Source organism: Salvelinus alpinus, chromosome 11 (genome assembly GCF_045679555.1).
Source record: "Salvelinus alpinus chromosome 11, SLU_Salpinus.1, whole genome shotgun sequence".
Classification (NCBI taxonomy): domain Eukaryota; kingdom Metazoa; phylum Chordata; class Actinopteri; order Salmoniformes; family Salmonidae; genus Salvelinus; species Salvelinus alpinus.
In genome coordinates, this window is record NC_092096.1 from 70023975 (window position 1) to 70095523 (window position 71549).

Here is a 71549-nt window from a genome sequence, read left to right on the forward strand (position 1 = left end):
ACACAAGCAATATTTACCTCGATTTTTCTTCAACTGTCCGCTGCAGCCATGTGCTTCAGTGTCACAATATGTTTCCATGGTAACTAAATTAACATTCTCTGGAAAACTTAATTAAATTAGGTATTTGTCCTCAGTGGTTGAAATAACACCACTACCAAACTAAAGGTACATTTTGGGTAAACAATATAAAGGGCATACTCAAAATAAAAATGTATATTTTATTTCATTGATTCTTTCTCTAGTAGATAACAATTACACATTATATAAATGTTCTTTCATAGAAAAACATAGAAGCCCCAAAGTCTGGGTCATGGACAAGGGCAAAACAGTGAAATGTAGGTATAAAATGTATCTGAAAAGTAGATAAAAATACTTGATAGAGAGGTGTTAAAAAAGTCTGGGGTGATTGTAGTGTGAATTTAAAGAATATAAACTTTAAATCAAATCCACAAAATTGACCCCGAGACATAGACGTGCCCATAGTCTCAAAATCACCCATAAACAAGATTTAACCCCTGTGGTGTTTAGGTTTAAACACATTAAACACATTCAGACAACCCTTCTACAAGTTCGAATCCTGACGAGGGTGAGCGGCTTGACAAAAAGTAACAGGTTCTCACGGTAAGAGAAAGCACAAAAAAGATTCAAGGCTAAATACAGCAGCCGTGTCGGGATTCCATACAGGGTTGACGAGTATGTTCATTCTTGGTAGAAAATACCCCCCTTGAATTAGCTAATTCCTGGTGGCACAAGCTCGACTAGTGAGCAATATCCTTGTGCAAGGGGCCATGCTAATCTTCTCTGTATCATTCCAATTTTAGTATATGTGCTGCCGAAGCCAGCACAAATAATCACTCTTAACAGACATCATTTGTAGGACCAGTCTAGATTAGCAGTCTCATTGACGGTTATACTCTGGAAACACCCTGATAAGACTCACATATGCTTAAAACAATCAGCACACCTCTATACACACACACAGAGCTCTGAGGTATTATGTAAAAGCTTCTAACAGTTGCCTTTTACCGACCAGTAGGGCATGCTGGGGGTTATGTAGAGCAGCGGGGCTGTGACTGGTGTGGTTTCCCCCTCACTTCCCTCATAAGTCTTTGCTAGGCTAGTTGAAACTAAACTGGGCCGATATCTGTATCTAGTAACTACTTTTACTCAGAGCTGAGAGGACTTGGACCTAGTGTGTGTCCGTTGAACTCACATTTTTAAAACAGCAGAAAATCTTACCAACAAGAGGGGAAACTAAACTAAAATACATTTGTGCTCAATACTCACACAAGTCGCCATCTTGGATTTGTTTTAATTTAAAGCCGGTCCTCTTTGACGTCCGCTGGTGCAGTACTCCTTTTCTCCACAAGATGGCGCTCCATTCACCTCAAATAAAACTTGGGGGCGCGGCGCAGATGATAAGAGCTGTTCCATTGAACCCGCGAAACACCTTGCCAGAAATGTTATGGATTTGTCATCACAGTTCTACAATTTAGAACAAAATACAAACATGTTCAAATAAAACAAGAAATAACAGGAGGCAGTCTGCTCTGTTTAAAATGTCCTGTAAACCTAAATAGCGTCTGTTCGAGGTGCGTATGTAACAAAATCAGAATACTGGAGAAAAAGGTAGAAATAAAGCAGTAAACACCCGAAACCGACGTTTGCATTTAAACCTCAGTTTGGGATTTATTCCTATTTTTCGACAGCGTGCGTGTCTCCCATCTCCTCTCACAAACAGGTCGCAGTTTTAAATGAGAACTTATTCTCCACTGGCTTACCTGGTTAAATAATAAAAACATTTGTTTTTTTAACACACCAAGCATGTTTCCCTGACTAATATCTTTGAAGACAAAGTTGAAAGCAGACACTCTGACAAGACTCCAAAATAGAGTGAAGTTCATATAAAAATGGTTTGCACTTTACAATTACAGCAGTAAGGAATAAAGCAGCGGTAATGACAATGGTGGGCAGGTAACAAGTTATAACTAAGTTAGCTACACACACACGTTACCAGCCTCAGAAATTGCAGCCCAAATAAATGCTTCACAGAGTTCAAGTAACAGACACATCTCAACATCAACTGTTCAGAGGAGACTGCCTGAATCAGGCTTTCATGGTCAAATTGCTGCAAAGAAACCACTACTAAAGGACACCAATAAGAAGAAGAGACTTGCTTGGGCCAAGAAACATGAGCAATGGACATTAGACCGGTGGACATTAGACAGGTGGAAATGTGTCCTTTGGTCTGGAATCTAAATTGGAGATTTTTGGTTCCAACAGCCGTGTCTTTGTGAGACGCGGTGTGGGTGAACGGATGATCTCTGGAGGAGGAGGTCTGATGGTGTGGGTGTGCTTTGTTGGTGACACTGTCTGTGATTTATTTAGAATTCAAGGCACACTTAACCAGCATGGCTACCACAGCATTCTGCAGCTTTACGCCATCCCATCTGGATTGGGATTAGTGGGACTATCATTTGTTGTTCAACAGGACATTGACCCAACACACCTCCAGGATGTGTAAAGGCTATTTTACCAAGAAGGAGAGTGATGGAGTGCTGCATCAGATGACCTGGCCTCCACAATCCCCTGACCTCAACCACATTAAGATGGTTTGGGATGAGTCAGAACGCAGAGTGAAGGACAAGCAGCCAACAAGTGCTCAGCATATGTGGGAACTCATTCAAGACTGTTGGAAAAGCATTCTGGGTGAAGCTGGTTGAGAGAATTCCAAGAGTGTGCATAGCTGTCATAAAGGCAAAGAGTGGCTATTTGAAGAATCTGAAATATAAAATACATTATGATTTGTTTAACACTTTTGGTTTACTACATGATTCCGTATGTGTTATTTCATAGTTTTGATATCTTCACTATTATTCTACAATGTAGAAAATATAAAAAATAAAGAAAACCCTTGAATGAGTAGGTGTGTCTTAAACTTTTGACCAGTAGTGTATGTAAATATATACAATTATAATTATTTGTGTTCAATTGTTTGCCCCTCTGGGGTGTTATACAGCATAATTTTTCATTAATGTATTACTCGACAGTATTCTCCCCTTACTGTTAATTAACTCTGAACACAAAAGCCCTTGGCTGAATTCTCTAATTGTGTTTTGATCAATTAATGTCAGTCTTTGAATGCTCCATTGTGTAAACTATTGAATTTTCCTGCTTGGTGTGCTATGTACACTGATTTCAAACCAATTTGCGTATTGTCATTCTCACATCTTCAATTTACTTCCTTGATTTACAATCAAAAACAACTTAGCTAACATGAAGTTAATATGAACTTGATATTAAATATATAGATTTAACCATCTCTTATTTGAGATAAGGGTGATTCTGCAACTTCGGGCACTTTGGCCCTGCAAGCTTTCAGAAATGAAAATGTATTCAAACACCATTTCACCAGTATTATAATTGTCTGAATAATTGAATATAACATGGAATAGCTGAGTTTTGAAGCGCGTTGCACGTAAAAAATCATCTGTCCTCGGCTGGAACACTCACTACAGAGTTCCAAACTGTCTCTGGAAGCAACGTCAGCACAAGAACTGTTGGTCGGGACCGTCATGAAATGGGTTTCCATGGCCCAAGCAGCCGCACACAAGCCTAAGATCACCAATGCCAAGCGTCGGCTGGAGTGGTGTAAAGCTCGTCGCCGTTGGACTCTGGAGCAGTGGAAACGCGTTCTCTGGAGTGATGAATCGCGCTTCACCATCTGGCAGTCCAATGGACGAATCTGGGTTTGGCAGATGCCAGGAGAACGCTACATGCCCCAATGCATAGTGCCAACTCTAAAGCTTGGTGGAGGAGGAATAATGGTCTGGGGCTATTTTTCATGGTTCGGGCTAGGCCCCTTAGTTCCAGTGAAGGGAAATCTTAGCGTACAATGACATTCAAGAATGTATTATGTGCTTCTGACTTTTGGGTAACAGTTTGGGGAAGGCTCTTTCCTGTTTCAGCATGACAATGCACCCGTGCACAACGCGAGGTCCATACAGAAATGTTTTTTTGGAGATCGTGTCGAAGAACTTGACTGGCCTGCACAGAGCCCTGACCTCAACTCCATTGAACACCTTTGGGATGAATTGGAACGCTGACTGTGAGCCAGGCCTAATCTCCCAACATCAGTGCCCGACCTCCCTAATGCTCTTGTGGCTGAATGGAAGCAAGTCCCCGCAGCAATGTTCCAACATCTAGTGGAAAGCCTTCCCAGAAGAGTGTAGGCTGTTATAGCAGCAAAAGGGGGACCAACTCCACATTAATGGCCATGATTTTGGAATGAGATGTTCAATAAGCAGGTGTCCACAGACTTTTAATCATGTAATGTATCATACGAACTGGATGATGGACATGTCCAAATTAATACATACCATACGTAACATATCATACTAAACGGAGTGTCTCGGATTTACAAAACGAATAACAGGAAATGCTCCGAGACCACTAAAAGGTTGTCCTAACTTCCCCTCACACTCCCTTCAGTTTCCCTTAAGCCCATTCGTTTCTTTTTTCTTTGTTTTTTTAATTTACAAATATCAAGAAACAGAGTAATTAGTCACATGCAAACAAGCATACATACAAACTATTTACATTGCCAGGAATTCTAAACAAACAAATCATATTCATTAATACAAGTTTTAATTGCCTTTTTTGTTTTTCATTTTAGTTAAAGTAGTGCCATATTGTTTAAAATAATTAATAAAGTGAAAAAAGTAGGGTTTTGAATTAGACCATATGCATTTGTGAATATTAAATTTACCTAATATTATTAGCAGCTTAATATAATATACATTTTTATCAATGTCAGAATTTCTGAAATAAATCATATCAAATCCATTTGTAATAGGTGCGTGTTGTTGGCAAGGAAGTCAGGCGCAGGAGAACGAACTTGGTATAAACGGAGTCGTTTATTAAGTGCTCACGAAACTCCGAAAACTAAAATACACAAAATAATAAAAATGGGTACAAAACCCGTCGCACACCAGAACATAACTTGCACATCACATACAGACAAACAATCTCCGACAAGGACATGAGGGGAAACAAATACACAAAATGTGGGATTGAAACCAGGTGTGAAGGAAGACAAGACAAAACCAATGAAAAATGGATCAGTGATGGCTAGAAGGTCGGTGACGTCGACCGCCGAACAAGGAGAACTGGTCCTATTTCTTTGTAACAAAATTTTGTATGTCAATCCATAAAATTCTACTATAAATACAGGTAAAAAAACAAATGCAAAATGGTCTCCTCCATTCCATAGAAATCACATTTATAGTCAATATTCAGCTTGAATCTTTCCAAAACATGTTTCACAGGATCGGCTGTTTCACGGCCCGACCGCTCAGACGGGTGAGGGCATTCACCAACAGTTTTTCTGGGTCTTGATTGGGCCTGTTCAATTACTAGAGATTTTAAAGGAAGAGGAGTTTACTGCTATTGGCATTACTCCCCCTTTCCTACCCTATCTCTTTCTCCCTCCCTCTCGCTCGCTCATCTTGTCGGATTAATGTCACGCACCAGTCGTGTGTGCTCCAGCAAAATTCGAGAGAGAGAGAGGGAAGACGACACGCTGTTGAAGGGAGAGAGGGAAGAGATGCTGTTGATTTGAACCTGCACCGCCAGAAAACGGGATAATACATCTAGCTGAGGATCTACCTATCTGAACAAGGTGCTTCGTATTGAACAGTCATTAATGTTGTCAAATATTGCAGACAAGTCTTGTTAATTGCAATGGAACTAATGGACAAATAGCCTACAAAAGGCTGTAGTGTGACTGAATGCTGCTGGTCACTTCACTGTTTAAATTCCTTTTGAATTTTAATGTCTTTATTTGTTGTACACCTGACGTGTGTTTGAAAGCTCAGAAAATGAAAGCAGGGAGAGAGAGAGGTTGGATGAAGGGGGGATTAGCCAGGAGTAAAGCCTCTTTCAGGCCACTTGTAGACACAGATCACTCAGTTCTATCTGTTTGTAGAGTCCCGCGGTACCTATAGGTTAGCATGACTGTTTGTAGAGTTCAGCGGTACCTATAGGTTAGCATGACTGTTTGTAGAGTTCAGCGGTACCTATAGGTTAGCATGACTGTTTGGAGAGTCCAGCGGTACCTATAGGTTAGCATGACTGTTTGGAGAGTCCAGCGGTACCTATAGGTTAGCATGACTGTTTGTAGAGTTCAGCGGTACCTATAGGTTAGCATGACTGTTTGTAGAGTCCAGCGGTACCTGTAGGTTAGCATGACTGTAGAGTCCCGCGGTACCTATAGGTTAGCATGACTGTTTGTAGAGTCCAGCGGTACCTATAGGTTAGCATGACTGTTTGTAGAGTCCCACGGTACCTATAGGTTAGCATGACTGTTTGTAGAGTCCCACGGTACCTATAGGTTAGCATGACTGTTTGTAGAGTCCCACGGTACCTATAGGTTAGCATGACTGTTTGTAGAGTCCAGCGGTACCTATAGGTTAGCATGACTGTTTGTAGAGTTCAGCGGTACCTATAGGTTAGCATGACTGTTTGTAGAGTCCCACGGTACCTATTGGTTAGCATGACTGTTTGTAGAGTCCCACGGTACCTATAGGTTAGCATGACTGTTTGTAGAGTCCAGCGGTACCCATTGGTTAGCATGACTGTTTGTAGAATTCTGCGGTACCTATAGGTTAGCATGACTGTTTGTAGAATTCTGCGGTACCTTTAGGTTAGCATGACTGTTTGTAGAGTCCAGCGGTACCTATTGGTTAGCATGACTGTTTGTAGAGTCCAGCGGTACCTATTGGTTAGCATGACTGTTTGTAGAGTCCCACGGTACCTATAGGTTAGCATGACTGTTTGTAGAGTCCCACGGTACCTATAGGTTAGCATGACTGTTTGTAGAGTCCAGCGGTACCTATAGGTTAGCATGACTGTTTGTAGAGTCCAGCGGTACCTATTGGTTAGCATGACTGTTTGTAGAGTTCCGCGGTACCTATTGGTTAGCATGACTGTTTGTAGAATTCTGCGGTACCTATAGGTTAGCATGACTGTTTGTAGAGTCCCACGGTACCTATAGGTTAGCATGACTGTTTGTAGAGACCCACGGTACCTATAGGTTAGCATGACTGTTTGTAGAGTCCAGCGGTACCTATAGGTTAGCATGACTGTTTGTAGAGTCCCGCGGTACCTATAGGTTAGCATGACTGTTTGTAGAGTCCCGCGGTACCTATAGGTTAGCATGACTGTTTGTAGAGTCCAGCGGTACCTATAGGTTAGCATGACTGTTTGTAGAGTCCCGCGGTACCTATAGGTTAGCATGACTGTTTGTAGAGTCCCGCGGTACCCATAGGTTAGCATGACTGTTTGTAGAGTCCCGCGGTACCTATAGGTTAGCATGACTGTTTGTAGAGTCCCGCGGTACCTATAGGTTAGCATGACTGTTTGTAGAATTCTGCGGTACCTATAGGTTAGCATGACTGTTTGTAGAGTCCTGCGGTACCTATAGGTTAGCATGACTGTTTGTAGAGTTCCCCTCACACACACCTTGACCTTGTTTGCGCACAGGTTATAGGGCGTGGCCTGGCTGTCTATGTCTCTATCTGCATCACGATACTCACACACGCAGACAGACAGGCAGGCAAACATGCACACGGTCTGCCCTGGTTGTTATGCCAGGGGCTCAGCGGTGTGAGCCAAGCCCCTGTCAGCTTCAGATACCGGGCTAAGCTCTGGCCGTACGGGGCCCAGGCCTCCAGTGTATGAGTGAGTGTCCAGTGTTTAGAGAGAGGAGCGTTAGACAGATGTACATTTAAAGCTTTTCAGACACAACTTCTCCTACTTTCTCTCTCCTTCCATCCCTCTCTCCACCTATATAGACCAACCATCATCACCATGTCAAAGGACCAGTCTCTAAATCTCTCCCATCCGTCCCTCTCTCCACCTATATAGACCACTCATCACCATGTCAAAGGACCAGTCTCTAAATCCCTCCCTTCCATCCCTCTCTCCACCTATATAGACCACCCATCACCATCACCACCATGTCAAAGGACCAGTGTGAATCCGTAGCAGTGAGCGTCGAGTCCCTTTTAACCGACGCGGTTAAGATGCAGTCCCAGTGTCAGGAGTGTAGTGAGCAGCTAGCCATGGCCGCCGCCGCACTGAGGGAGGAGTCGGCGTGCTTGAGAGAACAGGTGTGGATGGATGCATAGATATTTAGGTAGACTGACTAACGTTTGGTTGATTGATTGATTTTTGGATTGATTTGACAGTGTCAAGCCACCCAGCTGGATATGGCCCAGATGAGAAGACAGCTAGAACAACTGCTGGATAGCAAGGCTCAGATGGAGGCCAGTGATAGAATGCACCGCAAACTCAGCAAGACACTCTGAAGGAAAAGGAGGGGAGAGAAGGAGGGGAGAGAAGGAGGGGAGAGAAGAAGAGTGAGAAAATAAGAACGGTTGGATAACAAAGCTTCGACGGAGACCCGGGATGGTAAACTTAGCAGTTAAAATGTTTTTTTTTTTTAAAGTCTCCTGTTCTCTAACGCTATTTATCTCCTATCCCTAAACAATATACTTTTCTTCATAAGCAGTTATTATGCTAGCTATATAGGCTTCCACTTCTCTTCACGAAGATTGAATGGTTATGGGTCTGACGCCATGTTGTGGGGGTGCTTTGCTGCAGGAGGGACTGGTGCACTTCACAAAATAGATGGCATCATGAGGAAGGAAAATGATGTGGATATATTGAAGCAACATCTCAAGACATCAGTCAGGAAGTTAAAGCTTGGTCGCAAATGGGTCTTCCAAATGGACAATGACCTCAAGCATACTTCCAAAGTTGTGACAAAATGGCTTAAGGACAACAAAGTCAAGATATTGGAGTGGCCATCACAAAGCCCTGACCTCAATCTCATAGAACATTTGTGGGCAGAACTGAAAAAGTGTGTCCGATCAAGGAGGCCTACAAACCTGACTCATGTACACCAGCTCTGTCAGGAGGAATGGGCCAAAATTCCCCCCAACTTATTGTGGGAAGCTTTTGGAAGCCTACCCGAAACGTTTGACCCAAGTTAAACAATTTAAAGGCAATGCTACCAAATACTAATTGAGTGTTTGTAAACTTCTGACCCACTGGGAATGTGATGAAAGAAATAAAGCTGAAATAAATCATTCTCTCTGCTATTATTCTGACATTTCACATTCTTAAAATAAAGTGGTGATCCTAACTGACCTAAGACAGGGAATTTTTACTAATATTAATTGTAAGGAATTAATAGTTTAAATGTTTTTGGCTAAGGTGTATGTAAACTTCCGACTTCAATTGTATATACAGTGGGGAGAAGAAGTATTTGATACACTGCCGATTTTGCAGGTTTTCCTACTTACAAAGCATGTAGAGGTCTGTAATTTTGATCGTAGGTACACTTCAACTGTGAGAGACGGACTCTAAAACAAAAATCCAGAAAATCACATTGTATGATTTTTAAGTAATTCATTTGCATTTTATTGCATGACATAAGTATTTGATACGTCAGAAAAGCAGAACTTAATATTTGGTACAGAAACCCAGAAACCGTTTGCAATTACAGAGATCATACGTTTCCTGTAGTTCATGACCAGGTTTGCACACACTGCAGCAGGGATTTTGGCCCACTCCTCCATACAGACCTTCTCCAGATCCTTCAGGTTTCGGGGCTGTCGCTGGGCAATACGGACTTTCAGCTCCCTCCAAAGATGTTCTATTGGGTTCAGGTCTGGAGACTGGCTAGGCCATATATAAATCGGAAGTTTACATACACTTAGGTTGGAGTCTTTTTAACTAGTTTTTCAAACACTCCACAAATGTCTTGTTAACAAACTATAGTTCTGGCAAGTCGGTTAGGACAACTACATATTGTTTACATATGGCTAGGACATCCTATATAGGGCCAGTGGCGACCTGTCACTCAGGGCAGAGCCCCACCTGTTTTGAGCCCAACCTGTTTAGTTATTTTGGCATTAATACGTGTCACATATCAGTTTGCAAACCATCTAAAATAAAACGTAATAAAGCCGCATGCAAACATGGTCTCTACTTTTCTTTCTTGACAGCTCCAAGATGCAGTTGTCATTGGCCACAGATAAAGTGATGTCAAATCATGTTATATTTACTGTAGCTTTGATTGGACTGATCATGTCAACATCATACTTCCAAAGTCTTAGTTAGCAAGCTAGACAAGCAGTCATCATCATGGATCATGTCGACAATCTACTGACAAATCCTTTTCAATCCTTGTCATATGAAGAGGAATTATAGATTAAAATGTATCGGTGCTCATCAGCCATTGGACATAAACATTATACAGTTGGAAATCACAAATTCAACAATGAGTGGTTTGGAAGGAATCAGTGGCTACCTGCAAGAATGGCAAAACAATCACTAGCCTGGTATTCAGTGGAGTGGGTGGGTGGTCCAAGTCTGGGTTTGAGGGTCTCTGTCAATTCAGCATTACTTCTGCCGCGTTCAAAACAACTGGAACTGGGAAATCTCAGACTTCAGTGAGTTCAAGACAACTGGGAACTCAAAAAAAAAAAAAAAAAAAAATTCAAAACGGGCTTCGACTTGAAAAATACGTTTTGAATGGTCATCCAACTCTGCCTCTTTCTAGAGCTCCGACCTGAAGATCACTGACGCCATGATTCGACTTTGTTTTTTTGAGTTCCCAGTTGTTTTGAAAGCACCATAAATCCAGAGAATCCCAGACTTTGATGACAAAATTTGCTCGCAAGAAGGACCACCACACCACCGTCCTGTTCAAGTGAGCACAGCACAACTGTGAGTCCAAAAAATCTCTTGTATACTGCTGCATACATGATGTATGCTAGAGAGATATGTATACTGTAGCTAATAAAGTAATACTAAGTGTTGTGTAGTAAGCTGTTAGTAGTCACCCTAATATAATAATAAATACAGTGCATTCAGAAAGTATTCAGACCGGTTGACTTTTTCCACATTTTGTTACGTTAGAGCCTTATTCTAAAATTGATTAAATTGTTTTTTCCCCCCTCATCAATCTACACACAATACCCCATAATGACATCACAATACCCCATAATGACATCACAATACCCCATAATGACAAAGCAAAAACAGGTTTTAGAAATGTTTGCTAATTTATAAATAAAAGAGAACTGAAGTATTCAGACCCTTTACTCAGTACTTTGTTGAAGCACCTTTGTCATCGATTACAGCCTTTAGTCTTCTTGGGTATGACGCTACAAGCTTGGCACACCTGTATTTGGGGAGGTTTCCCATTCTTTGCAGATCCTCTCAAGCTCTGTCAGGTTGAATGGGGAGCGTCGCTGCACAGCTATTTGCAGGTCTCTCTAGAGAGGTTTGATTGGGTTCAAGTCCGGGCTCTGGCTGGGCCACTCAAGGCCATTTAGAGACTTGTCCCAAAGCCACTCCTGCATTGTCTTGGCTGTGTGATTAGGGTCATGAACCTTCGTCCCACCTGAGTTCCTGAGTGCTCTGGAGCAGGTTTTCATCAAGAATCTATCTGTACTTTGCTCCGTTCATCTTTCCCTCGATCATGACTAGTCTCCCAGTCCCTGCCACTGAAAAACATCCCCACAGCATGATGCTGCCACCACCATGCTTCACCGAAGGGATGGTGCCATGTTTCCTCCAGATGTGACGCTTGGCATTCAGGCCAATGAGTTCAATCTTGGTTTCATCAGGATTTCATCTTGGTTTCATGAGAGTCCTTTAGGTGCCGTTTGGCAAACTCCAAGCAGACAATTCCTTCGACCTCATGGCATGGTTTTTGCTCTGACATGCACTGTCAACTGTGGAACCTTATATAGACGTGTGTGCCTTTCCAAATCATGTCCAATCAATTTAATTTTCCACAGGTGGACTCCCATCAAGTAAGGCTGTAAGGTAACAAAATGTGGGGAAAAATGAAGGGGTCTGAATACTTTCCGAATGCACTGTAATTTGGTCCCTTTTCACCACATAACTTAGCCTACTGTTCTGACTTGGTGGTGCACATTTAGCCTATAGCCTGTTTTAGAGAAATGTCATCAAATATTGTAAGAGCTGTTATTGTCTGCTTATATGCCCCCTTTATTTATTCTATATTTCTGACTTGGTGTACAGGGAGAATACTGTAAGAACGGCCCATGTTCTGGATTCTGTCGCTGTACTTTTTTAAAAGTGCTGAACAAATAGTTATATTAACTACCTCCATTTTAGCTCCCTCATTAATGTCTTAATCTAAATTACGGATTGTCCTTTATCCATTCGTCGTTCCCTTATGCCATAATCTGCACATCTCAATTGTCAGTAGAAACCACATTTGTTTAAGCAAGTCAGCCATATCAGCTATGTTTTTAAATGAGACTGAATGAACTGTTTCGCTGCCAGACAAGGCTCCGCTGACAGCCGGTTGTAGCAGTGGTCAGGTCTTGGGACTATGCTGATGGGACCTGCTTTATGTAGGCCCTAACAGTTTGTGGGCACCGTTTGTCACCGTTCTAGTGCAGTTACTGTATTGTTTATGTATTGTTTAGTTTTGTGTTGTGTAGTGGCTTTGCTGGCATCCCCCCCAAAACATTTTTTGAGTTTGCCCCACGAAGATTCACATGCTAAAATCTGCACTGTGTAGGACTATATATTAATCTAGAACAGGGATTATCTATTTTGTTTTAAATAAGAATAAGAATTTTATCCAATTCTATGTTGGATGGAGAGAGAGAAAGACGAGTGATAGGCTGTTTTAAAACTCTGCAGCTGCAATAGAAAAAATCTAACGAATCTTTACAATTAAAAAAAACTGCTGCAGAAAATGTAGGCCTACCTGTCACAATACAACAAGTTACAATGATGAGATGATAGGTCTACACATGCATTGTGAAGCGCGCTAGATACTGAGATGGGCTGTGTGTCCGCACCCTAAACGTTGATTTATCATGCCGACGTGGGAGAAGCCAGATTTAGACATAGCATATCATTTAGCAGTTCCATTTCACACCCATGCCGTTCATATAAATAATGTATTATAATTTTCCGGTTTCTCGCCGTTATTTAACCTGGGAAAGGGAGTGGTTTGGGGGCGGTAAATCTCGGTAACCGAGTTCCCGCCATTCAATCCTAATCTGTTCTGGCTCTCGTTTTACAAGGCATAAACCTCAGTAACATTTCATTTGGGAAGTATTTTGTCTGTTACGTGTGTCAAGTCTCGAAATCAGACAAACAACTGGACACGGCATATAAAATGAGTCTCTCCGTTATTTTACATGAAAATGCGCCAACTCCAAACATATCGCAGTGTGTGTCGGGATAGCACTTCGCTCTGAAGTCTTGCTGACTCGGTTGAAGGGGCTATCAGAGGGTCTAATTAGGCCTTACATCCTCCATAATCTTCAGTATGATTCCCAATCTGTCCAATCAAAACTCCTGTCTACACAGTATGATTCTCAATCTGTCCAATCAAAACTCCTGTCTACACAGTATGATTCCCAATCTGTCCAATCAAATCTCCTGGTGTGTTAGTGTAGTGCTAGATAAAAAGCCTGTAAGACCTTGATCTCTACAGCAGCACCAAGGTTGCCCCACCCAGAATGAAATAAAGAACAAAAACAAATGAAAGGATTAAGAATATCTGAACAAACAAAATGTATCTTTAATTGGATGGTCGATACCTGCTTTTAATAAAGCTCTGTAAAAAGGATTCAACAATACAGTATCAACAAATGGCAACAATAATTCATTCACTCAAACAAAATACATGTTTTTGCTTTTTAATAATTAAAAAAAGAATCTAAGTAAGTGCAGGCAGAAAGGGAACGCAGTAACAAAATGGTTGCTTTGTGTCTTAGTAGTCAGGAAGACATTATAAGGTGTGTCTGTCTGTAGGACAGTGTGACATTGCTGAAAGCTGACTGTGGTGCAGTAGCCTTGGTTTGGCAGTGGTCCGTAGTGGGATACACACACACACACACACACACACACACACACACACACACACACACACACACACACACACACACACACACACACACACACACACACACACACACACACACACACACACACACAGTGCAAGGTCTGTGGATGGAGGGACCACAGAGAAAGGACTGTGGATGGAGGGACCACAGAGCAAGGTCTGTGGATGGAGGGACCACAGAGCAAGCTACAGTGGCACTACGTGTTACCAATGGTATATGTTTGTTAAATCCTTTAGCCCAGTGAAGAGACAAATGCTGCCTTAAATCAGCTAGGCCATCTCTGCTTCACTGGGGCGCAGTACTCAGAACCAGAGATCCGCATAGACACTGACCCCAGGAACAGTGTGTGTGTGTGTGTGTGTGTGTGGAGGACTCTCTCTCACACACACACACAGCCTCTCTCTGAAAACATACACAGGGTGAGGTTCATTCATTCTCTACTAACAGGTCAGACAGTGAGGAGTATGTGTGTGTGTCCGTCCCCCGTGTGTGTGTGTGTCTCCGTCATGTGTTTGCGCACATCCACACGTGTCTAGCCAACAGGTCGTAAGGCGAGACGGTTATGAGTCACCCGGGCCGGGTCGGGCGCGGGAAGAAAGGTTCTGTCTCAGAGGGCGTGGCTAAGGGGTCGGCCGCCGTCATTCTGAACTCTGACCCTTGACCTCTCTGGATCACCACCAGCACGCCAATCAGAATCCAGAAAAATAAGTTCACCCACACTGCAGTCTGGAGAGAGAAGAAGAAGAATACGGGGTGGTGTGATGATGTCAGATAAGTGTGTTAATACTGACCCCAGACCTGTATAGTCCAGTGTAGAACTGTGTGTTAATACTGACCCCAGACCTGTATAGTCCAGTGTGTTAATACTGACCCCAGACCTGTATAGTCCAGTGTAGAACTGTGTGTTAATACTGACCCCAGACCTGTATAGTCCAGTGTAGAACTGTGTGTTAATACTGACCCCAGACCTGTATAGTCCAGTGTAGAACTGTGTGGTAATACTGACCCCAGACCTGTATAGTCCAGTGTAGAACTGTGTGTTAATACTGACCCCAGCCCTGTATAGTCCAGGTTAGTACTGTGTGTTAATACTGACCCCAGCGTTGTACAGTCCAGTGTAGAACTGTGTGTTAATACTGACCCCAGACCTGTATAGTCCAGTGTAGTACTGTGTGTTAATACTGACCCCAGACCTGTATAGTCCAGTGTAGTACTGTGTGTTAATACTGACCCCAGACCTGTATAGTCCAGTGTAGAACTGTGTGGTAATACTGACCCCAGACCTGTATAGTCCAGTGTAGAACTGTGTGTTAATACTGACCCCAGACCTGTATAGTCCAGTGTAGTACTGTGTGTTAATACTGACCCCAGCCCTGTATAGTCCAGTGTAGAACTGTGTGTTAATACTGACCCCAGACCTGTACAGTCCAGTGTAGTACTGTGTGTTAATACTGACCCCAGCGTTGTACAGTCCAGTGTAGAACTGTGTTCCAGTGTAAGGACTGATCCAGGTTCGAGACTGAGCCTCTTCACAGCTAGATAGAGGGAGTAAATCCACAATTCATTCATTTGCAATAGGAATGTTGACACGTTTGTAAAGTGTGTAAACAGCTACTGGTTTACAAAATGGTTTGTGAGTACTGCTACTCACAAACCATTTAGAGTCGTATTGGTGGTAGTAGCAGTACTCACAAACCATTTAGAGTCGTATTGGTGGTAGTAGCAGTACTCACAAACCATTTAGAGTCGTATTGGTGGTCGGAGCAGTACTCACAAACCATTTAGAGTCGTATTGGTGGTAGTAGCAGTACTCACAAACCATTTAGAGTCGTATTGGTGGTAGTAGCAGTACTCACAAACCATTTAGAGTCGTATTGGTGGTAGTACTCACAAACCATTTAGAGTCGTATTGGTGGTCGGAGCAGTTTAGGTAGATGTGTATGGTACCTGGTGATGTTGGGGACAGCGTGTAGGACAGAGTCACACAGAGAGTCTCTTCCTATCTTCAACACACAGCCCGTCACCAGGAGGAAGAAGAGAAACACTCCACACACCACCAGGGTCACGTTCAGCCATAGACGCTCTCTGGAAACACACACACACACACACACCATACACACACACACGAAACACACACACACACACACACACACACACACACCATACAGAAACACACACACACACACACACACACCATACAGAAACACACACACACACACACACACACCATACAGACACACACCATACAGAAACACACACACACACACACACACCATACAGAAACACACACACACACACACACACACACACCATACAGAAACACACACACACACACACCATACAGAAACACACACACACACACACACCATACAGAAACACACACACACGCACACACACACACACACCATACAGAAACACACACACGAATGACGGACACACACACACACACACGTCATAAGGTTAGACAGACATTGCGGAATGTTGCACAATGCACATAATAATGGGTTAAAAATGTTATCATCTACGCAAAAGTACATGGAGTAGCCAGCCAAATCGGGGGGAAATCCACAGAATGGAAAAGAAATTGCAGACGGAGCTCTATTTTAGTGGCCTCTGGTACATTCTAATGACTTGACTCAATCTGATTCCAAAATAACACAGAGAGGGGCGGGACATCGCTGGCTTTGTGACTGACAGGCACCTAGCCTATTAAAACAGGTACCGAGAGGCGGGACATCGCTGGCTTTGTGACTGACAGGCACCTAGCCTATTAAAACAGGTACCGAGAGGCGGGACAGCGCTGGCTTTGTGACTGACAGGCACCTAGCCTATCAATAGAGAGCACTAGAATATGCATATTGTTCATTCTAGTGGGAGAGGCCTATAAGGACTTTTCTGACTAGCGAATTGAAACTCTTAAATGAAAAGAAGCCTTGTTAATGAAATGGAATGCTAGCAGATACCCATAGACTTCCAGTCATTGCGCGCTAACACTAGTTAGCATTGTCTCGCAAAACGACCTCTAACTTCCTTCATACTGGACACGGAGACCATACAAATGGTATTCACAAGTTCAGCTGACTCTGGGGAAGAAGATAACAGACCTTAAGTATTCCAGTAACATATATTAAAATCACAGTGCAGCTTTCTCTTTGCTAATGATGTGTGTGTTCAGTCTTCGGTCTGTTGAGTGTAGAATATCCTAGTTTATTCAATGCGAAATACAGCATTCCGTTAAGAGACACAGATAGGCCTAGCGCGCGGTTCTGACTGTCAGACTGGTGGCCGACCCGCCTATACTGTGCCCCTCTTATCTCCGTCGCTCGCTATGAAAGACGCCGGTGTTTGTGTTTCTCGGGAAGTACGACAACTAATCAGTCTCCCCCGTTCCAGATGATTTGATTTGACAGTTTTGGTTGCTTAGTGATGGCTGTAAGTTTCAAAGCGCCACTGAACGGGCACTTCTAAAGCGAGAAGGTTTCGTCCCTGTAGCTGTAGCCTTCCAGACAAACAAACATGCCGTAGCCGAGACGCTTTCAAGGGTATCTGACTGAGGTAGAGATAACGTCACTGCCCGACCCTAGCGGTTATAGTAATAGGACCATTATTCTGCATTGTGAATTGACATGGAATTTAGATTTTTTTTAATTATTTTAATGGAAAAAACGATAAAGGAAAAATGGCAGTTTAAACATGAAGCAAAATTGTCAATTTGTCACAGGCAGCTTGTTCAGTGTATTCGGGAATTATTCAGACCCCTTGACTTTTCCCACATTTTGTTACGTTACAGCCTTATTCTAAAATGGATAAAAAAATACTCAGCAATGTACACACAATACCCCATAATGATGAAGCGAAAACAGGTTTTTAGAATTTTTTGCTAATTTATGAAATAAAAAACCGATACCGTATCTACATAAGTATTCAGACCCTTTGCTATGAGACTCGAAATTGAGCTCAGGTGCATCCTGTTTCCATTGATCATCCTTGAGATGTTTCTACAACTTGATTGGAGTTCACCTGTGGTAAATTCAATTGATTGGACAGGATTTGGAAAGGTACACACCTGTCAATACAAGGTCCCACAGTTGACAGTACATGTCAGAGCAAAAACCAAGCCATGAAGTCAAAGTCGAATTGTCCCTGGAGCTTAGAGGCAGGATTGTGTCGAGGCACAGATCTACAGCATTGAAGGTCCCCAAGAACACAGTGGCCTCCATTCTTAAATGGAAGAAATTTGGACCCACCAAGACTCTTCCTAGAGCTGGCCAAACTGAGCAGTCAGGGGGAGAAGGGCCTTGGTCAGGGAGGTGACCAAGAACCTGATGGTCACTCTGACAGAGCTCCAGAGTTCCTCTGTGGAGATGGGAGAACCTTCCAGAAGGACAACCATCTCTGCAGCACTCCACCAATCAGGCCTTTATGGTACAGTGGCCAGATGGAAGCCACTCCCTCAGTAAAAGGCAAATGAAAGCCTGCTTGGAGTTTTCAAAAGACACCCAAAGACTCTCAGACCATGAGAAACAAGATTCTCTGGTCTGATGAAACCAAGATTGAACCCTTAGGCCTGAATGCCAAGCGAGATCCTTGATGAAAACCTGCTCCAGAACGCTCAGGACCTCAGACTGGGACGAAGGTTCACCTTCCAACAGGACAACGACCCTAAGCACACAGCCAAGACCACACAGGAGTGGCTTCGGGACAAGTCTCTGAATGTCCTTGAGTGGCCCAGTCAGAGCCCGGACTTGAACCCGATTGAACATCTCTGGAGAGACCTGAAAATAGCTGTGCAGCAACGTTCCCATCCAACATGACAGAGCTTCAGAGGATCTGCAGAGAAGAATGGAAGAAACTCCCCAAATACAGGTGTGCCAAGCTTGTAGCATCATACCCAAGAAGACTCGAGGCTGTAATCACTGCCAAAGGTGCTTTAACAAAGTACCGAGTAAAGGGTCTGAATACTTATGTAAATCTGATATTTCAGTTTTTTTATATTAACAAACATTTCTTAAATCTTGTTTTTGTCATTATGGGGTATTGTGATGTCATTATGGGGTATTGTGATGTCGTTATGGGGTATTGAGATGTCATTATGGGGTATTGTGATGTCATTATGGGGTACTGTGTGTAGATTGATGGGGGGGGGGGGACAATTTAATCAATTTTAGAATAAGGCTGTAACCTAACAAAATAGGGAAAAAGTCAAGGGGTCTGAATACTTTCCCGAATGCACTGTATATAGATAGACATGTACAGTGATATATACAGAGAAACACTCACCTGTTAACCCCTCCATCCAGGCAGCATGTATATATCCAGTATAGTGATATGGAGAAACAGAACACTGCTACACACACTGAGATAGCAGAGACAAAGTAACAGAGCGAGGGAGAGCTGGAGGTCTGGACCAATATGGAGTCTGATGACGAGTTGTGATTTACTGTCCCATACAGGATACAGAGACCCCTGAAACTCCCCTGGACAGAGATGGGGGGGGGGGGGGGGGGTAGAGAGGGAAAGAGATCACCAATCATTGTTAGTTTAAAATTGACTGAAAATCCACAGAATTAACATGACCTGTCATAGTGGTTCAAAGAACTCTCTGTCCGTCTGTCTGTCTGTGTTTCGCCGTCTCCGTCTCTCTCTGTCCGTCTGTCTGTCTGTGTTTCGCCGTCTCCGTCTCTCTCTGTCCGTCTGTCTGTCAGGGGCATCAATTCAGCTAAACCAGGGTATGGCAAAGCTTAATTAGTGAATTTATACATTAGTTTAAAACCTTTAACGTGCTGTGAGGAACAGCAATAACAAGCAACATTGACTCCAGCCATTATCACCTTTGTTGCTGTAGCACCATTCACCCAGAGCCAATCCAAGATGGCGTAGCAGTCGGATGTGTCTTTGTCCTGTCTGTCCCGTGTAAATAGTATTCGTATTTTTCGTATACATTTCGTATATATTTTAATTTCACTTTCCATCTAGGAACTGAATATACATTCCTACATTCCGCCTCACCCAATGTGGTACGGACCTGCTATTTTTTTTATACTTTAGAACCGTAACCCCAATCAGAAGCTAGCCAGATAACTAGCTACTAGCTAGTAGTCAGTTAGCCACTGCTGCGGTCTTCGCCCTTAACTCGGACACAGCCAGCTTCAATACCGGGCCAATACCTGCCAGTCTGCAAGCGCGATATCAACCCAGAGCATATAGGACTGCTTTTTCTCTACCACATCACCGGATTCCTGACGCAAGCTCTGGACAATTACACCGTATTATCACAGCTAGCTAGCTGCAACCGAGTGGCTACTACTGGCTAACACCTCTGTCCCGAAGCAAGCACCAGTTAGCCTTGAGCTAGCCTCGAGCTAGGCCCATCTGCCGGCTAGCCGAAGAGGTCTACCAGCGAATTCTTGGGCTACAATACCTCTTTTGCCAATTGGACTGGACCTTTTTTTTGCCGACACAGAGCCCTGCCAATCCATCACAACTGGTCTAAATCAGCTACAAGCTAATTTAGCCATTTTTTTGCCGCTGCTAGTAGCTTTTACCTTCTGCACAGACACCAGCCCTGTTATTAGCCTGGATATTACTCACCAATTTACCAGCATCGGACTGTCTCTCGACAACAACGCCGGATTCCTGCCGTAATCCCTGAGCCACTACTTCTGATCCTCACAGCTAGCTTGCCGCTAGCGCAGTTAGCGCCACTGCCACGAAGCTAGCACCAGTTAGCAAACACAATTCTACAATTCACAACCTCTCTTTCGCCATTCGGCTTGGATTCTCTGGATTCTCTGTCGACACGACCACGTCTGAGCAGACCCCCTCCGTCTGAGCAGACCACCCCCCGGGCTACTAACTTTAAACGCCGCGTGCTAGCTTAGTGGAGGCCTCCCTGCTCCATCTACGGCTGCCCCCTGGACACTATGATCACGTGGCTACATAACTGACGCCTGCTTGACTGTCCATTAATTCACGGTACTCCATTCTGTTTATTTGTGTTTTATCTGTCGGCTCTGTGCTTTAACTCAGGATCTGTGTGTAGTTAATCCGACCCTCTCTGCCTAGGCGTCGCCATTTTTACCTGTTGTTGCTGTGTTAGACTAGCACCCTGTTATTGCTGCTGTTATCTTACCTGTTGTTTTAGCTAGCTCTCCCAATCAAGACCTGCAATCACTTTATGCCTTATTGTATGTCTCTCTCAAATATCAATATGCCTTGCATACTGTTGTTCAGGCTAGTTTTCATTATCATTGTTTTGGTTTGCAATGGACCCTGTAGTTCCACTCTCCGTACCTCTGATACCCCCTTTGTCCCACCCCCCACACATGCGGTGACCTCACCCATTGAGAACAGCATGTCCAGAGATACAACCTCTCTTATCATCACCCAGTGCCTGGGCTTGCCTCCGCTGTACCCGCGCCCCTCCATACCCCTGTCTGCACATTATGCCCAGAATCTATTCTACCACGCCCATAAATCTGCTCCTTTTATTCTTTGTCCCCAACGCTCTAGGCGACCAGTTTTGATAGCCTTTAGCCGCACCCTCATCCTACTACTCCTCTGTTCCTCGGGTGATGTGGAGGTAAACCCAGGCCCTGCATGTCCCCAGTCACCCTCATTTGTTGACTTCTGTGATCGAAAAAGCCTTGGCCTCATGCATGTCAACATCAGAAGCCTCCTCCCTAAGTTTGCCTTACTCACCGCTTTAGCACACTCTGCCAATCCTGATGTCCTTGCCGTGTCCGAATCCTGGCTTAGGAAGGCCACCAAAAATTCTGAGATTTCCATACCCAACTATAACACTTTCCGTCAAGATAGAACTGCCAAAGGGGGAGGAGTTGCAATCTACTGCAGAGATAGCCTGCAAAGTTCTGTCATACTTTCCAGGTCTATGCCCAAACAGTTCGAACTTCTAATTTTAAAAATTAATCTCTCCAGAAATAAGTCTCTCACTGTTGCCGCCTGCTACCGACCCCCCTCAGCTCCCAGCTGTGCCCTGGACACCATCTGTGAATTGATCGCTCCCCATCTAGCTTCAGAGTTTGTTCTGTTAGGTGACCTAAACTGGGATATGCTTAACACCCCGGCAGTCCTACAATCCAAGCTTGATGCCCTCAATCTCACACAAATCATCAAGGAACCCACCAGGTACAACCCTAAATCCGTAAACATGGGCACCCTAATAGACATTATCCTGACCAACCTGCCCTCCAAATACACCTCTGCTGTCTTCAATCAAGATCTCAGCGATCACTGCCTCATTGCCTGTATCCGCCACGGGTCCGCGGTCAAACGACCACCCCTCATCACTGTCAAACGCTCCCTAAAACACTTCTGCGAGCAGGCCTTTCTAATCGACCTGGCCCGGGTACCCTGGAAGGATATTGACCTCATCCCGTCAGTTGAGGATGCCTGGTCATTCTTTAAATGTTACTTCCTCACCATATTAGACAAGCATGCTCCGTTCAAAAAATGCAGAACCAAGAACAGATATAGCCCTTGGTTCACTCCAGACCTGACTGCCCTCGACCAGCACAAAAACATCCTGTGGCGAACTGCAATAGCATCGAAGAGCCCCCGCGATATGCAACTGTTCAGGGAAGTCAGGAACCAATACACGCAGTCAGTCAGGAAAGCAAAGGCCAGCTTTTTCAAGCAGAAATTCGCATCCTGTAGCTCTAACTCCAAAAAGTTCTGGGATACTGTAAAGTCCATGGAGAACAAGAGCACCTCCTCCCAGCTGCCCACTGCACTGAGGCTAGGTAACACGGTCACCACCGATAAATCCGTGATAATCGAAGACTTCAACAAGCATTTCTCAATGGCTGGCCATGCCTTCCTCCTGGCGACTCCAACCTTGGCCAACAGCCCCGCCCCCCCCCCGCTGCTACTCGCCCAAGCCTCCCCAGCTTCTCCTTTACCCAAATCCAGATAGCAGATGTTCTGAAAGAGCTGGAAAACCTGGACCCATACAAATCAGCTGGGCTTGACAATTTGGACCCCCTATTTCTGAAACTGTCCGCCGCCATTGTCGCACCCCCTATTACCAGCCTGTTCAACCTCTCCTTCGTATCATCTGAGATCCCCAAGGATTGGAAAGCTGCCGCGGTCATCCCCCTCTTCAAAGGGGGAGACACCCTGGACCCAAACTGTTACAGACCTATATCCATCCTGCCCTGCCTATCTAAGGTCTTCGAAAGCCAAGTCAACAAACAGATCACTGACCATCTCGAATCCCACCGTACCTTCTCCGCTGTGCAATCCGGTTTCCGAGCCGGTCACGGGTGCACCTCAGCCACGCTCAAGGTACTAAACGATATCATAACCGCCATCGATAAAAGACATTACTGTGCAGCCGTCTTCATCGACCTGGCCAAGGCTTTCGACTCTGTCAATCACCATATTCTTATCGGCAGACTCAGTAGCCTCGGTTTTTCTAATGACTGCCTTGCCTGGTTCACCAACTACTTTGCAGACAGAGTTCAGTGTGTCAAATCGGAGGGCATGTTGTCCGGTCCTCTGGCAGTCTCTATGGGGGTACCACAGGGTTCAATTCTCGGGCCGACTCTTTTCTCTGTATACATCAATGATGTTGCTCTTGCTGCGGGCGATTCCCTGATCCACCTCTACGCAGACGACACCATTCTATATACTTCCGGCCCTTCCTTGGACACTGTGCTATCTAACCTCCAAACGAGCTTCAATGCCATACAACACTCCTTCCGTGGCCTCCAACTGCTCTTAAACGCTAGTAAAACCAAATGCATGCTTTTCAACCGTTCGCTGCCTGCACCCGCACGCCCGACTAGCATCACCACCCTGGACGGTTCCGACCTAGAATATGTGGACATCTATAAGTACCTAGGTGTCTGGCTAGACTGCAAACTCTCCTTCCAGACTCATATCAAACATCTCCAATCCAAAATCAAATCAAGAATCGGCTTTCTATTCCGCAACAAAGCCTCCTTCACTCACGCCGCCAAACTTACCCTAGTAAAACTGACTATCCTACCGATCCTCGACTTCGGCGATGTCATCTACAAAATAGCTTCCAACACTCTACTCAGCAAACTGGATGCAGTTTATCACAGTGCCATTCGTTTTGTTACTAAAGCACCTTATACGACCCACCACTGCGACCTGTATGCCCTAGTCGGCTGGCCCTCGCTACATGTTCGTCGTCAGACCCACTGGCTCCAGGTCATCTACAAGGCTATGCTAGGTAAAGTGCCGCCTTATCTCAGTTCACTGGTCACGATGGCTACACCCACCCGCAGCACGCGCTCCAGCAGGTGTATCTCACTGATCATCCCTAAAGCTAAAACCTCATTTGGACGCCTTTCCTTCCAGTTCTCTGCTGCCTGCGACTGGAACGAATTGCAAAAATCTCTGAAGTTGGAGACTTTTATCTAACTCAACAACTTTAAAAATCTGCTATCCGAGCAGCTAACCGATCGCTGCAGCTGTACATAGTCCATCTGTAAACTACCCACCCAATTTACCTACCTCACCCCCCATACTGCTTTTATTTATTTACTTTTCTGCTCTTTTGCACACCAGTATCTCTTCTTGCACATGATCATCTGATGATTTATCACTCCAGTGTTAATCTGCTAAATTGTAATTATTCGATTTATTGCCTACCTCATGCCTTTTGCACACATTGTATATAGATTCTCTTTTTTTCTACCATGTTATTGACTTGTTTATTGTTTACTCCATGTGTAACTCTGTGTTGTCTGTTCACACTGCTATGCTTTATCTTGGCCAGGTCGCAGTTGCAAATGAGAACTTGTTCTCAACTAGCCTACCTGGTTAAATAAAGGTGAAAAAAAAAAAAAAAAAAAAAAATAGGAGACTGAACATTCACCCAGAGCCAATAGGAGACTGAACATTCACCCAGAGCCAATAGGGGACTGAACATTCACCCAGAGCCAATAGGGGACTGAACATTCACCCAGAGCCAATAGGGGACTGAACATTCACCTCAGCCAATAGGAGACTGAACATTCACCTCAGCCAATAGGAGACTGAACATTCACCTCAGCCAATCGGAGACTGAACATTCACCTAGAGCCAATAGGAGACTGAACATTCACCTCAGCCAATAGGAGACTGAACAATCACCTAGAGCCAATAGGAGACTGAACATTCACCTAGAGCCAACAGGGGACTGAACATTCACCTCAGTCAGTAGGAGACTGAACATTCACCTCAGTCAATAGGAGACTGAACATTCACCTCAGTCAACAGGGGACTGAACATTCACCTCAGTCAATAGGAGACTGAACATTCACCTCAGCCAATAGGGGACTGAACATTCACCTCAGTCAATAGGAGACTGAACATTCACCTCAGTCAGTAGGGGACTGAACATTCACCTCAGTCAATAGGGGACTGGACATTCACCTCAGTCAATAGGGGACTGGACATTCACCTCAGTCAATAGGAGACTGAACATTCACCTCAGTCAGTAGGGGACTGAACATTCACCTCAGTCAACAGGGGACTGGACATTCACCTCAGTCAACAGGGGACTGGACATTCACCCCAGTCAACAGGAGACTGAACATTCACCTCAGTCAATAGGAGACTGAACATTCACCTCAGTCAATAGGAGGACTGAACATTCACCTCAGCCAATAGGAGACTGAACATTCACCTAGAGCCAATAGGAGACTGAACATTCACCTCAGTCAATAGGAGACTGAACATTCATCCCAGTCAACAGGAGACTGATCATTCACCTCAGTCAATAGAGGACCGAACATTCACCTCAGTCAATAGGGGACTGAACATTCACCTCAGTCAATAGGAGACTGAACATTCACCCCAGTCAATAGGAGACTGAACATTCACCTCAGTCAGTAGAGGACCGAACATTCACCTCAGTCAATAGGGGACTGAACATTCACCTCAGTCAATAGGAGACTGAACATTCACCTCAGTCAATAGGAGACTGAACATTCACCTCAGTCAATAGGAGACTGAACATTCACCTCAGTCAACAGGAGACTGAACATTCACCTCAGTCAGTAGAGGACCGAACATTCACCTCAGTCAATAGGGGACTGAACATTCACCCAGAGTCAATAGGAGACTGAACATTCACCTCAGTCAGTAGGAGACTGAACATTCACCCAGAGTCAATAGGAGACTGAACATTCACCTCAGTCAGTAGGAGACTGAACATTCACCTCAGTCAATAGGAGACTGAACATTCATCTCAGTCAATAGAGGACCGAACATTCACCTCAGTCAATAGGGGACTGGACATTCACCTCAGTCAATAGGGGACTGGACATTCACCTCAGTCAATAGAGGACTGAACATTCACCTCAGTCAATAGGAGACTGAACATTCACCTAGAGCCAATAGGAGACTGAACATTCACCCCAGTCAACAGGGGACTGAACATTCACCTCAGTCAACAGGGGACTGAACATTCACCTCAGTCAGTAGGGGACTGAACATTCACCTCAGTCAGTAGGGGACTGAACATTCACCTCAGTCAATAGGGGACTGGACATTCACCTCAGTCAATAGGGGACTGGACATTCTCCCCAGTCAACAGGAGACTGAACATTCACCCAGAGTCAATAGGAGACTGAACATTCACCTCAGTCAATTGGAGACTGAACATTCACCTCAGTCAATAGAGGACTGAACATTCACCTCAGTCAATAGGAGACTGAACATTCACCTCAGTCAATAGGAGACTGAACATTCACCTCAGTCAATAGGAGACTGAAAATTCACCCCAGTCAACAGGAGACTGAACATTCACCTCAGTCAATAGGAGGACTGAACATTCACCTCAGCCAATAGGGGACTGAACATTCACCTCAGCCAATAGGAGACTGAACATTCACCCAGAGCCAATAGGGGACTGAACATTCACATCAGCCAATAGGAGACTGAACATTCACCTCAGCCAATAGGAGACTGAACATTCACCTCAGCCAATAGGAGACTGAACATTCACCTAGAGCCAATAGGAGACTGAACATTCACCCCAGTCAACAGGGGACTGAACATTCACCTCAGTCAGTAGGGGACTGAACATTCACCTCAGTCAATAGGGGACTGGACGTTCACCTCAGTCAATAGGGGACTGGACATTCTCCCCAGTCAACAGGAGACTGAACATTCACCCAGAGTCAATAGGAGACTGAACATTCACCTCAGTCAATTGGAGACTGAACATTCACCTCAGTCAATAGAGGACTGAACATTCACCTCAGTCAATAGGAGACTGAACATTCACCTCAGTCAATAGGAGACTGAACATTCACCTCAGTCAATAGGAGACTGAACATTCACCCCAGTCAACAGGAGACTGAACATTCACCTCAGTCAATAGAGGACTGAACATTCACCTCAGTCAATAGGAGACTGAACATTCACCTCAGTCAATAGGAGACTGAACATTCACCTCAGTCAATAGGAGACTGAACATTCACCCCAGTCAACAGGAGACTGAACATTCACCCAGAGTCAATAGGAGACTGAACATTCACCTCAGTCAATTGGAGACTGAACATTCACCTCAGTCAATAGAGGACTGAACATTCACCTCAGTCAATAGGAGACTGAACATTCACCTCAGTCAATAGGAGACTGAACATTCACCTCAGTCAATAGGAGACTGAACATTCACCCCAGTCAACAGGAGACTGAACATTCACCCAGAGTCAATAGGAGACTGAACATTCACCTCAGTCAATAGGAGACTTAACATTCACCTCAGTCAACAGGAGACTGAACATTCACCCCAGTCAACAGGAGACTGAAAATTCACCTCAGTCAATAGGAGACTGAACATTCATCTCAGTCAATAGAGGACCGAACATTCACCTCAGTCAATAGGGGACTGAACATTCACCTCAGTCAATAGGGGACTGGACATTCACCTCAGTCAATAGAGGACTGAACATTCACCTCAGTCAATAGGAGACTGAACATTCACCTCAGTCAATAGGAGACTGAACATTCACCTCAGTCAATAGGAGACTGAACATTCACCTCAGTCAATAGGAGACTGAACATTCACCTCAGCCAATAGGAGACTGAACATTCACCTCAGTCAATAGGAGACTGAACATTCACCTCAGTCAATAGGAGACTGAACATTCACCTCAGTCAATAGGAGACCGAACATTCACCTCAGTCAATAGGAGACTGAACATTCACCTCAGTCAATAGAGGACTGAACATTCACCCCAGTCAACAGGAGACTGAACATTCACCCCAGTCAACAGGAGACTGAACATTCACCTCAGTCAATAGGAGGACTGAACATTCACCTCAGTCAATAGGAGACTGAACATTCACCTCAGTCAATAGGAGACTGAACATTCACCTCAGTCAATAGGAGACTGAACATTCACCTCAGTCAATAGGAGACTGAACATTCACCTCAGTCAATAGGAGACTGAACATTCACCTCAGTCAATAGAGGACTGAACATTCACCTCAGTCAATAGGAGACTGAACATTCACCTCAGTCAATAGGAGACTGAACATTCACCTCAGTCAATAGGAGACCGAACATTCACCTCAGTCAATAGAGGACTGAACATTCACCCCAGTCAACAGGAGACTGAACATTCACCTCAGTCAATAGGAGGACTGAACATTCACCTCAGTCAATAGGAGACTGAACATTCACCTCAGTCAATAGGAGACTGAACATTCACCTCAGTCAATAGGAGACTGAACATTCACCTCAGTCAATAGGAGACCGAACATTCACCTCAGTCAATAGGAGGCTGAACATTCACCTCAGTCAATAGAGGACTGAACATTCACCCCAGTCAACAGGAGACTGAACATTCACCTCAGTCAATAGGAGGACTGAACATTCACCTCAGTCAATAGGAGACTGAACATTCACCTCAGTCAATAGAGGACTGAACATTCACCTCAGTCAATAGAGGACTGAACATTCACCTCAGTCAATAGGAGACTGAACATTCACCTCAGTCAATAGGAGACTGAACATTCACCTCAGTCAATAGGAGACTGAACATTAACCTCAGTCAATAGGAGACTGAACATTCACCTCAGTCAATAGAGGACTGAACATTCACCTCAGTCAATAGGGGACTGAACATTCACTTCAGCCAATAGGAGACTGAACATTCACCTCAGCCAATAGGGGACTGAACATTCACCTCAGTCAATAGGAGACTGAACATTCACCTCAGTCAATAGGAGACTGAACATTCACCTCAGTCAATAGGAGGACTGAACATTCACCTCAGTCAATAGGAGACTGAACATTCACCTCAGTCAATAGGAGACTGAACATTCACCTCAGTCAATAGGAGACTGAACATTCACCTCAGTCAATAGGAGACTGAACATTCACCTCAGTCAATAGGAGACTGAACATTCACCTCAGTCAATAGGAGACTGAACATTCACCCCAGTCAATAGGGGACTGAACATTCACCTCAGCCAATAGGAGACTGAACATTCACCTCAGTCAATAGAGGACTGAACATTCACCTCAGTCAATAGGAGACTGAACATTCACCTCAGTCAATAGGAGACTGAACATTCACCTCGGTCAATAGGAGACCGAACATTCACCTCAGTCAATAGGAGACTGAACATTCACCTCAGTCAATAGAGGACTGAACATTCACCTCAGTCAATAGGAGACTGAACATTCACCTCAGTCAATAGGAGACTGAACATTCACCTCAGTCAATAGGAGACTGAACATTCACCTCAGTCAATAGAGGACTGAACATTCACCTCAGTCAATAGGAGACTGAACATTCACCTCCGTCAATAGGAGACTGAACATTCACCTCAGTCAATAGGAGACTGAACATTCACCCCAGTCAACAGGAGACTGAACATTCACCCAGAGTCAATAGGAGACTGAACATTCACCTCAGTCAATAGGAGACTTAACATTCACCTCAGTCAACAGGAGACTGAACATTCACCCCAGTCAACAGGAGACTGAAAATTCACCTCAGTCAATAGGAGACTGAACATTCATCTCAGTCAATAGAGGACCGAACATTCACCTCAGTCAATAGGGGACTGAACATTCACCTCAGTCAATAGGGGACTGGACATTCACCTCAGTCAATAGAGGACTGAACATTCACCTCAGTCAATAGGAGACTGAACATTCACCTCAGTCAATAGGAGACTGAACATTCACCTCAGTCAATAGGAGACTGAACATTCACCTCAGCCAATAGGAGACTGAACATTCACCTCAGTCAATAGGAGACTGAACATTCACCTCAGTCAATAGGAGACTGAACATTCACCTCAGTCAATAGGAGACCGAACATTCACCTCAGTCAATAGGAGACTGAACATTCACCTCAGTCAATAGAGGACTGAACATTCACCCCAGTCAACAGGAGACTGAACATTCACCCCAGTCAACAGGAGACTGAACATTCACCTCAGTCAATAGGAGGACTGAACATTCACCTCAGTCAATAGGAGACTGAACATTCACCTCAGTCAATAGGAGACTGAACATTCACCTCAGTCAATAGGAGACTGAACATTCACCTCAGTCAATAGGAGACTGAACATTCACCTCAGTCAATAGGAGACTGAACATTCACCTCAGTCAATAGAGGACTGAACATTCACCTCAGTCAATAGGAGACTGAACATTCACCTCAGTCAATAGGAGACTGAACATTCACCTCAGTCAATAGGAGACCGAACATTCACCTCAGTCAATAGAGGACTGAACATTTACCCCAGTCAACAGGAGACTGAACATTCACCTCAGTCAATAGGAGGACTGAACATTCACCTCAGTCAATAGGAGACTGAACATTCACCTCAGTCAATAGGAGACTGAACATTCACCTCAGTCAATAGGAGACTGAACATTCACCTCAGTCAATAGGAGACCGAACATTCACCTCAGTCAATAGGAGGCTGAACATTCACCTCAGTCAATAGAGGACTGAACATTCACCCCAGTCAACAGGAGACTGAACATTCACCTCAGTCAATAGGAGGACTGAACATTCACCTCAGTCAATAGGAGACTGAACATTCACCCCAGTCAACAGGAGACTGAACATTCACCCAGAGTCAATAGGAGACTGAACATTCACCTCAGTCAATTGGAGACTGAACATTCACCTCAGTCAATAGAGGACTGAACATTCACCTCAGTCAATAGGAGACTGAACATTCACCTCAGTCAATAGGAGACTGAACATTCACCTCAGTCAATAGGAGACTGAACATTCACCCCAGTCAACAGGAGACTGAACATTCACCCAGAGTCAATAGGAGACTGAACATTCACCTCAGTCAATAGGAGACTTAACATTCACCTCAGTCAACAGGAGACTGAACATTCACCCCAGTCAACAGGAGACTGAAAATTCACCTCAGTCAATAGGAGACTGAACATTCATCTCAGTCAATAGAGGACCGAACATTCACCTCAGTCAATAGGGGACTGAACATTCACCTCAGTCAATAGGGGACTGGACATTCACCTCAGTCAATAGAGGACTGAACATTCACCTCAGTCAATAGGAGACTGAACATTCACCTCAGTCAATAGGAGACTGAACATTCACCTCAGTCAATAGGAGACTGAACATTCACCTCAGTCAATAGGAGACTGAACATTCACCTCAGCCAATAGGAGACTGAACATTCACCTCAGTCAATAGGAGACTGAACATTCACCTCAGTCAATAGGAGACTGAACATTCACCTCAGTCAATAGGAGACCGAACATTCACCTCAGTCAATAGGAGACTGAACATTCACCTCAGTCAATAGAGGACTGAACATTCACCCCAGTCAACAGGAGACTGAACATTCACCCCAGTCAACAGGAGACTGAACATTCACCTCAGTCAATAGGAGGACTGAACATTCACCTCAGTCAATAGGAGACTGAACATTCACCTCAGTCAATAGGAGACTGAACATTCACCTCAGTCAATAGGAGACTGAACATTCACCTCAGTCAATAGGAGACTGAACATTCACCTCAGTCAATAGGAGACTGAACATTCACCTCAGTCAATAGAGGACTGAACATTCACCTCAGTCAATAGGAGACTGAACATTCACCTCAGTCAATAGGAGACTGAACATTCACCTCAGTCAATAGGAGACCGAACATTCACCTCAGTCAATAGAGGACTGAACATTCACCCCAGTCAACAGGAGACTGAACATTCACCTCAGTCAATAGGAGGACTGAACATTCACCTCAGTCAATAGGAGACTGAACATTCACCTCAGTCAATAGGAGACTGAACATTCACCTCAGTCAATAGGAGACTGAACATTCACCTCAGTCAATAGGAGACCGAACATTCACCTCAGTCAATAGGAGGCTGAACATTCACCTCAGTCAATAGAGGACTGAACATTCACCCCAGTCAACAGGAGACTGAACATTCACCTCAGTCAATAGGAGGACTGAACATTCACCTCAGTCAATAGGAGACTGAACATTCACCTCAGTCAATAGAGGACTGAACATTCACCTCAGTCAATAGAGGACTGAACATTCACCTCAGTCAATAGGAGACTGAACATTCACCTCAGTCAATAGGAGACTGAACATTCACCTCAGTCAATAGGAGACTGAACATTAACCTCAGTCAATAGGAGACTGAACATTCACCTCAGTCAATAGAGGACTGAACATTCACCTCAGTCAATAGGGGACTGAACATTCACTTCAGCCAATAGGAGACTGAACATTCACCTCAGCCAATAGGGGACTGAACATTCACCTCAGTCAATAGGAGACTGAACATTCACCTCAGTCAATAGGAGACTGAACATTCACCTCAGTCAATAGGAGGACTGAACATTCACCTCAGTCAATAGGAGACTGAACATTCACCTCAGTCAATAGGAGACTGAACATTCACCTCAGTCAATAGGAGACTGAACATTCACCTCAGTCAATAGGAGACTGAACATTCACCTCAGTCAATAGGAGACTGAACATTCACCTCAGTCAATAGGAGACTGAACATTCACCCCAGTCAATAGGGGACTGAACATTCACCTCAGCCAATAGGAGACTGAACATTCACCTCAGTCAATAGAGGACTGAACATTCACCTCAGTCAATAGGAGACTGAACATTCACCTCCGTCAATAGGAGACTGAACATTCACCTCAGTCAATAGGAGACTGAACATTCACCCCAGTCAACAGGAGACTGAACATTCACCCAGAGTCAATAGGAGACTGAACATTCACCTCAGTCAATAGGAGACTTAACATTCACCTCAGTCAACAGGAGACTGAACATTCACCCCAGTCAACAGGAGACTGAAAATTCACCTCAGTCAATAGGAGACTGAACATTCATCTCAGTCAATAGAGGACCGAACATTCACCTCAGTCAATAGGGGACTGAACATTCACCTCAGTCAATAGGGGACTGGACATTCACCTCAGTCAATAGAGGACTGAACATTCACCTCAGTCAATAGGAGACTGAACATTCACCTCAGTCAATAGGAGACTGAACATTCACCTCAGTCAATAGGAGACTGAACATTCACCTCAGCCAATAGGAGACTGAACATTCACCTCAGTCAATAGGAGACTGAACATTCACCTCAGTCAATAGGAGACTGAACATTCACCTCAGTCAATAGGAGACCGAACATTCACCTCAGTCAATAGGAGACTGAACATTCACCTCAGTCAATAGAGGACTGAACATTCACCCCAGTCAACAGGAGACTGAACATTCACCCCAGTCAACAGGAGACTGAACATTCACCTCAGTCAATAGGAGGACTGAACATTCACCTCAGTCAATAGGAGACTGAACATTCACCTCAGTCAATAGGAGACTGAACATTCACCTCAGTCAATAGGAGACTGAACATTCACCTCAGTCAATAGGAGACTGAACATTCACCTCAGTCAATAGGAGACTGAACATTCACCTCAGTCAATAGAGGACTGAACATTCACCTCAGTCAATAGGAGACTGAACATTCACCTCAGTCAATAGGAGACTGAACATTCACCTCAGTCAATAGGAGACCGAACATTCACCTCAGTCAATAGAGGACTGAACATTTACCCCAGTCAACAGGAGACTGAACATTCACCTCAGTCAATAGGAGGACTGAACATTCACCTCAGTCAATAGGAGACTGAACATTCACCTCAGTCAATAGGAGACTGAACATTCACCTCAGTCAATAGGAGACTGAACATTCACCTCAGTCAATAGGAGACCGAACATTCACCTCAGTCAATAGGAGGCTGAACATTCACCTCAGTCAATAGAGGACTGAACATTCACCCCAGTCAACAGGAGACTGAACATTCACCTCAGTCAATAGGAGGACTGAACATTCACCTCAGTCAATAGGAGACTGAACATTCACCTCAGTCAATAGAGGACTGAACATTCACCTCAGTCAATAGAGGACTGAACATTCACCTCAGTCAATAGGAGACTGAACATTCACCTCAGTCAATAGGAGACTGAACATTCACCTCAGTCAATAGGAGACTGAACATTCACCTCAGTCAATAGGAGACTGAACATTCACCTCAGTCAATAGAGGACTGAACATTCACCTCAGTCAATAGGGGACTGAACATTCACTTCAGCCAATAGAAGACTGAACATTCACCTCAGCCAATAGGGGACTGAACATTCACCTCAGTCAATAGGAGACTGAACATTCACCTCAGTCAATAGGAGACTGAACATTCACCTCAGTCAATAGGAGGACTGAACATTCACCTCAGTCAATAGGAGACTGAACATTCACCTCAGTCAATAGGAGACTGAACATTCACCTCAGTCAATAGGAGACTGAACATTCACCTCAGTCAATAGGAGACTGAACATTCACCTCAGTCAATAGGAGACTGAACATTCACCTCAGTCAATAGGAGACTGAACATTCACCCCAGTCAATAGGGGACTGAACATTCACCTCAGCCAATAGGAGACTGAACATTCACCTCAGTCAATAGAGGACTGAACATTCACCTCAGTCAATAGGAGACTGAACATTCACCTCAGTCAATAGGAGACTGAACATTCACCTCGGTCAATAGGAGACCGAACATTCACCTCAGTCAATAGGAGACTGAACATTCACCTCAGTCAATAGAGGACTGAACATTCACCTCAGTCAATAGGAGACTGAACATTCACCTCAGTCAATAGGAGACTGAACATTCACCTCAGTCAATAGGAGACTGAACATTCACCTCAGTCAATAGAGGACTGAACATTCACCTCAGTCAATAGGAGACTGAACATTCACCTCCGTCAATAGGAGACTGAACATTCACCTCAGTCAATAGGAGACCGAACATTCACCTCAGTCAATAGAGGACTGAACATTCACCCCAGTCAACAGGAGACTGAACATTCACCTCAGTCAATAGGAGGACTGAACATTCACCTCAGTCAATAGGAGACTGAACATTCACCTCAGTCAATAGGAGACTGAACATTCACCTCAGTCAATAGAGGACTGAACATTCACCTCAGTCAATAGGAGACTGAACATTCACCTCAGTCAATAGGAGACTGAACATTCACCTCAGTCAATAGGAGACTGAACATTCACCTCAGTCAATAGGAGACTGAACATTCACCTCAGTCAATAGAGGACTGAACATTCACCCCAGTCAACAGGAGACTGAACATTCACCTCAGTCAATAGGAGGACTGAACATTCACCTCAGTCAATAGGAGACTGAACATTCACCTCAGTCAATAGGAGGACTGAACATTCACCTCAGTCAATAGGAGACTGAACATTCACCTCAGTCAATAGGAGACTGAACATTCACCTCAGTCAATAGGAGACTGAACATTCACCTCAGTCAATAGAGGACTGAACATTCACCTCAGTCAATAGGGGACTGAACATTCACTTCAGCCAATAGGAGACTGAACATTCACCTCAGCCAATAGGGGACTGAACATTCACCTCAGTCAATAGGAGACTGAACATTCACCTCAGTCAATAGGAGACTGAACATTCACCTCAGTCAATAGGAGACTGAACATTCACCTCAGTCAATAGGAGACTGAACATTCACCTCAGTCAATAGGAGACTGAACATTCACCTCAGTCAATAGGAGACTGAACATTCACCTCAGTCAATAGGAGACTGAACATTCACCTCAGTCAATAGGAGACTGAACATTCACCTCAGTCAATAGGAGACTGAACATTCACCTCAGTCAATAGGAGACTGAACATTCACCTCAGTCAATAGGAGACTGAACATTCACCTCAGTCAATAGGAGACTGAACATTCACCTCAGTCAATAGGAGACTGAACATTCACCTCAGCCAATAGGAGACTGAACATTCACCTCAGCCAATAGGAGACTGAACATTCACCTCAGCCAATAGGAGACTGAACATTCACCTCAGCCAATAGGAGACTGAACATTCACCTCAGCCAATAGGGGACTGAACATTCACCTCAGTCAATAGGAGACTGAACATTCACCTCATGTCTATAAAGACATGTCATACTAGATATTAGCTCAGACATGGGCGCCTGACTTTGTCTGAAAGTTAAAAAAATATTACTTTTATTATTTTTATTTTTTACCATTTGATGCAATTCTACACAGTTTCTTTACAAGGCGAATCCATATTTATGAACAGAACACAATAATTATTCGTAGTTTCTGCCATAATAAATTATATTGAACTTGAGTACTGGAATTAAAAAAAGACATATTTTTAGAACACAATGCCAGAAAAAATTGTGTGCAATTATTTAGGTGTAACGGATGTGAAATGGCTAGCTAATTAGCGGGAACGCGCTAATAGCGTTTCAATCAGTTACGTCACTTGTTCTGAAACCTAGAAGTAGTGTTTCCCCTTGCTCTGCAAGGGCCGCGGCTTTTGTGGAGCGATGGGTAACGATGCTTCGTGGGTGACTGTTGTTGATGTGTGCAGAAGGTCCCTGGTTCGCGCCCGGGTCGGGGCGAGGGGAAGCCGTAAAGTTATACTGTTACATAGGCATATATGCCAACAATGCCTAATTTATCATAACATTACAGATAAGAAATCGTCATTTCTAAATTGCCACATATATTCAGTTAATAAAAAACAAGTGCTATTTAAGATTAGTTCATCGAAACCATAATATCAACTAGTTATATAATGTAACATATATTTTTCAAACAGGCAGTAACCTCGGCAGTTTAGCGTGCTTGAGAAAGCCTATGGCAGTGCAATGTCATAGGCTTACATTTTACATTTTGACATTTGAGTCATTTAGCACAGGGGTCCCCAAAACGTTTCAACTCAAGCCCCACCAAGTCTATTTCTATGGGGACAAGCACTGTTCACGACACAAACTGTTCACAACCCCTCTGGTTGGCGGAGAAAATGTTGCTGTTTTAAAGCTTATTTTCTTGCAATTCTAAACATTTTGTCATGTGGTGCAAAGAAAATGTTGCTGTTTTAAAGCTAATTTTCTTGCAATTCTATACATTTTTGCCATGCCTAATATGTATTCATGTGATATTTGACTGACTCAAACATTACAACAATATCTATGGGTTAAAAAACCCTAGCTAAAAAAACGTTAGCTAACATGGGCTAGTTGATCTGGACATTTCTGACAAGTTATAAATATCTCTGTAAGGTCTGTAATGACTGACATGACAAGAGGAACTGATGATGCACGACCCAATATAGAAATGTCACCTTGTGCATTCTACCATTACAACTTTCAAGAGTAAGTTGAAAGCCGGACTGAGTGACAAAAAAGTGTATTACTTTGTTTTTGTGGGGGGGGGGGGGTCGGCCTTCCATTCTCCTTGATTTTCAGCTGCTGCTTAGCTACTGTAGGACAACAACATAGAGAAGCTAACAATGACATTTTGCTTTGGTGTGATTTGATTGGTGTGAAGCCAAATCCAAACTGGCATCCCTTGACATTTTTTTGTTGCTGTTTCAGAACCAATCACAGTTGAGCTCACTCAGCTCAGCTCAACGCTGATTGGCTATTATAAAAAAAAATATTATCAAGAGAGGCCAAATGCTAGCTCGCTTCCCTTACTATTGAATTCAAAGCTACGGGCAGCAAAATGCCAACATGTAATACTCTTTTTTGGCCAGACAGCATCAGATACATGGGCTACACATACTGAGACAGAGGGGCGCTGTTTCTCTCGCTCTGATTGATTTCTCCGTTGAGAAAGCCACTTGGGAAATTATGAAACAGACTACATTTTTGGGGGAAGTCTTCCCTTGGCATCCATGAATACACGCCACTGTGGTCGAATCGATGTAGTTGGAGCTAGATTTTAAAAAGCCTTGTCTCGGCTACACTCCGTTAGTGAAGTAAATCATAAACTTCCTTCGCCATGGAGTGGCGTTAAGTCCACTATTTTCACGTCAAGTCAATCAGCACTTACCTAGCCAAAGCCATCTACTATAGACATGTTTACCTCTGAGATGTGTTGAGAAAAATTCCCCGCTATTCCCTGCAGCTGTGTCGATGCTTTCCACAGAGAGGAAGAGGCGAAGCGAGAGGTTTCACTCTCATCAAACTCTGTCCAAAATAAACCCAATGCGTTTCTATGGGCTTATTTTGGACCTATGATTGTTGCATGCCTTCCCGCCTTTGGAACAATGACTCATATTGTTAGGGCAGAGACATAAGCATCTCGTGATTATATAAAGATCTCTGCTATCCATAAAGACAGCCATACAAATGGCCTTCCCTCCCGCTCCCAGGCGTCTGCATGGTCCTAAAGTCAAGAAGGTCCTTCTAATACCGCTAAACTACATTTGTCTTTTAATCGGGATTGGAATGATTTTAGTAGCCTATTTTAAATTGTTGGTGTTGAGCTAGCATACCCAATTGACGCCCCCCCCCCCCCCTCTCTCTCTGTCTCTCTTTCTCTCTTTCTCTCTCTGTCTCTCTCTGTCTCTCTCTCTCTCGCTTTCTCTCTCTGTCTCTCTCTCTCTGTCATCTTTGTCTCTCTCTCAATTCAATTAAATTAAATTCAAGGGGCTTTATTGGCATGGGAAACATGTGTTAACATTGCCAAAGCAAGTGAGGTAGACAATACACAAAAGCGAAACAAACAATACAAATTAACAGTAAACATTACACATACAGAAGTTTCAAAACAATAAAGACATCACAAATGTCATATTATATATATACAGTGTTGTAACAATGTACAAATGGCCAAAGCACACAAGTTAAAATAAATAAGCATAAATATGGGTTGTATTTACAATGGTGTTTGTTCTTCACTGGTTGCCCTTTTCTTGTGACAACAGGTCACAAATCTTGCTGCTGTGATGGCACACTGTGGAATTTCACCCAGTAGATATGGGAGTTTATCAAAATTGGATTTGTTTTCGAATTCTTTGTGGATCTGTGTAATCTGAGGGAAATATGTGTCTCTAATATGGTCATACATTGGGCAGGAGGTTAGGAAGTGCAGCTCAGTTTCCACCTCATTTTGTGGGCAGTGAGCACATAGCCTGTCTTCTCTTGAGAGCCATGTCTGCCTACGGCGGCCTTTCTCAATAGCAAGGCTATGCTCACTGAGTCTGTACATAGTCAAAGCTTTCCTTAAGTTTGGGTCAGTCACAGTGGTCAGGTATTCTGCCACTGTGTACTCTCTGTTTAGGGCCAAATAGCATTCTAGTTTGCTCTGTTTTTTTGTTAATTCTTTCCAATGTGTCATGTAATTATCTTTTTGTTTTCTTATGATTTGGTTGGGTCTAATTGTGCTGTTGTCCTGGGGCTCTGTGGGGTGTGTTTGTGTTTGTGAACAGAGCCCTAGGACCAGCTTGCTTAGGGGACTCTTCTCCAGGTTCATCTCTCTGTAGGTGATGGCTTTGTTATGGAAGGTTTGGGAATCGCTTCCTTTTAGGTGGTTGTAGAATTTAACGGCTCTTTTCTGGATTTTGATAATTAGTGGGTATCGGCCTAATTCTGCTCAGCGTGCATTATTTGGTGTTCTACGTTGTACACGGAGGATATTTTTGCAGAATTCTGCATGCAGAGTCTCAATTTGGTGTTTGCCCCATTTTGTGAAATCTTGGTTGGTGAGCGGACCCCAGACCTCACAACCATAAAGGGCAATGGGCTCTATGACTGATTCAAGTATTTCTCTCTCTGTCTCTCTCTCTCTGTCATCTTTGTCTCGGTCATTTTGCTCTTGACTCAAAGCATGCGGTTTATAATTTGACACCAGGAGACCGCAGCCAGGTCACATGATTACATGTCTGTATCAGAGCTCTTTGGTTTTAGTTCCACGTTACTATAGTTACACTCTCACAAGTCACAGCCATGACTGTGTCACATCTTTAGCTACACTTCCCGGGACTGATATTTCAGGAACAAGTGAAAGCTGTAAGAGAGGTCATGTGTCACTATAGAAAGTAGCCAGTTGGCTATTGTAGGTTGAATATGAACTAGGTGAAATAGCTTAAACTTGCACTATGCAGAAATCGCTCCACCATTTCCTGGTTGCTAAAACTCTTTTAATAGTTTGCCTAATTTCAGTTTACGTGAACATAACATCGTCTCGTGTAGAGACGTTGTACAACGTTGTACAAAACCGAAAGTTAAAGACGCAAAAACAATACTTAATAAGGGTAAAGCATATAAATAGCAAACATATAACAGAACTACAGCTGATTTGACTTGCTTTCAAGTAGAATGATGAATTTATAACTCACATTTTATATGTGAATTTGGTCGCCCCAAAAAAGTTACATATTGCCCTGCCTTTAAGCCCTGCCTCGGTTGAATGAATATAGCGTTAATATGGCTTTAAGTGGGTTTTCACGTACCCATTCTGGTACAGAATTAGGATGGTGCAACGGGTACAGCATTAGGAGAAAGCAGCGAGGCAGTCGGTCATATGACCCGTTTCATACACTTTCAGAGTCCTACTTTCCCCTAATGTACAAACGCTTATTCAATCATAAGACGTCAAATTAGGCTACTATTCTCCCCCAGTCAAACTCATTTTATCTGGTGATTCCAAGAAAGAAAAGTCAGCTCGGGAAAGTAAATCAAAGTAAACTTGTACAACTGCGACATACAAGTCAGTCCAAAGCAGACAGCCAGTCGAAACAGTATGGCAACATTAGCCTACCAGTGTTTGCAAAGTTAACATGAGAAGACAAAAGTTTTTCACTTTCTTTACCTGTGTGATAGTGAGAGAAGCTGCCGTGACGATTCCACAAACGAAACAACTGGCGTACAATCCCATCTCGAGGAGAAGTAGCCACGGTATCTTCGCTATTGCCATCATTTGTCCCCTACTCAAGCCCTCTCCCTCTCCCTCTCGGATCTAACAGACCGCCTGACTGACTAGACTACAAACGGGACGCGCTCCAACCGTTTATAACTGCGTTCTGGAACTCCCTCCGAATTCGACACAGTTGAAAACCACCGGTGCATGCATCCGGAGAAATCGAGAAATATCCAATACAAACTACAACTATCTAAAATAACTCTTTGACCTGCCCTGTCCTGGTGTGAAGAATTTGAATGATAATCTCATCAGATAATTCGACATGGATATTGTGGTGGTTGCTCTATTTCTAGATGCGCAATGGAGGATTGTTGGAGACCCCAAAATCCCAATATTGGCTAAGAGAAAAATGAAGGGGTGGGGGTGAGAGTGTGATGGGGAAGGGGGAAAGAGGGGGTAGAGAGGGATGTGGGGAGAGATGAGGAGGGATGAGACAATGAGAAGGGAGAGCATCAGGGAGAGGGGAGGAGGGATGAGACAATGAGAAGGGAGAGGGAGAGCATCAGGGAGAGAGAGGGAGAGCATCAGGGAGAGGGAGGGAGAGCATCAGGGAGAGGGGAGGAGGGAGAGAGAGGGAGAGCATCAGGGAGGAGGGAGAGCATCAGGAGGAGGGAGAGCATCAGGGAGGAGGGAGAGAGAGGGAGAGCATCAGGAGGAGGGAGAGCATCAGGGAGGAGGGAGAGCATCAGTGAGGAGGGAGAGCATCAGGGAGAGAGAAGGAGGAGGGAGAGCATCAGGGACAGCATCAGGGAGAGGGAGGCGGGAGAGCATCAGGGAGAGGGAGGCGGGAGAGCATCAGGTGTAACAGTATAACTTTAAACCGTCCCCTCGCCCCGACACGGGCGCGAACCAGGGACCTTCTGCACACATCAACAACTGACACCCACGAAGCGTCGTTACCCATCGCTCCACAAAAGCCGCGGCCCTTGCAGAGCAAGGGGAAACCCTACTTAAGTCTCAGAGCAAGTGACGTAACTGATTGAAACGCTAGTAGCGCGTACCCGCTAACTAGCTAGCCATTTCACATCCGTTACACTCACCCCCCTTTCAACCTCCTCCTTTTCCGCAGCAACCAGTGATCCGGGTCACGGCACCAATGTAACAGTATAACTTTAAACCGTCCCCTCGCCCCGACACGGGCGCGAACCAGGGACCTTCTGCACACATCAACAACTGACACCCACGAAGCGTCGTTACCCATCGCTCCACAAAAGCCGCGGCCCTTGCAGAGCAAGGGGAAACCCTACTTAAGTCTCAGAGCAAGTGACGTAACTGATTGAAACGCTAGTAGCGCGTACCCGCTAACTAGCTAGCCATTTCACATCCGTTACACAGGGAGAGGGAGGCGGGAGAGCATCAGGGAGAGGGAGGCGGGAGAGCATCAGGGAGAGAGAGGGAGAGAATCAGGGAGAGAGAGGGAGAAGGGAGAGAGAGGGAGGAGCCAATGAGAAGGGAGAGCATCAGTTATACTTTTTTCATCCAATTAATAAAGGTCCAATAGTTTGCCTGAGAAAATGGTTAAGCCCACTATCAAAGTAGAACGAAACAAACACAATTGGTTTGTTAAACGTTGTGGGAACGTATGTTTTTGTTTTGATGTTGGTTGTGGTAACGAAGGCCTACGTTTCCTGACCAGTAAAAGGGGAAGTTTATGTTTTGAGAGCAGAAGTGAACATTTTGCCTCTTCTGGGTATTTCTATTTTTAGGTTGCAGGGAGGTTCTGAGAACGTTTTACTCTGATTCCTTGAACGTTTCACTGGGAGGTTATATTAAAGCTCTTAGAACGGAAATTATAGTTTTTTTCTCTTTTCGAAACGTGTTTTAATAAAGCTTTCAATAACGTTGCAAGCTTGTTTTGGGTAAACTTTTTTTTTTATATCCAAGCACAAATAGGACACATGGAGATTAATTTCCTTATGCATTAAACACGCAAACACATTTATTTTGTATTGTGACATGGCATCAGTGTGATTTAAACCTAGAATGTTTTGTACACTGTGCCACCCGGACGGAAGCTAAAATACAACAGAGCCGCTGGAAAACATGTGGCGAGACAGAATGTGGCGAGACAGCATTTGCCAGGCCAGTAACTTCTCAGCGCATTTTTGCATTCCAGTTTAACATTTAGCTCTTTTGTCAGTCTACCATTGATGACGACACGCAGAAAAGTCATGCTGTTCCTATTTGAGCATTATGATTGGCCGTTCATTCAAGCGCCACTACGCTCCTGCGCGTTACAACTTCTCGACTAAGTACAGTACAGAAGTTGATACATACGTAAAAATAAAAAATAAGCACCAATTTACTCGCTAAGCTTATTTATTTTAGGGAAAGTGATTTACAAAAGTAAACCTTCAATATTGAACATGCTAGCAATATGATAGCTACTGTTGATCATCTGCAAGAATACATTTACAAAAATACACTTTAGCATTTGTTTTGGCTAACGGCTAGCCTACTGTAGCCAGCTATATATCTTGTTTGGAACACAATTGTCTTAAAGGGGCAGCATCCTATTTTGAGATGTAAAAAAACGTTATGTTGGTTCTCCGAACATTATGTGCTAGCTTCTGGGAAGCCATGCGACCACAGAAGGTCTGATATAAGAGAGACCAATTTAGGATACATATCTGGAATACCAAGACCTGTGTGGGTTGCAGTCTGTAGTCTGTGTAGTCTATACAGTCTGCAGTCTGTGTGTCTCCCTATATGTGTTGCAGTCTGTGTGTGTTGCAGTCTGGTAGCCGACACACTAATACTCCTATGACAGGATGTTTTAAGCAGCTCAATCCACAACTAAGTCTAACCACCTGACACAGGGTCACACACTATGAGAGAGAGAGAGAGAGAGAGAGAGGGAGGAAAAGAGAGAGACAGAGAGGAAAAGAGAGGTACAGGGAGGAAAAGAGAGAGACAGAGGGAGGGATAGAGGGAAAGAGAGGTAGAGAGAGAGACAGAGGGAGGGATAGAGGGAAAGAGAGGTAGAGAGAGAGACAGAGGGAGGGATAGAGGGAAAGAGAGGTAGAGAGAGAGACAGAGAGAGAGGTGTTCATCATCCTGTCATGGGGAAAAAACACAGTTACACCCCATTTTACCATCTTCAATCCTTTTATTTTCCCCTTTTTATCACTCCGTTTCCCCCATTTATTCAACCCTTCATTTATTACAGTGATTATGTCATAACATCAAAAGTGTGTAATAGCATCAGAAATCATCAAAAAAAGTTGAGGCACAGATCTTGTAATATACTGTATAAACTAATCACATAATAAACCATAGAAATAGAATTAATAGAATTACTATTCTCAATTCTAGTATTTCTATTTCTATGTTAAAACGCTGGAATGCGCATCACAGATTAACAATGTTCATATAAACCTCAAGACATACAAAGATCATAAACACACATATACATATACATACATACACATACATACACATATATATATACACACATATATACATACATACACATATATACATACATATATATATATACACATATACACATATATATATATATATATACATACACATATATATACACACACATACACATATATACATACATATACATATACACATATATACATACATACACATATATACATACATACACATATATATACATACATACACATATATACATACATACACATATATATATATATATATATATATATATATATATATACACACATAAATATATATACACATATATATATATACATACACATATATATATACATATATATATACTGTACATACATACACATATACACATACATACACATATATACATACATACACACATACATATGTGTGTTTATGTATCTTACTCTTAACAACGACAACAAAACAACAGTATAGTAAACAAGTAAACAAAAAGCATATTCGATATTATGAATGAATGTATAGAAGAATTTGACCATAGAGCCATTTCCAGAGATCTTTATGGTTTTGGACTGGATAGAGCAGATCTGGGTTCAAACAGATATAGTCAGAGGAATAAACTTGGATATAACCTGTTTTAGCATGGACATTGCCAGTGAGGGTTTCCACCATTTTAAAGTAGTCGACTGGGTGGGGATTCTAATGGGTTGGGAGCAATCAGCCATCTTCTTTTTCAAATTGCGTGCCATGGTTATATAAATGACTTTAATCTATATCACCGCCAACTTGTGGCGCTGATAAGTTAATGACACACGTGATTTGGTTCAGGACTACAGCACTGCAGGTCGAGGTAAATCACAACTATTAGCATAGAAATGGAGATAGCGTCAATGGCGCTGCCCATTCTAGATGCAAAGAGGAGACCTCTTTCCATCTCTATGGCCTCACATGCTATTTGAAATCATTTCAAATACTTTCTGTGTTTAAACTCAGTTGTAATGGCACTGCTATAATAGTCTGGCAGTCCAGACGAGCAAAAAACAAACCGCTAAATACTATTTGAACCCAGATGTGGTATTGAGTAACACAGCCAATAAGAGCCAGCGAACTATTGCGACCAACAACCAGAGACAGATTCAGGGCAGAACACATTGTGCAGTAGTTAGTAATAGTATAGCATGTGTATACCTCTCCATTAAAACACGTTTACAATTAGTCCAATGTATGTATTTATACTAGTGACATATTTGACATTTTATTCGTCAGCTCATTGTGTGTGTTCCTGCATCCGTTGCAGTGTGTGTGTGTGTGTGTGTGTCCCTTGCAGGTTTGTGTGTGTGTCCTCTCCTCAGCCCATTGTGTGTGTGTGTGTGTGTGTGTGTGTGTGTGTGTGTGTGTCCTCTCCTCAGCCCATTGGACAGCCAGGCAGCCTAAAACTATCTGGAACAGGGCTGTCTAGTTTACAGATAATCTTGTAGATGGATTTTTTCCAGCACGGGTCACTATCTCTTCCAGTCTGTATCGCCGTGTAGAACTCTCTCAGTGCTAACTCTGCTATCTCCACAAACCTGTCAGGAATCTAGAGAGAGAGAGAGGAGGAGGAAGGAGGGGGGAGGAGAGGGAGGGTGAGAGAGAAGGAGAGGGAGGGTGAGAGAGAAAGAGGAAGGAGAAAGGGAGTGAGGAGGAGGGAGGGGGGAAGGAGGAGAGAGAGAAAGAGGAAGGAGAAAGGGAGTGAGGAGGAGGAAGGAGGGGGGAGGAGGAGAGAGAGAGCGAGAGGAGGAAGGAGGGGGGAGGAGAGGGAGGGAGCGAGAGGAGGAAGGAGGGGGGAGGAGAGGGAGGGTGAGAGAGAAGGAAGGAGGAGAGGGAGGATGAGAGAGAGACGTTCAATATGCATGTATAAGAGAGATACACAGACAGATAGCTGTCTACACTCCTTACACTTACTTGGTAGTCGTTGCTCTTGTTATAATGCATGTTCAGTATGCGATAGAGCTCAGTGTCCCGGCCCAGGCGTAGGGGGGTCTCTCTGCTATCTCCCCCCAGGCAGGGTGCACCGTCGCGGGCAGCCTGCCTGGCGAAGCGCTCCATCTGGATGTAGAAGAACTCACGGAAGTTACTGAACCACTTGATGAGCTGGGAGGTCACGCAGCGGTTGAACTACAGGTGGGAAAGAGAGATGGAGAGAGAGAGGAGAGAGAGAGAAAGAGAAATGTCCAGAGGTAACTTTGATACAGTTTTATTGTATCAGTCAGTGTTGTTGTAGTTGATTATAGTTTCACTAGAGGGCGCACTGGTACCTTGACATCAGGGAAGTACACTGACTGTACAAAATATTAGGAACACCTGCTCTTTCCATGACAGACTGACCCGGTGAATCTAGGTGAAAGCTACGATCCCTTATTGATGTCACTTCAATCAGTGTAAATGAAGGGGAGGAGACAGGTTAAAGAAAGACTTTTAAGCGTTGAGACATGGATTGTGTATGTGTGCCATTCAGAGGGTGAATGAGCAAGACAAAATATACCCTTTAACAGGGTATGTTCGTAGGTGCCAGGTGCACCGGTTTGTGTCAAGAACTGCAACACTGCTGGGTTTTTCACGCTCAACAGTTTCCTGTGTGTATCAAGAATGGTCCACCACCCAAAGGACATCCAGCTGTGGGAAGCGTTGGAGTCAACATGGGCCAGCATCCCTGTGGAATGCCTTCAACACCTTGTAGAGTCCATGTGTGTGTTTGTGTAATACAATACCTTGACATCAGGGAAGTAAGTCTTGAGCGTGTTAGAGCTGTGTGTGTGTAATACCTTGACATCAGGGAAGTAAGTCTTGAGCGTGTTAGAGCTGTGTGTGTGTAATACCTTGACATCAGGGAAGTAAGTCTTGAGTGTGTTAGAGCTGGGGTATCGAGCATAGAAGAACATTAGCTTGGCTTTCTTCAGATGACAGGGAGACAAACCCTCCTGAGAGTAACCATAGTTAAGGAGCAGTACGGAGATCACACACACACACACACACACACACACACACACACACACACACACACACACACACACACACACACACACACACACACACACACACACACACACACACACACACACACACACAACACTTTTTCTCACTCCACTCCTCCAAAAAAAAGGATATTGAACCCGGACCGAGGTACATCCCAGAATCCATCCCACCGTCCCTTCCTCCTCCTCTCATCCCTCCATCCCTCTCATGATGATGTTGCAGCCCTCCATCCAGCCGATCCATCACAGCAAGGGGAGGGAAGGAGGGATGAGAGGAAGAGGAGGAGGGGGTGAGGTGGCGGGGGAAAGGGTTCCCCTCCATGTAAGCATCAGAGTTCATAACGCCCCCTTTGTGGAGAGGATGAAGGTGAGAGAGAGAACGAGTGAAGAGCTGTTGCATGGTGTAGTGGAGGAGGGGGAGGGGGAGCGGGCAGGAGGAGGGTGCGAGGAAGGGGGAGGAGTCCTTATGACGAGAGTTGGGGGGGAGGAGGGCGGGGTGGGTGTGGTGGTGAGGGGGGTGAGGCTGGCAGAGAGGGGGGAAGGGGTGAGGAGGGAGAAGAGGGTTTTTAGTTCGGTTGTTAGGGTGGTTGTTGGGGGGTAGAAGATGGTTTCGGCGGTTGTCGGGGCGACGGGTAATCAACGGCAATGCTTCAGATTGTTCCTGGTGGGGGTGGGGGGGCGGAGCTCTGTTTGAGTGGGGAGGTTGGTCGTGTGTTGCTGAACCTCCCCCCCGTCCTCCCCCCCGTCTCTCTCTCAGGGCTGCCCACACTCCTCCTCCGCCTCCTCCCTCGTTCCCTGCCTCTCCGGGTGACAGGGTGGAAGGATGAATGGAGGGAGGTAGAGGTTCGTTTTGGGTGTATAGACGGAGGACCCTATCGATGACTCGAGCTACAGCGCTTCCCAGTTCCTGTTTCAAAGCTTGGGCAAACTTCTGCTCCCCTCCAAAACGCTCCCACTCCCCCCTCACCACCCCACACCCCATCCACACTGCCGCCCTCTTCAGAACCCCCTCCAAAAACACTGCACCTCCTCCATTCACGTTGCTCTGTTCTTCACTCCTTTTCTCGTGATCCCTGGCTTTTCCTTGGAAATGGGGAGAAGAGGGGATGAAGGGCAGAGAGAGATCATCTATTTCTCCCACCTCCTCTTCCACTTCTTCTTCAGTGATCCCTTTTGCCGTCTCCTCCTCCTCTTTGTACATCTCTCCGTCACCATCCTCCTCCTGCTCTCCTCCACTCCACCTCCTCTCCTCCTCCTCTTTGTACATCTCTCCGTCACCATCCTCCTCCTGCTCTCCTCCGCTCCACCTCCTCTCCTCCTCCTGAGTGGATCTCTCTCCGAATGCTTTCCATACTTTCTCCTGCAAGGCCTTCAGTCTTCCTCTCGCCTCTTCCAACTGTTCCTTCAGCTCCTCTCTCTCCCTTCTCCTCCCCTCCCTCCCTTTCTCCCTGTTCCCCCTCTCCGCACTCCTCCTCCCTTTCTCCTCCTCTTCTTCTTCTTCCTCTAAGCCTATCTCTCCATCTCCTTTAACTAGACTCTCCAGTCTCAATCGCTTCACTCTCATGTCATAACTCCAGTCGCCGCTCAGCCTCTTCCCCCCCACCCCTACCAACCGTCCACCCATCCCCTCCTCTTCTTCCTCTTCCTCCATCCCTTCCTCTTCCCTGTTATATCTGTCTAGGTGTAATTGCCCCCTGGACCTCATGGGGGCTCCACCAGGCTGCAGCAGGTGGTGGATGAGGGGGTAGGGCGGTTGGGAGGAGGGGTTGGCTCCAGGGTAGGGTGCACCGTGTCCCCCTCCAGAGGGTGTGAGGTGTCTGGCGAGGTCAAGGGCAGTGGAGGGGTTAGGGTACGGGTCAAAGGGAGAAATCAGGGAGGACTGACGACCAAACAGATCAGAAGGGGAATCCATGGAACCTTCTCTTCTCCTCGTCGATGACTGTTTCTAGAAAGAGAGAAAATATGAAACTGGTTAGAAAATCAAGTTTGTGTTTAAAGTGATAGAAACCCATTGTGACCTTTATACGCCCCATTTCAGGCACCTGGAACACTCAGGTGTGACAAACTGAATGTTTCAGAGAAATGCCCACTAAACCCATAAACTCACTTCAGTGGAGTACGGCTGTAAAGTGAGACGTTAGTCAGATCTCCCTCTATAAATTCTGTTTATTCAGATGTTTTAACCTCTCTCCTGCTCATCCTACATGTGCACACACACACACACACACACACACACACACACACACACACACACACACACGACAGAGAGAGCTGACAACAGTGGAGGTAGAGAGGTAGCAGTGTGAAAGCAGTAGTCCTACTTGACAGTGATAACAACACACACACACACCCACACACACTTCACTGTACTTCTATCACATATAGACAAACATGCCGGACAGGCAGGCAGGAAGAGACAGGCAGGCAGGAAGAGACAGGCAGGCAGAAAGAGACAGGCAAGCAGGAAGAGACAGGCAAGCAGGAAGAGACAGGCAGGCAGAAAGAGACAGACAGGCAGGCAGAAAGAGACAGACAGGCAGGCAGACACACACACACACACACACAGAGAGACAGACAGACAGACAAAAGAGAAACATTTTAAATAGGATTTGAATCTAGCTATAATCCATAAATTAATTCAACTAAGTGTGTGGCAGTTTAACCCTACAGTGAGCAGGTCACATCAGTCACCATGGTAGGGGTTTATTATAATTCCGTTGAAACATTAACTATATAATCCAACAGTTTAAAAATATGTAAATATCAATTAATCAAATTCGATCTCTTTTCACAGTTGTGTTCGTTTGGGTGTCACTGACTAGGCTAATACCTATTGATCTTGGGTCCATAAAATGGGGTAGAAGTCGTCATTGTAAATAACTATTTGTTCTTAACTGACTTGCCTAGTTAAATAAAAGGTTAAATAAAAAATTAAAATACATTTAATAAAAGTCTGTACATTGCAATATTAATGTCCAATACGTACAAATAGACTGACTGGGGAGGTGATTTCCAGCAATATGAGCTACAATGCTAATATCAGCTACACTGCTAATATGAGCTACAATGCTAATATGAGCTACAATGCTAATATGAGCTACAATGCTAATATCAGCTACACTGCTAATATCAGCTACACTGCTAATATCAGCTACAATGCTAATATCAGCTACAATGCTAATATCAGCTACAATTCTAACCCATTGACCTTGGTTCCATGAAATGGAGTAAGGCTGTACAGTGCATACAGTATGCCCCTAATGCAATTCCTTTGCCTAGTTAAATAGGTTAAATAAAAATAATATACAATTATTAGGTCTAATACATCCACAGTGCGTTTAACTGATTTGTCCCTTTTTTTTGTCAAATTAAATTGTGTTTTGTTCGATTCATATAGCAACACTCCAGACGTGTTATCTAGTCCAAATATGGCATGATTCCACTATTTGTATCCGTTTCAGTGCCGTACGTTTATTTTGAAGGCGAACCGAATATTCCACTATTGTGGCTATCTTCACATAGACCTGTGGCAGTGCTGGCCGCTGCTGAGAACGACGTATCTCCAGATGACCAGTTTCCACGTGTGGATGCATGCATCGACAACTTGTGTCAGCTAGCTGCTACTGTTCCTAGGCCGTTATAAGAATTTGTTCTTAACTAGGCAAGGAATTTACCTTAAATAAAATGTTAAAAACTTCTGGGGGAAAGCTAAAGTTAACTTACTCCCACCATCAGAGCTCGCCTTGTGGACTGTAACAGTAGCAAGGTTTTTAGAAAATAACTAGCTATATAACTGGTAGCTATATTTTAAAGACTAGCAGCTAGTTACTGACTATTGAACATGTTTTGTCAAACTACTTTGTTCCCCTGCCTGTTTGATTAATTGGTGACAGAAAATTGGCCAGAAAAATGTCCCTCCTAATGTCACTGCAAATAGGCTTCGTTGTTTTCATATAATTTGGTTGATTAGGCTTGTGCGTATTTACAATAGTGTTTCATTAGCTAACTGGCTAAATTACTAAATAAGGTAATTCTTATTCAAGTTGTTGTTTTTGTTGCATTTCAGGTGGAGTAGCATTGCTGGCTGACAGGCCAGGGCCCATATTCACAAAGTATTTCAGAGTAGAAGTACTGATTTTAGGATCCATTTTTTTTGCCTAGACTGTCTTGAGTGCAATTCAATTACATTGACACGGTGGAGGTTATTCTAGGACCTGGAAAAAGCTATTTCAACTCTGGGACGTTTTGTGAATATGGGCTCTGGAAGAAAGCTGTTGACCAATACCTTACAGAGTAGTCCTTTCACCCCAGAATCCCACAGCAGGGGGTAGGCAACCCTGTTCCCGGAGTGCCACGGGTACTGCAGGATTTTGGCAACAGGGTGCGTTCAGTTCGATTAATCGTTTGCTACTTTACATAACGGTTTGTACTGAACGACACGTTTTCCCCCCAAAAACGTTCTTGGAACAGAATTTGAGACACGTTTTCTCCGTTCGGTGGGAGTGCCAGGGTGTGGCTTGAAGCAATGAGTGGTGTATTTTAAAAAGGGCAGCGGTGCAAATTTAAGACCCCACAAACCCAACCACTGACCAAGTTGTTTCAACTGGTCATCAGTACAGTTTCATCAATTGAACGTTCCATTATGTTCTGTACTGAACGCAGCCCTGACCAACTGTGCTAATGGATCAGTTCAGTGATTTCCTAAATTCAACACACACAAAAAGATGAAGTGCCTGTGGCAATCCATGCCCCATTGTCGCCTACCCGATCCTCAGAGGTATTACAGTCAATGCTTATGAACTGAATATTGTACGTGAATTTCCATATAGCAACGACACTCACAAAAAGATTGAATCGTTCAGCAACATGTGCAGTAAACGCTAACATGTCTTAGGTGATGAAAGGTAAACGATGTATCAGACGACTGCATGCTGTTAAACGGGCCTGGATGGTGACATCGTCAAGCTGCCTGGCTGAAGTCTGTGGCCTTCAGTGGTACCCGGAAACGAGAGCCTTACTTGGGGAGTACAGCAGTAGTCTCTCTGTCTCGCAGCCATTCTATCAACATGTATTGTATGTAACCACTCACATTCATACCAACAGCTGCGGACACAATCACTGACTTATGGTCACTTTGTCTACTTGTACCATTCTTCAATCTTGTCTGGGATATATATATATTTTAGTTGACAAGCCTGTGTTGATGTGTCGGATATACATGAATAAAAATGAATTTACCCTGGACATGAGACTTGAATTTACTTTAGACCTTTTGAAATCACAAGCTCTTATACCACAGAAGTTAGAAAACGTTTTTATAATTAACAATTAAAAAAACGAGTTGTTTACACAACATTTTTTGACTGTGGCCTTTGAAAGCAGTGACAGTTGCATCTTTCCTCGAAACAGTCTGTTGCTAGCTGACGACAGGTTGGTAGGTTTGTTGATGTGTCGCTAGCTGACAACAGGGTGGTAGGTTTGTTGTGTTGCTAGCTGACAACAGGGTGGTAGGTTTGTTGATGTGTTGCTAGCTGACAACAGGGTGGTAGGTGTGTTGTGTTGCTAGCTGACAACAGGGTGGTAGGTGTGTTGTGTTGCTAGCTGACAACAGGTTGGTAGGTTTGTTGATGTGTTGCTAGCTGACAACAGGGTGGTAGGTGTGTTGTGTTGCTAGCTGACAACAGGTTGGTAGGTTTGTTGATGTGTTGCTAGCTGACAACAGGGTGGTAGGTGTGTTGTGTTGCTAGCTGACAACAGGGTGGTAGGTGTGTTGTGTTGCTAGCTGACAACAGGGTGGTAGGTGTGTTGTGTTGCTAGCTGACAACAGGGTGGTAGGTTTGTTGATGTGTTGCTAGCTGACAACAGGGTGGTAGGTTTGTTGATGTGTTGCTAGCTGACAACAGGTTGGTAGGTTTATTGTTGTGTTGCTAGCTGACAACAGGGTGGTAGGTTTGTTGATGTGTTGCTAGCTGACAACAGGGTGGTAGGTTTATTGTTGTGTTGCTAGCTGACAACAGGGTGGTAGGTTTGTTGATGTGTTGCTAGCTGACAACAGGGTGGTAGGTTTATTGTTGTGTTGCTAGCTGACAACAGGGTGGTAGGTTTGTTGATGTGTTGCTAGCTGACAACAGGGTGGTAGGTTTGTTGATGTGTCGCTAGCTGACAACAGGGTGGTAGGTTTGTTGATGTGTTGCTAGCTGACAACAGGTTGGTAGGTTTGTTGATGTGTTGCTAGCTGACGACAGGTTGGTAGGTTTGTTGATGTGTTGCTAGCTGACAACAGGGTGGTAGGTTTGTTGATGTGTTGCTAGCTGACGACAGGTTGGTAGGTTTGTTGATGTGTTGCTAGCTGACAACAGGGTGGTAGGTTTGTTGATGTGTTGCTAGCTGACAACAGGGTGGTAGGTTTGTTGATGTGTTGCTAGCTGACGACAGGTTGGTAGGTTTGTTGATGTGTTGCTAGCTGACGACAGGTTGGTAGGTTTGTTGATGTGTTGCTAGCTGACGACAGGTTGGTAGGTTTATTGATGTGTTGCTAGCTGACAACAGGGTGGTAGGTTTGTTGATGTGTTGCTAGCTGACGACAGGGTGGTAGGTTTGTTGATGTGTTGCTAGCTGACAACAGGTTGGTAGGTTTGTTGATGTGTTGCTAGCTGACAACAGGTTGGTAGGTTTGTTGATGTGTCGCTAGCTGACAACAGGGTGGTAGGTTTGTTGATGTGTTGCTAGCTGACAACAGGGTGGTAGGTTTGTTGATGTGTTGCTAGCTGACAACAGGGTGGTAGGTTTGTTGATGTGTTGCTAGCTGACAACAGGGTGGTAGGTGTGTTGATGTGTTGCTAGCTGACAACAGGGTGGTAGGTTTGTTGATGTGTCGCTAGCTGACAACAGGTTGGTAGGTTTGTTGATGTGTCGCTAGCTGACAACAGGGTGGTAGGTTTGTTGTTGTGTTGCTAGCTGACAACAGGTTGGTAGGTTTGTTGTGTTGATAGCTGACAACAGGGTGGTAGGTTTGTTGATGTGTTGCTAGCTGACAACAGGTTGGTAGGTTTGTTGTGTTGATAGCTGACAACAGGGTGGTAGGTTTGTTGTGTTGATAGCTGACAACAGGGTGGTAGGTTTGTTGATCTAGAGTTCCCACAGCCCAGCAGACTCACCTGGGGACAGAGGGATGGACACGTTAGTTTTTACTAAAAGTCTCAGGAGAGAACATGAGTTTTGGATCAAACACAATTCTACAGCTGTCCCTGGATAATATACTATGTCATCACACAGGCAGACTAACACAGTGAATTATTTCTTAATTTAACTAGACAAGTCAGTTAAAAACAGATTGTTATCTACAATGACGGCCTAGGAACAGTGGGTTTAACTGCCTTGTTCAGTGGGCAGAACGACAGATTTTTACCTTATCAGCTTGGGGATTCGATCTAGCAACCTTGCGGCTACTGGCCCAACACTCTAACCACTAGGCTACCTGCCGCCACAGTGAAGTAGGTTTACTAGGAGCACAGCTTATTTATCTGTGCTCTGGAGAAATCGCAGGTAGTGACTCTGGAGGTCCATGGACCAGTCTGTATCTAGCACCCGAAGAGAGACGGATAGAGGTCGCGCGTCTCCTAGAAAGAGACCCCTGCACTGGCACAGGGTCTCCTGCCTATTATCAAAAACTAATCAAATGTTATTTGTCATGCGTCAAATACAACAGGTGTAAACTTCACAGTGAAATGCTCACTCACGAGCCCTTTCCCAACAATGCAAAGGTAAAAAGTACTTGGCCGTACGCACCACCTTCTGGTCGGATGCCGAGCAGTTGCCACACCAAGCCGTGAGGCAGCCAGTCAAGACGCTCTCGATGGTGCAGCTGTAAAACTTTTTGAGGATCTGAGGTCCCGCGCCAAATCTTTTTAGCCTCCTGAGGGGGAAGAGGCGTTGTCGTGCCCTCTTCACGACTGCGCTGGTGTGTTTGGACCATGACAGGTCCTTAATGATGTGGACACCGAGGAACTTTTATGATGGCAATGTAAAGGAAAACAATACTATCATGACTTACTGTTGGAGTGCTCCGTGTTCCTGCTGGAAGCCTCAACCTGGATGCAGAGAAATCTCCTGCCTTAGATACGACCATACATCTCCACCAGGCTCCAAGAAATCATTCAATGTATAGCTTGCTAAGCTACTATTTATATTATGGCACCACGTCTCATCTCACTAACAATTGCTAAGGCGAACAGCAAATTCCACTATTGTGGCTAATCCTTATTGTGGCTAGCTTCACATAGGGGACTTCTTCCATCATGCTCTTCCTTATTTGACTGTGGTTAGCTGCACCCCAGGGGTGTGTCCTCAGTCCTCTGCTGTACTCCCTGTTCACACACACTGACTCTTAACACAGGGGCACCCCAGGGGTGTGTCCTCAGTCCTTTGCTGTACTCCCTGTTCACACACACTGACTCTTAACACAGGGGCACCCCAGGGGTGTGTCCTCAGTTCTCTGCTGTACTCCCTGTTCACCAACGACTGTGTAGTTTTGCACGCCACCAATTCCATCATCTAGTCTGCTGACGACACCACGGTTTTAGGCCTGATAACCAATAGATATTGGACTATAAATTGTGTCTTCCTGTATTATACGTGTGCTAAAATATGTATTATATTCTACTGAGCCATTTACTTTATGTTCGTATTCTTCTCTTTTATTCAGTATTGTTGTTGGATTGTCGAGAAGGAACCTGCAAGTAAGCATATCATTGGACCATGTATACCATGCGTATCCTGTAAATACGACTAATAAAACTTGACTAGCTAATGTGATCTAGCTAACCTGAGCGAGCCAACTGCTTCTGACACATGCCACGATCCTGCTTGCTTTACATCTGACATATATTTAGCTACCGTAGCTAGCTAGATAGTAATGTTTTATGATACTTGAAGTTTAGTTCATTATCTAGCTACCTAAGTATAAAATGTAGATTCTGACTGTAAAACACAGCTAGCTAGCTACCTAAGTGTAAAATGTTGAATCTGACTGTAAAACACAGCTAGCTAGCTAGCTACCTAAGTGTAAAATGTAGAGTCTGACTGTAAAACACAGCTAGCTAGCTACCTAAGTGTAAAATGTAGTCTGACTGTAAAACACAGCTAGCTAGCTACGCTAAGTGTAAAATGTAGTCTGACTGTAAAATGCAGCTAGCTAGCCAGCCAACTCAACTTTCAGTTGTAGCCAAGCTAGCTAGCTTGATACTCACTCAGTAACATTAGCTTACCGTGCTTTTCTGTCCAACTGGATATTTCTCTCACCAATCCCGGTCGACTCCTTCTCGCCTACTCCCCGTCTTCTTCTAGGTTCAAAACTCTATGGCTGTAGCCCGGTGCCTTATTGTCAAAATAAACCCACTCATAACACTGCTACCTGGTGTAGCTAGGCAATCAATGGCTCAGTGTTCCAAAGTTGTTCACCGGTTTCTACGTCAAGCAAGGACAATGTTCCATTTGTGTGTTTTCATGGTGCGTGTTCAGCACAGCAGCATAAAATAGATTTTATCTCCAATTTCTAATGTCGGAAAAAAGTGACACTGATACATGTATGCTCTACACATGATTGTTTTGGGGGGGTACTAATGTTAAACATGATCTTTAAATGTTGAACACCGTTATGTCATACTGAACGCAGCCCAGGCAAGTGCAACGGGCACTGTGGCATTGATCACCCAATGGTTTGTTAGATACCAGCCACATATGTTTGCGTGACACTCCCTCGTTATCATATTGGAGGAAGAAATAAAGATAATAAATCATATAAATTAATAGAACAAAAGAAACTGCTATTAATTATTCATCTGTATGCAGTCATTCGTCCATTTATTTATCTGTTTATATGAGCATTAATTTATGTATTTATCTATATGTGTGCTTTTATTTACTAGTTTATTTCTAATTATGTCAGGTTTAGTCCTCCATAATGAGCAGCTGGCACCTATTAATTGTCGGTGCACGTACAGTATGTCGCAGTTGATAATAGGCTAGGCTACATAAACATGGACGGACACGCGCGCACACACAGGTCAGTGCACTCACAGCAAAGGACATACGGAGTACAGTCAGTGTGACAAACCAAAAGTAGAATTGACTTTCGACAATAACTCACTCAATTGGATAATCACCCCCGCACGGAAACCGACTCTTCTCTCTCTCTCTCTCTCCGTGAGACCGTTAGAACCGGTTAGTTCTGAGGTGTTCTAATGTTCCTCTTCCCGTTTTATGTCTGCAACCGCTCCTCTCGTGCCCTTCTGTTTGCTCTGGTCAGTGCATCCGCTCCGTAGGAAAGCAAAGCCCTGCGCGCGGTGTTTCCTGTTATTGCTGCTCCTCGTTGTCACCCCTCTCTCTGTCTCTCCCTCTCTCTCTCTCTGTCTCTCTCTCTCTCCATATGTTCTTCCTATATCTCTCTGTCTATCTCTAGCTTCCTAACATACAGTATCTCCCTGTGACATCCTCGCACGCTTTGAAAAGGTGCGGGGATGGGAGGGCGGGCTCGCGAGCTGTTGTCCACTTCACCGCACGGTTGGCATGAACCGCCATGTTCCCTATCTCCTCTTTCTCTCTGTCCATTATGTAGACTAAAGTATAGCTACGTGATATAAAATGAACTAACGAATTGCGAAAACTTAAATTCACTGGGATTATATATATAGTACTATTGTGGCTGTAGGACTGAGGGTATATCCAGGGGGTAGTTAGTTACGTGGGGCAACTAAACTTCATACTCACTCTCCACGTGGGTAGATATCCCAGTAGTGGAATCCTGGCTCCTGTCCTATCACAGAGCAGAGTTCACGTTCCCTAGGTCTCTCATTGGCTCTATAGAACGACCATTATAAACACTTGGTTTAGACAATCGTTTGACAGATTTATATCAGTCCCAAATGACACCCTGAGTTTAGGGCCCCGGTCAAGGAAATAGGTTGTGATTTGGGACAAACATACTAACTGACAGCCGAAACTCGTAGCCTCGCTTGAAGGAGTCAAATATTAACTTTTTTTTTTGGTTATCTCTAGAAGAAAAACATTGATTTATTTGTAGACAACATTTATTCACACGAAGGAGCCCAGACAGCAAACATGGCAAACTTTATTGGCTACATGGACAATGTGTTTTATTGTCATCTTGGCTTGGTTTAATGGGTTCTGTCAGCTTTTAGGGCCTTGTGGTTGATAGAAGGGTTAATGATTTACTAACAAATAGGAAACATCTCATCTGTTCATCTACTGTCGTCTGTAACACCTCACTCTGTTCCCTTTCTCCATCCCTCTGTTTTCATCTCTCCCATCCTCCATCTCTCCTTCCCTCTGTTTTTATCTCTCCCATCCTCCATCTCTCCTTCTCTCCCATCCTCATCCCTCCCATCCTCCATCCTTCCCTCCCATCCTCCATCTCTCCTTCCCTCCCATCCTCCATCCCTCCCATCCTCCATCCCTCCTTCCCTCCCATCCTCCATCCCTCCCATCCTCCATCCCTCCTTCCCTCCATCTCTCCCATCCTCCATCTCTCCCATCCTCCATCCCTCCCATCCTCCATCTCTCCTTCCCTCCCATCCTCCATCTCTCCTTCCCTCCCATCCTCCATCTCTCCCATCCTCCATCCCTCCCATCCTCCATCTCTCCTTCCCTCCCATCCTCCATCTCTCCCATCCTCCATCCCTCCCATCCTCCATCTCTCCTTCCCTCCCATCCTCCATCTCTCCCATCCTCCATCTCTCCCATCCTCCATCCATCCCTCCCATCCTCCATCTCTCCTTCCCTCCCATCCTCCATCTCTCCCATCCTCCATCCTCCATCTCTCCTTCTCTCCCATCCTCCATCCCTCCCATCCTCCATCCTTCCCTCCCATCCTCCATCCCTCCTTCCCTCCCATCCTCCATCTCTCCCATCCTCCATCCCTCCCATCCTCCATCTCTCCTTCCCTCCCATCCTCCATCTCTCCTTCCCTCTCATCCTCCATCTCTCCATCCCTCCCATCCTCCATCTCTCCTTCCCTCCCATCCTCCATCTCTCCCATCTCTCCCATCCTCCATCTCTCCCATCCTCCATCCATCCCTCCCATCTCTCCTTCCCTCCCATCCTCCATCTCTCCTTCCCTCCCATCCTCCATCTCTCCTTCCCTCCCATCCTCCATCTCTCCATCCCTCCCATCCTCCATCTCTCCTTCCCTCCCATCCTCCATCTCTCCCATCCTCCATCTCTCCCATCCTCCATCCATCCCTCCCATCTCTCCTTCCCTCCCATCCTCCATCTCTCCCATCCTCCATCTCTCCCATCCTCCATCCCTCCATCCCTCCTTCCCTCCATCTCTCCCATCCTCCATCTCTCCCATCCTCCATCCCTCCTTCCCTCCCATCCTCCATCTCTCCCATCCTCCATCCTCCATCTCTCCTTCCCTCCCATCCTCCATCTCTCCCATCCTCCATCCCTCCTTCCCTCCCATCCTCCATCTCTCCTTCCCTCCCATCCTCGATCTCTCCCATCCTCCATCCCTCCTTCCCTCCCATCTCTCCATCTCTCCCATCCTCCATCCATCCCTCCCATCCTCCATCTCTCCCATCCTCCATCTCTCCCATCCTCCATCCCTCCTTCCCTCCCATCTCTCCACCCCCCCCATCCTCCATCCATCCATCCCTCCCATCCTCCATCCCCCCCATCCTCCATCCCTCCTTCCCTCCCATCTCTCCATCCCTCCCATCCTCCATCTCTCCCATCCTCCATCCCCCCCATCCTCCATCCATCCCTCCCATCCTCCATCCATCTCTCCCATCCTCCATCCCTCCCATCCTCCATCCATCCCTCCCATCCTCCATCTCTCCCATCCTCCATCCCCCCCATCCTCCATCCATCCCTCCCATCCTCCATCTCTCCCATCCTCCATCCCCCCCATCCTCCATCCATCCCTCCCATCCTCCATCCCCCCATCCTCCATCCATCCCTCCCATCCTCCATCTCTCCCATCCTCCCCATCCTCCATCCATCCCTCCCATCCTCCATCCCTCCCATCCTCCATCCATCCCTCCCATCCTCCATCCATCCCTCCCATCCTCCTTCCCTCCCATCCTCCATCTCTCCTTCCCTCCCATCCTCCATCCCTCCCATCCTCCATCCCTCCCATCCTCCATCTCTCCCATCCTCCATCTCTCCCATCCTCCATCCCTCCTTCCCTCCCATCCTCCATCTCTCCCATCCTCCATCTCTCCCATCCTCCATCTCTCCCATCCTCCATCTCTCCTTCCCTCCCATCCTCCATCTTTCCCATCCTCCATCTCTCCCATCCTCCTTCCCTCCCATCTCTCCATCTCTCCCATCCTCCATCCATCTCTCCCATCCTCCATCCCCCCATCCTCCATCCATCTCTCCCATCTCTCCCATCCTCCATCCATCCCTCCCATCCTCCATCTCTCCCATCCTCCATCCCCCCCATCCTCCATCCATCCCTCCCATCCTCATCCCTCCCATCCTCCATCCCTCCATCTCTCCCATCCTCCATCTCTCCCATCCTCCATCTCTCCCATCCTCCATCCCTCCCATCCTCCATCTCTCCCATCCTCCATCTCTCCCATCCTCCATCTCTCCATCCCTCCCATCCTCCATCTCTCCTTCCCTCCCATCCTCCATCCCTCCCATCCTCCATCTCTCCTTCCCTCCCATCCTCCATCTCTCCTTCCCTCCCATCCTCCATCCCTCCCATCCTCCATCTCTCCTTCCCTCCCATCCTCCATCCCTCCCATCCTCCATCTCTCCTTCCCTCCCATCCTCCATCTCTCCTTCCCTCCCATCCTCCATCTCTCCTTCCCTCCCATCCTCAATCTCTCCCATCCTCCATCTCTCCCATCCTCCATCTCTCCCATCCTCCATCCTCCATCTCTCCCATCCTCCATCTCTCCCATCCTCCATCTCTCCTTCCCTCCCATCCTCCATCTCTCCCATCCTCCATCTCTCCCATCCTCCATCCTCCATCTCTCCTTCCCTCCCATCCTCCATCTCTCCTTCCCTCCCATCCTCCATCCCTCCCATCCTCCATCCCTCCTCTTCAGTGTAAGCACCCCCCCCCAACAAAAACCAAAAGGTTGTGGTTGTTATGGTAACAAAAGCTGCCTGAGAGAGAGGGCCATTTGTCTGGATTAACAACAGCATATGCAGAGAAATGATGAAGTGTGTGTACGTGTGAGAGAGAGTGTGTGTTTTTCTCTGTGTGTGTGTGTGGGGACAGATTTATTTAGCCAGTGTATTTAGCTGACCATAAACCCTTTCACAGATAGCTAGCTTAGTTAAATAATATTTTGGCACAGAGCAGAGAGGAGGATGATGTGTAACTCTCTGTGTGTGTATCTCTGTGTGTGTGTGTGTGTGTGTGTGTGTGTGTGCTGCTGCCTCTTTCTGAGGTCTGTAACATGTCAACCACTTGGCCCAACATCAAGCAGCTCATCCAATGACTGATGATGTAACACCGTGTGTGTGTTTGATGATCTAACACTTCAATATCACTCTGGGAACACAGCAGCACCAGGAATGGAAGAATAGGGCATCCCAGATAGAGGGATGGGGAGAGAGAGAGATGGAGAGAGAGAGAGAAAGGGTGGGAGAAAGAGCGAGAGAGAGAAAGGGTGGGAGAGAGAGAGAGAGAAAGGGTGGGAGAGAGAGAGAGAGAGAGAGAGAAAGGGTGAGAGAGAGAGAGAGAAAGGGTGGGAGAAAGAGAGGTGGGTAGAGAGAGAACAGGAAGGGAGGAAGATGAATGAGAGCAAAAGAACAGGAATTGAGAAAAAGAGGAGAGAGAAAACAGGAAGGGAGGAAAAGAGAAAGAAGGTTTAGAACTGAGGGGGGAGGCGATATGAGAGAATTGATGGACATAAAGTGTTTGTGTATTGATTCCTGTTGAGAGGGAGGGAGGGGTGATGGAGAGGGAGTGATGGAGAGGGAGGAGAGAGCACTCAAACAGCCTTAGGCAAGGTGACAGAGAGGGATAGAGGGAGGGAGTGATGGAGAGGGAGTGATGGAGAGGGATACAGGGAGGGAGGGAGTGATGGAGAGGGAGGGAGGGAGTGCTGAAGAGGGAGGGAGGGAGTGATGGAGAGGGAGGGAGGGAGTGATGGAGAGGGATAGAGGGAGGGAGGGAGTGCTGAAGAGGGAGGGAGGGAGTGATGGAGAGGGATACAGGGAGGGAGGGAGGGAGGAGAGAGCACTCAAACAGCCTTAGGCAAGGTGACCGAGAGGGATAAAGGGATCCAGGGGAAAAGAGAGGGAGAGATGAAGTAGAGAGGATAGAGAGGATAGAGAGGAAGTAGAGAGGAAGTATAGAGGATAGAGAGGAAGTAGAGGAAGTAGAGAGGATAGAGAGGAAGTAGAGAGAATAGAGAGGAAGGGGAGAGGATAGAGAGGAAGTAGAGAGAATAGAGAGGAAGGGGAGAGGATAGAGAGGAAGTAGAGATAATAGAGAGGAGGTAGAGATAATAGAGAGGAAGTAGAGAGGATAGAGAGGAAGTAGAGGGGAAGTAGAGATAATAGAGAGGAAGTAGAGAGGATAGATAGGAAGTAGAGAGGATAGAGAGGAAGGAGAGAGGATAGAGAGGAAGTATAGAGGATAGAGAGGAAGTAGAGGAAGAAGAGGAAGTAGAGAGAATAGAGAGGAAGGATAGAGGATAGAGAGGAAGTAGAGAGAATAGAGAGGAAGTAGAGAGAATAGAGAGGAAGTAGAGAGGATAGAGAGGAAGTAGAGAGGATAGAGAGGAAGTAGAGAGAATAGAGAGGAAGGAGAGAGGATAGAGAATAGAGAGGAAGGAGAGAGGATAGAGAGGAAGTAGAGAGAATATAGAGGAAGTAGAGAGAATAGAGAGGAAGGAGAGAGGATAGAGAGGAAGTAGAGAGAATAGAGAGGAAGGAGAGAGGATATAGAGGAAGTAGAGACGCTAGAGAGGAAGTAGAGAGGATAGAGAATAGAGAGGAAGTAGAGAGAATAGAGAGGAAGGAGAGAGGATAGAGAGGAAGTAGAGAGAATAGAGAGGAAGGAGAGAGGATAGAGAGGAAGTAGAGACGCTAGAGAGGAAGTAGAGAGGACGTTTTTAGAATAGAAACAGAGGGTGTGTGTGTCCAGTGTTAAAGTGTGTGTGTTAGGGGGTGGGGGATATCCTGTAACACATATAGGTCATTGGAAGGTGTGTGTGCATATCTGTGTGTACAGTGCATTTGTGAGGGAGTTGGGGTTGAGTTTGCCTACAGGATGTGTGAGTTTTACATATATGTAAAAGTAGAGTCAGTAAAGTATCGCTTAGCCAAGTGTTTGTGTGTCTGTAATTCATGTGCAAATCAAATAAATTGTTATTGGTCACATACACATGGCTAACAGATGTTATTGGTCACATGGTTAACAGATGTTATTGGTCACATGGTTAACATATGTTATAGGTCACATGGTTACCAGATGTTATTGGTCATATACACATGGTTAGCAGATGTTATTGGTCACATACACATGGTTAGTAGATGTTATTGGTCACATACACATGGTTAGCAGATGTTATTGGTCATATACACATGGCTAACAGATGTTATTGGTCACATACACATGGTTAGTAGATGTTATTGGTCACATACACATGGTTAACAAATGTTATTGGTCACATACACATGGTTAGTAGATGTTATTGGTCACATACACATGGCTAACATGTGTTATTGGTCACATGGTTAGCAGATGTTATTGGTCACATACACATGGTTAGCAGATGTTATTGGTCACATACACATGGCTAACATGTGTTATTGGTCACATGGTTAGCAGATGTTATTGGTCACATGGTTAGCAGATGTTATTGGTCACATACACATGGCTAGCAGATGTTATTGGTCACATGGTTAGCAGATGTTATTGGTCACATACACATGGCTAACAGATGTTATTGGTCACATGGTTAGTAGATGTTATTGGTCACATACACATGGCTAACATGTGTTATTGGTCACATGGTTAGCAGATGTTATTGGTCACATGGTTAGTAGATGTTATTGGTCACATGGTTAGTAGATGTTATTGGTCACATGGTTAGCAGATGTTATTGGTCACATACACATGGTTAGCAGATGTTATTGGTCACATACACATGGTTACCAGATGTTATTGGTCACATACACATGGCTAACATGTGTTATTGGTCACATGGTTAGCAGATGTTATTGGTCACATGGTTAGTAGATGTTATTGGTCACATGGTTAGCAGATGTTATTGGTCACATACACATGGTTAGCAGATGTTATTGGTCACATACACATGGTTAACAAATGTTATTGGTCACATACACATGGCTAACATATGTTATTGGTCACATGGTTAGCAGATGTTATTGGTCACATACACATGGTTAACAGATGTTATTGGTCACATGGTTAGCAGATGTTATTGATCACATACACATGGTTACCAGATGTTATTGGTCACATACACATGGTTAGCAGATGTTATTGGTTACATACACATGGCTAGCAGAAGTTATTGGTCACATGGTTAGTAGATGTTATTGGTCACATGGTTAGCAGATGTTATTGGTCACGTGGTTAGCAGATGTTATTGGGTCACATGGTTAGCAGATGTTATTGGTCACATGGTTAGTAGATGTTATTCTGTAGCGAAATGCTTGTGCTTCTAGTTCCAACAGTGCAGCAATATCTAACAAGTAATATCTTGTTATCTCTATAATAACAATTTCACGACAAATACCTAATACACATATCTAAGTAAAGGAATGGAATTAAGAATATATAAACATATGGACATGCAATGTCAGAGCAGCATAGACTAAGATACAGTAGAATAGAATACAGTATATACATATAAGATGAGTAATGCAAGATATGTAAACATTATTAAAGTGACTAGTGTTCCATTTATTAAAGTGGCCAATGATTTAAAGTCAGTATGTAGGCAGCAGCCTCTCTGTGTTAGTGATGGCTGTTTAACAGTCTGATGGCCTTGAGATAGAAGCTGTTTTTCAGTCTCTCGTCCCAGCTTTGATACACCTGTACTGACATCGCCTTCTGGATGATAACAGGGTGAACAGGCCGTGGCTCGGGTGGTTGTTGTCCTTGATGATCTTTTTGGCCTTCCTGTGACATCGGGTGGTGTAGGTGTCCTGGAGGGCAGGTAGTTTGCCCCCGGTTATGCGTTGTGCAGACCGCACTGCCCTCTGGAGAGCCTTGCGGTTGTGGGCAGTGTAGTTGCCGTACCAGGTGGTGATATAGCCCGACAGGATGCTCTCAATTGTGCATCTGTAAAAGTTTGTGAGGGTTTTAGGTGACAAGCCAAATTTCTTCAGCCTCCTGAGGTTGAAGTGGCGCTGTTGCGCCTTCTACACCACACGGTCTGTGTGGGTGGTCCATTTCAGATTGTCAGTGGTATGTACGCAGACAAACTTAAAACTTTCCACCTTCTCCACTGCTGTCCCGTCGATGTGGATGGGGTGATGCTCCCTCTGCTGTTTCCTTTAGTCCACGATCATCTCCTTTGTTTTGTTGACTTTGAGTGAGGTTATTTTCCTGACACCACACTCCGAGGGCCCTCACCACTAACGTGTAAAGCCACATTACTCGAGTACACTGATTCTGTGCCCTCTGACCCGAGCAGGCTCTCACAGTGAGTGAAGCACCTTGCCATACGCTAAGGAACAGTGGTTCCCAAACTTTTTAATAGTCCCGGACCCCTTCAAACATTCAACCTCCAGCTGTACCCCCTCTAGCACCAGGGTAAGCACACTCCAGCTGTACCCCTTCTAGCACCAGGGTCAGCTCACTCCAGCTGTACCCCCTCTAGCACAAGGGTCAGCGCACTTTCAAATGTTGTTTTTTTACCATCATTGTAAGCCTGCCACACACACACTATACGATACATCTATTAAACATAAGAATGAGTGTGAGTTTTTGTCACAACCCGGCTCGTGGGAAGTGACAAAGAGCTCTTATAGGACCAGGGCACAAATAATAATATAATAATAATCAATCATTTTGCTCTTTATTTATCCATCTTACGTATAAAACCTTATTTATTCATCGAAAATAGTGAATAACTCACCACAGGTTAATGAGAAGGGTGTGCTTGAAAGGATGCACTTAACTCTGCAATGTTGGGTTGTATTGGAGAGAGTCTCAGTCTTAAATCATTTCCCACACAGTCTGTGCCTGTATTTAGTTTTCATGCTAGTGAGGGACGAGAATCCACTCTCACATAGGTATGTGGTTGCAAAGGGCATCAGTGTCTTAACAGCGTGATTTGCCAAGGCAGGATACTCTGAGCGCAGCCCAATCCAGAAATCTGTCAGTGGCTTCTGATTAAATACAAATTTCACAGAACCGCTTGTTGCAATTTCGATGAGGCTCTCTTGTTCAGATATCGGTAAGTGGACTGGAGGCAGGGCATGAAAGGGATAACGAATCCAGTTGTTTGTGTCATCCGTTTCAGGAAAGTACCTGCGTAACTTTGCACCCAACTCACTCAGGTGCTTCACTATATGACATTTGACATCGTTCGTAAGCTTGAATTAATTTGCTCACAAAAAAAATCCTACAATGATGGAAAGACCTGTGTGTTGTCCTTGTTAATGCAGACAGAAAAGTGCTCCAACTTCTTAATCATAGCCTCAATTTTGTCCCGCACATTGAATATAGTTGCGGATAGTCTCTGTAATCCTAGATTCAGATCATTCAGGAGAGAAAAACCATCACCCAGATAGGCCAGTCGTGTGGGTAACTCGTCATCATGCAAGAGGTCAGACAAGTGAAAATGATGGTCAGTAAAGAAAACTTTAAGCTCGTCTCTCAATTTAAAAAAAAACATGTCAATACTTTGCCCCTTGATAACCAGCGCACTTCTGTATGTTGTAAAAGCGTTACATAGTCGCCCATATCATTGCATAATGCAGAAAATACACGAGAGTTCAGTTCCTTGCTTTAACAAAGTTAACCATTTTCACCGTAGTGTCCATTAAGGCATTCCCTTGTCAGCAAGAGCCTCTCGGTGGATGCTGCAGTGTACCCAAGTGGTGTCGAGACCCAAGTGGCGTCGGGAGCAACTGCTTGCACGCACGTTACCACTCCACCATGTCTCCCTGTCATCAGTACAGATAAACACATCTTGACCAACAAAGTCCATTTAAATGTCACAAACCTGTCCAGTACTTTGAAAATATCCTCTCCTGTTGTCCCTGTTTCCAGTGATTTTCAGAAGAGGATGTCTTCCTTAATTGACCCCCCATAAACGTAACGGACATATACCAGGAGCTGTATCAGGCCCGCCACGTCTGTTGACTCATCCAGCTGTAACGAATATAATTCACTGGCTTGTATGTGAAGCAGTAATTGTTTCAAAACATCTCCTGCGATGTCACTGATGCGTCGTGAAACAGTGTTGTTTGATGGAGACATTGTCTGTATATTTTTTGGGGCCTTTTCCCCCAGCATTGTCCCAGCCATATCCGCGGCAGCAGGAAGAATTAAGTCCTCCACAATAGTATGGGGCTTGCCTGTCCTAGCCACTCGGTAGCTCACCATATAAGACGATTCTAGCCCCTTCTTATTAATGGTATCTGTTGCTTTTATACATGTTTTACAACTCGAAAGTAGTCTTAATTCTCGCTCAAACTCCTGTGGCTTATTTTTTGAATTAGCATGTTTTGTTTCTAAATGTCTGCGCAAGTGAAGGTTGAGGTATGATAGTACTTTTGCACATAACACAGTGGCTGAGGAAAGGGACTAATCCCAAATCACTGTAGTTCTCATCATATTTGCGTTTCTTCGATGGTCCAACGTCCCTGTCTGCTGTTCGGTGCTTTCCCAGGTAAGTGGGGCAGTAGCTCTTCAGCTGCATCAGATTCACAACTGTCAGTGTCCATGCTAGCTGGGCTAACAACAAATGTAGAATGACTGATGTTAGCATTGGATGTGTTCGTGGAAGCAGAACAACTTGTGTCGTCGACAGGTGCAGGTGTAGTACTGGTGGTAGTAGAAGTAGAGCTGGTAGTAGCAGTACTATCAGTAGAGCTGGTAGTAGCAGTCCTACCAGTAGAGCTGGTAGTAGCAGTCCTACCAGTAGAGCTGGTAGTAGCAGTACTATCAGTAGAGCTGGTAGTAGCAGTCCTACCAGTAGAGCTGGTAGTAGCAGTCCTACCAGTAGAGCTGGTAGTAGCAGTACTATCAGTAGAGCTGGTAGTAGCAGTACTATCAGTAGAGCTGGTAGTAGCAGTACTACCAGTAGAGCTGGTAGTAGCAGTACTATCAGTAGAGCTGGTAGTAGCAGTACTATCAGTAGAGCTGGTATGTGTCTCTGTGGACGCAGGCCTTACTTTTATAAACTATTAATACATTTTCGAGCCAACGGAACGAGCAGCAGCTACGTTCGGCTACATACGGACCGTTAGTGGAATTCCCACGAGAGAGTAACGGTTAATGTGATTGGATGTTCATTATTTGACTAGGCTACCTGTATTTGACATTGTGTTGTTATTTCGCTGAACACTAGATGGTTTAATGTTATTTTTGGCAGTGAAACGAGGCGGCTCAGGCGAGAAAAAAACCTCACCCAAATGTATAGTCCCGTTGGAAAATATAAATGGACCGTTTGAAAAATGTGTGAATCACATTTTTATTTGGCTTATCCCCGACGGCATCGCCCCAGTTTGGGAATACCTGATATAGAACATATTATGGACCCTCTGAACGAGCAGACTCTCCCTCCGAACGAGCAGACTCTCCCTCTGAACGAGCAGACTCTCTCTCTGAACGAGCAGACTCTCCCTCCGAACGAGCACTCTCCCTCTGAACGAGCAGACTCTCCCTCTGAACGAGCAGACTCTCCCTCTGAACGAGCAGACTCTCTCTCTGAACGAGCAGACTCTCCCTCTGAACGAGCAGACTCTCTCTCTGAACGAGCAGACTCTCCCTCTGAACGAGCAGACTCTCCCTCTGAACGAGCAGACTCTCCCTCTGAACGAGCAGACTCTCTCTCTGAACGAGCAGACTCTCCCTCCGAACGAGCACTCTCCCTCTGAACGAGCAGACTCTCCCTCTGAACGAGCAGACTCTCCCTCTGAACGAGCAGACTCTCTCTCTGAACGAGCACTCTCCCTCTGAACGAGCAGACTCTCTCTCTGAACGAGCAGACTCTCCCTCTGAACGAGCAGACTCTCCCTCTGAACGAGCAGACTCTCCCTCTGAACGAGTAGACTCTCCCTCTGAACGAGCAGACTCTCTCTCTGAACGAGCAGACTCTCCCTCTGAACGAGCAGACTCTCTCTCTGAACGAGCAGACTCTCCCTCTGAACGAGCAGACTCTCCCTCTGAACGAGCAGACTCTCTCTCTGAACGAGCAGACTCTCCCTCTGAACGAGCAGACTCTCCCTCTGAACGAGCAGACTCTCCCTCTGAACGAGCAGACTCTCCCTCTGAACGAGCAGACTCTCCCTCTGAACGAGCAGACTCTCTCTCTGAACGAGCAGACTCTCCCTCTGAACGAGCAGACTCTCTCTCTGAACGAGCAGACTCTCCCTCTGAACGAGCAGACTCTCCCTCTGAACGAGCAGACTCTCACAGTGAGTGAAGCACCTTGCCGTACGATATAGAACATATGGACCCGCTCCAAACACACACACGTAGACCCACTCAAGCACAGAAATAGACACACTATCTATATCACTCTCACAACAACAATGGCACCAATCACCCTCTCTGACTGAAGTGTTTTGATGGTGTAATTGTCACAGACAAAGAGGAGAGGGGGGTGGAGGGATAGAAAGAGACATGGAGAGAGGGAGGGAGAGAAGTGGAGAGAGGGGGATGGAGGGATAGAAAGAGGGAGAGACATGGAGAGAGGGAGGGAGAGAAGTGGAGAGAGGGGGAGGGAGAGAGAGGGGGGGAGAGAAGTGGAGAGAGAGGGAGGGAGGGAGAGAAGTGGCGAGAGGGGGATGAAGGGATAGATGAAGGGATAGAAAGATAGATGAGTGCTGACTCAACATGCTGTGCTGTTCTCCACCTCCCTGTTTTGTTCCATCTCTCTCTTTTCACAGGTGCAAGGTTCTCCTCTCCACTCATCCCTCTCTCTCTCTCCAGACTCCCCAGAATGCACAAACAAAGAACGAGAGAGAGAAAAGGGTGGGTCAGGATTTTTTCCCCCCAATCCGTTTTTCCCGGACAATGAAGAGATCATCCTCTCTTATCCTTTAATCAGCTCTCCCTCTCTCTCCTCCCTCCCCTCCTCTCTCTCTCCTCCCTCCATCTCTCTCTCTCCTCCCCTCCCCTCCCCTCCCTCTCTCCCCTCCCTCTCTCATGGCCAGAGAAAAGGTTAGGTATCTAAGAGTACTACTTCTCTGGGTGTCTATTAAGCAGATGGAATCCTTCAGTCATTGTTGATGTCTTTATCATTTCTCTCTGCTGGGTTCATGATGCAGATTTTAATTAGACAACTGCTCAATGGCGACACCAGCTGGTAGAGTTGAGCTACTACGTCACTGCACACATACTACATCTGTATGAGAGACAAAGCCAATATATTAAATATATTGATTAAAAAAAATATATATATATATTTTTTAAATGGCTTGGGGTGGGGAATTCCATTTGAATTCAGTCAATTTGGAGAAGTACACTGAAATGTGAAATTCCAATAGTTTTTCCATTTAGAAACATTGAAGAAAAATGAGAATTTCAGTTAACTTCCTGAATTGAAATGGAATTTACTCTGATAAATAACAATTCTAATTAGGGCCAATAGTTTTTCCTGGTGAGGTCACATGGTCATGGAAAAGAAACTCCTCCCCCAACAGTATAACAACTACCACAATACTATT

General features: G+C 44.9%; 2 protein-coding genes, 1 long non-coding RNA gene and 1 pseudogene across 5 annotated transcripts; 1 reads left to right on the forward strand and 3 right to left on the reverse strand.

The window, feature by feature from the left end:
• Nucleotides 1-770: 770 nt before the first annotated feature.
• Nucleotides 771-845, reverse strand: LOC139534964 (U6 spliceosomal RNA; annotated as a pseudogene).
• A 4272-nt stretch (nt 846-5117) lies between these two features.
• LOC139533442 (uncharacterized) lies at nt 5118-5674 on the forward strand. The gene is made up of 3 exons (XR_011666751.1): nt 5118-5232; nt 5328-5361; nt 5533-5674. It is a non-coding gene; the product is annotated as an uncharacterized lncRNA (long non-coding RNA).
• Nucleotides 5675-13628: 7954 nt separating this feature from the next.
• On the reverse strand, nt 13629-41618 carry tmem179ba (transmembrane protein 179Ba). The gene is made up of 5 exons (XM_071334122.1): nt 41167-41618; nt 19254-19450; nt 15921-16058; nt 15430-15508; nt 13629-14699 (listed from the first exon to the last, which is right to left on the reverse strand). The coding sequence occupies exons 1-5, from the start codon at nt 41272-41274 to the stop codon at nt 14541-14543; spliced, it is 681 nt and encodes a 226-aa protein (XP_071190223.1). The 5' UTR covers nt 41275-41618; the 3' UTR covers nt 13629-14540.
• A 2755-nt stretch (nt 41619-44373) lies between these two features.
• LOC139534725 (prospero homeobox protein 1-like) lies at nt 44374-58461 on the reverse strand. 3 transcript variants are annotated; one of them, XM_071334124.1, is made up of 6 exons: nt 57832-58461; nt 48992-49629; nt 47818-48925; nt 47421-47636; nt 46615-46827; nt 44374-46249 (listed from the first exon to the last, which is right to left on the reverse strand). In XM_071334124.1, the coding sequence occupies exons 2-6, from the start codon at nt 49594-49596 to the stop codon at nt 46076-46078; spliced, it is 2316 nt and encodes a 771-aa protein (XP_071190225.1). In that variant the 5' UTR covers nt 49597-49629; nt 57832-58461; the 3' UTR covers nt 44374-46075. The 3 variants fall into 3 exon arrangements, with proteins under 3 accessions (XP_071190225.1, XP_071190226.1, XP_071190224.1); XM_071334125.1 differs by having other exon boundaries at nt 47529-47636; nt 47818-49629; XM_071334123.1 differs by having other exon boundaries at nt 47818-49629.
• Nucleotides 58462-71549: the final 13088 nt, after the last annotated feature.

Coding starts and splice junctions, on each gene's coding strand:
- tmem179ba (XM_071334122.1), bottom strand. CDS start 41,274: ATGATGGCAATAGCGAAGATACCGTGGCTACTTCTCCTCGAGATGGGA. Junction 19,451..41,166: donor CTTCTCTCACTATCACACAG/GTAAAGAAAGTG, acceptor ATCTCTGTCCAG/GGGAGTTTCAGGGGTCTCTG. Junction 16,059..19,253: donor CTGGATGGAGGGGTTAACAG/GTGAGTGTTTCT, acceptor GTGTGTTTCCAG/AGAGCGTCTATGGCTGAACG.
- LOC139534725 (XM_071334123.1), bottom strand. CDS start 49,596: ATGGATTCCCCTTCTGATCTGTTTGGTCGTCAGTCCTCCCTGATTTCT. Junction 47,637..47,817: donor TGTACCTCGGTCCGGGTTCA/ATATCCTTTTTT, acceptor AACTATGGTTAC/TCTCAGGAGGGTTTGTCTCC. Junction 46,250..46,614: donor ACAAGAGCAACGACTACCAA/GTAAGTGTAAGG, acceptor CTCTCTCTCTAG/ATTCCTGACAGGTTTGTGGA.